Source organism: Empidonax traillii, unplaced genomic scaffold (assembly GCF_003031625.1).
Source record: "Empidonax traillii isolate 1590-97213 ecotype Southwest subspecies unplaced genomic scaffold, ASM303162v1 scaffold287:size763773, whole genome shotgun sequence".
NCBI lineage: Eukaryota > Metazoa > Chordata > Aves > Passeriformes > Tyrannidae > Empidonax > Empidonax traillii.
Window position 1 is genome coordinate 228,678 of NW_020955480.1, and position 72,089 is coordinate 300,766.

The following is a 72,089-nucleotide window of genomic DNA, read 5'->3' on the forward strand; positions in this document are numbered from 1 at the left end:
CAAACAGGAGTTAAAAGGCGACCAGTAACACCTGAACTGAAAAACTTACTTAAAAAATTGTATATTTTTGTTCACGTGGCTCCCCAAATTATTTCTTACGTGGTTGTTTTACTGCCTCAGCTGAGATGAAGAACATATTCTTGATTCCAACTCCTGCAAAAGCTTCAGTAGAGACAACAATATTATGCAGTGGTTGTCCTAACATGTAAAAGCTGAGTAATACTATAAACGATTATTTACAGGGATTGATACAACAAGCATCAGTGATTCAGGTAAAGCTTTTTAGAAACTGATGCTGGCAAAGGCCCAGTGCTGTACTGCCAGCTCATAGTGAGCTCTACAGAGGGAAGAGCGAATCACTGGCAAAAGGGAACTTTACCAACTTTTCTGTGGTTTTGTTCAGAACTGTGTGGGCAGGAGCAGCTATATAAAGCAAAAATGTCTTGTGTGTCTGCCTTAATGTGAATTAGCTCTAGGAAGACTTCAGAGTCCTTGCCTAACTCAGGCCCTTACAAAGGCGTTGGCGTGTGAGACCTGAATCACTTGTGCAACAGGGCATCTACCATTGGGGGTGCTAATTGGGACTAATGTTGCAGTGGGGAGCTGAAGAGATGGCAGAATGGTAGAGAAAACTGAGAGGAGGGGGAATATTTCCTCCCTTTCTTCTGAGCAGCACTGGCATTACAATTTTAGGCTGATGCCTGGATTTCTCAGCCTCTGCCCGTGATGTGCCAGTCTCCTGCAGCACCTTCAATGTGTGACAGATGCCAACAAACATGAGACTGCCTTAACCCATGACAGAGGTCATAAATATAGAAGGCCTGAAGGTGAAAGATTGATATTTTTATTGATTGTTTCCCATCCCTCTCTACCTCTTCCCCAAGCATTTGACAGAGAGGTTATAGCTGATAATAATATGTGAGGTGAAACTTTGGAAACTTTTAGAAACTTTTAATCAATGAATCTCAAAACTCTTTCTAGATGCTGACTCTCACAACTGGTTTGCTAATTAGGTATAAGACTGGGGAAAAGGGAAGTTACAAGCATGACCAGCAGGTCGAGGGAGGTGATTCTGCATGAGACCCCACCTGGAGTGCTGCATCCCACTCCAGGGCCCTCAGCATGGGAAGAACAGGGACCTGCTGGTGTGAGTCCAGATGAGATCACAAAGATGATTAGAAGGCTGGAGCACCTCTCCTGTGAGGAAAGGTGTGAGAACTGGAATTGTTCAGTCTGGAGAAGGGAAGGCTCTGGAGAAACCTTAGAGCAAATTTCAGTACCTAAAGGGGCTACAGTAAAGCCAGAAGGGACTTTTGACAAAGGCATGGAAACAAAAGGAAATGGCTTCACACTGACAGAGGGCAGGTTTATATTAGATATTAGGAAAAAATTATTTTACTGTGAGGGTGGTGAGACCCTGGCACAGGTTGCCCAGAGAAACTGTGGCTGCCCCATCTCTGGAAGTGTCCAAGGCCAGGTTAGACGGGGCCCAGAGCAACCTGGGATAGTGGAAGGTGGCCCTGCTCATGGCAGGGGAGTTGGAATGAGATGATCTTTAAGGGCCCTTCCAACCCAATCCATTCTGCTATTCTGTAGTGCATTAAGGCTTTGTGTATTTATATTTTAAAAGGTCTTTGTGTATTTCTTTATCCATCATGTATTGCCTTAAAGACATCCAAATCTACTGGCAATACAGCTCTGTGAAACTGCCATGCTTAATGTTGGTGGCAAGGAACAAGTCTGAGTGAAGGCAAAAGTCCCTGGTTTCTGTTTTCTATGTGAACTTAGTGCTTCAGGGCACCCAGAGTTAATGGAGCCACATAAAAGTGAAATGGTTAAAAACAAACTTCTCTGTAAAGAAAAGTTTCTTTTATTTTTCTTTGTAAAGTTTGGATATGTACTTGCTTTGTTTTGTTTTGTGTTTTCCTTAGAAAGGGAACCATCGGGGCTTGAAAAGAACTGGATCTGTAGAGCTGTCAGCAGAATCTATAAAAGAGACTCTCTGGGAATCCCATCCACCATACCACTCGCAGGCAAAAAGGTGTGGAAAATAACACATCAAAACTACATTTCTTAAATATTTTATACATAACATCCAATGTTCCAGCTCTCTCAAGAATGCCAGATAGCGGTACTTCCTTTAGTGTTTTATATATGATACTTTAAAAACATCTGAAAGAAATTTATACCTTGCATGAGCTACCTATAGCAATCTGTCTTACAGTCAGTGAGTGCCATGTGTAGTGCTGATGTATATGTTTTCTTAAAGATGTAAGCAAAGTAAAGCTGGAGCCTCTCTCTCCTGGAATACCTGATCTTTAGCTTATACAGAGCACTGCTGTTCTTGAGCTTATGTTTATGGCTGTGATATATTCCAGTGGCAAAAACATGGTCAAGTCTCAAATGAGTCTGTGATTTACAAGAACTGATAGACCAAACAAATATCCCAAGCCTTCAGGAGGTACAGTAGATTGAAAATGAATTGGATGTAAGGTTAATGACTTGGCAAAAAAACTAAATGTCACCTAGGAAGTCTGGCATCATGCCTCTAGCGTAATTATAAGCCCATAGTGTTTTGTATGTGAATAGGTGGAGTTAAATACAGGTTTGAAATATGGGATTCCTTAGTCAAGAACTGGTATAGAATAGAAAAACATAACTCTGCACTTAAGCTAATTTGGCAATGTAAATTCAGATTAAATCTTTCTATATTTCTTAATTAACTGCAAAGTTGCTTTATGCAAATGCAGTTTGATGTACATATTTGTGTGTGATTGGCACAGAGATCAACCATGTCAACTTTAAGTAAACACGAGCATACAAACTCAAACAGAGAGATGTTTGCCCAGCAAGGCAGCATCACTCTTGCAAACAGAAAGTCACTTTTTCATCTTTGCTTAGAAAATCCTGTTTTCTTAGTGTCTTCCTTCACTAGGAGCCCTGCAGAGCCAGGTCTTAGTGCACTAAACAATTCTATGTGGATGCAATCAAGTGTATTGTGAAGTACCTCAGTTTTACTTACTGGTATAAAGACACCTGCAAGGTAAAGCCTTTGAGATCTGGCATCCTCAGTCAAAAAACAACCTACTGCTATTGTTCCTCAGTTAGTAAGATCTGCTCCAGAACAAACCATAAACTTCTTATCTCCACTATTTGAATTAATATAATGTTTCTGAGAGATGCTGGAGAGACAGCAATGTAGCTCCAAGTCCATTATCAATCCCATGGCCAGTATAATTGATTAAAAATTGACTTTTGCTTTACTCGCTATAAAATCTTGGGGTGTGTTAGTCAGCGTATTCTCAAATGTGACTCTGAAATACTCTTCTTCCCTTATGAAGGGACAACATATAAGATGTTATTTCTGAGATCCCCCAGCCATGGGTAGGACAGGAGGAGGTGAGAGTGAGAGAGTTGCCTGCAAGCTGCCTTCACTCTGCCTGCACTTCAGGCCTGGGCAGACCTGTATGCCCTCTGGGTGACTTGAAGCAACCTCACGGGCCATGGGAGGTTGAAGGAAACACCTCAGAGCAGCAGCACTGGAGCTAATTAAGGTGTTAATTTTCCTTGTATTTGTGCCTAGAACACAGTAACTACTTGGAGAAAGCAAGAATTGGCAACAGCTTTCAGTCACTGAAGGCTTTGATAAGATCCGGACTCAAACTACAGAAGAACTGAATGATGCAGGGAGTGTTAAAAAAAAAAGGTGCAAAGAGTTCCTGCCAAACACCTTTAATCATTCTATACTCTCTTTTCTCACTAAAACTGTTTTCATACAGTCTCTGACACGGTGGGTCATGAGCCCGACTGGGTATTTCTGTGGACAGACATCACAGCTCCACGCAGCGCAGAAGACAGAGCGTGACTCACCTTGAAATAGAATCTTTAAAACAGGATTTCTGCAAAATTGTTTTGTCCTGTGCAGCTTGTGGCAGACTGTAACAGATGATCACTGCTGTGTGGAGCTGGTCTGCTGTGGAAGAACCAGGGAGACTAGAGTGTGCAGTATTTTATGCTGGCTTTGGATGGATTTTCTTCTTTGTGTCTGACTTCCAAGTCTGCCCATACATCCCTTTGGAGAATGGCTCACAGGAGTAGAGCAGCCAGGAAGGAGGTGAAGGATCACTGTCTGCTGAAGCTCTTTCAGCTTTCTTTTTAAAACCCTGAGGGAGGCAGGGGGAAAGATGATGTGGGATCAAAAGCAATAATGCAGGAGCATTAGAGATATTTCTTTCCTTTTTTTTTTTTTTTTTTTTTTTTTTTTTTTCAGGACATTGCAAACCTACTGTCCAGACGTTCCAGCCATTTCTTGCCATGTCTTTTATTACCCTATCCAGAGCAGGAATACTTCCCATAAACAAGTACACCCTTGCCAGCTTCTCACACACAGTCACTTTCAAACCTCTTTATAGATTTAAGAATACAGCATCCAAGAGCTTTAAGACACTTTTGCTTCAGAAAGAGGGGAAAGCTGCCATCTGTCTCTTCCTTCCTTCTCACTCCAAACAGCACGAGAATACTTTCTTCTGACCCAGCTCTTCCCATCTCTTACCCCCTGAAGCATTAGTTAGAATTAAATATCAGTGTGTTATTCCCATGGGAAAAACAAGGTAATTTATTTACATGCCTGTGTAGTGGAACAGCATGTTAGGGAAGGCAGCTAACGGAAGGAGAGCAGTTCATGTCTCAGAAAGAATAGGGTGCTTATTTGAACACTGGAAGGAAGTAAAATAAAAATCTGCATTCCCCTTTACATGCAGCTTTGAGAAGGTGAAGTATTTTATGCATAAGAGTAATTTTGTCAGCTGGGTGGCAATGTGTTAAAGATGCTTAAATGCAGAGAGCAGAGCTGTGGTGACTTTTCCCCTAATCAAACAGCACGGCAGGGAGAAAAGATGTAATTCTAAGGCTATGAAATCAACAGAGCTGTGACAGCAGAGTCTGTGGTTTCACCTGTAGCTGAGAGCAAGACAAACTGTATTCTGTATTCAGTGTATCTCCTTTCTTAAAAAATCACTATTGTGGCAGCCAAAGAGAGTACTGCATCTTAGGGTGTTCCTAGAGAATAGGGGATCATACTAATTTCTGGGTTTTTTTTGGTAAGAGACCCTTGCACAATGACGTTTTTAATTACTGTGAAAATCGAGTACCTATACAGAATAGCTTGGATTTCCCACTGGACCAAGGGAGTGTGAATTTAAGAGAGGAAAATTACTGAGTTTGTCTCATGATCTCTGTCATGGGGTCTTTTTCTGGTTTTTACAACTGCACCAATGTCTTTTCTGGTTGTAGGATCAGTCTTTGGGGGAATTCTTGCCAGTGGTGTCAAAGAGAACAAAAAGCCCTTGGAAATGCCCACCTCAAGCTTTACCCTCTAAACTTCAAAAGCTAACCTTTAAAAACAAAATCTTTAAACCCTGAAGGTGGGCTGGGGGGAGATCAAGGGGCAAAAACTCGCCTGAAATGGGAAGTGGCAATAGAGGTAATAGGGTGGATGCGAATTACCTTTAAATTCAGAATCTTGATGGGTTCGAATTTAATATAAACAAGCAGCAAATTTGGGCTTGCTGAGAGCTGCCGATATTCCCTTGGTACATGGAAAGGACAAGAATTTTTCTTTTCATACATCATTTACAAGTAACTGCAGTGACTCCACAAAGTCGGTACAACTCCCTAACACAAAGCAGAAAAAAGTACAAAGGAAAGAACAGACTATTTTGTTGCTGGTTTTTAAATAGAAGTTCTCTGTAGGCAGAGTTCAGCTGCATCAGGGTGGAATCAAAGGGCTGGTACGGAGGAATTTTTTTTGCCTTCTAGAATTTGAGTGTCTGGCTTTAGTGTCAGTTATCAGTACTCTTTATTTACTGAACAATGCCTCATGAAGATAGCAAGGTAATTTGATATTTGCTTATGAAAAAGTAAAGCAGTGGTACTGGAATTTTCAGCAGTTTTCACAGGGACCTTTTGCCAGAACTTCAAAGAACTCTGTTCTTGTACAAACAACCATTTGGAATAGACCTGTGTTTCCTATAAACCAGGGAGAGGAAATTTCCACTGAGAGCTGAAAATCAGTGAAGCAAAGCTTCAGACCTTTTGAGCACAGTCCAAGCACCTCAGCTTTCTCCTTATACCCCCTTCTCTCATGCCAGAGCCACATTTTCCTCTTGCAGCCAGCCTCAAAGCACTGTCATTCCTGTAGCTCAGAAAGATTTTCTGATCAGACTGAAAGCCAGTTTTCACACCTATCCTCACTCTTTATTTGCTGGAGTGATGACAGGTCCCGCCAGTTAGGGAGTAAAAATTCATTTATTCCTTCCATGTGAGATAACATTGATAAGCGTCATGTCCTGCTGTGTGGGAGGGCTCCTGCCCTTCTCCCAGATATCTCCATTATCCTTTTTGAATATGACATTCCAAGTGGACAAGAAGGCAGAAGAGAGAGCCTCTAATCTTTCCCAAAAGTGCCCTAGGTTTGATGCTTCATGACTGGGAGAGATCAGTGAGCGGAGCTCTGTCCCTACAGTGGAGGCAATGGGCCAAGCAGATGCGCAGAGTTTTGAGAGGGACTGGTCACACAGACTGAGCAAGGGGGAGATAAAAGGTATCGTGGAGAAGAGAGAATAAAAGGAGAATGAGGCATGCAAAACTCTACATGCAACAGCAGAGAAGGGTTTAGAAAAAAATCCTTTGTGCTTGTTAAAATTTCTGTAAATCCCAGTCTGCTTGAACATGGGATCGTCCCTCAGTGAGCAAAACAGCTGGCAGAGGAGGAGGTGATTAGAAAACTATCTTCTTATATTAGTTCCTTGGAGAGAAAGATATTTGCTTGTAAAGGTATGTTTTTAAAGACCTTCTTATAGGTCTTATCAACCACAGCTTTATCTACAAGATGTGGAAGCTGTAAGGCTTTTTTATACTTTGTGCCCCTGAGATTCATTGTCAAGTGCCCAAAAGAGTTTAAAAACAATTTATCCATATTTCAGCAGTATGACAGACCCTGTTGCCCTTCTGTTGTCCCCCACATACTCCTGTCTTAGTAAAATTGGATCTCTTTTAATAAAGTGTTTTTTTCCTGTTCTCTATGCAGCTGAGTGAGATGAAAAGATCCCACGCTGGGTGACACAGGTCACAAAGGAGGTGAGTCCTCCCTTTCCTACCTCTGACCCTGGATGCCTCTCCTGTTTCACTACCACTTTGTCACATAAGTATTAATCAAGGTTGCCTGTGATGTTCACATATGAGCTTATTATGCAGCCCATATTAACCATCATAAAAATCAGTCTGGCTCTGGCAGTCAAGTGGTGCTAAACTGCCTTTGATGGGCTGAATTCAAGGCCACATAATTTCTGTTCTGAATATCTGAAAAACTTAAGGCTGGCTGTATTAAAAACCTCAACTTTGCACACCACTAATCTTAGAACAAGCTGCTCAGGCAACCTTGACCCTGTAGTTTTCCCGATTTTCTGATTTCATCTTAGCTAAAGCTTTATTGCTGCAGCCCATCACTTTTAGCCATCAGTATGAGGTATATCTAAGCTTCCTGCATATCAAAAAGGATCTGCACAAATTGCCAAGGAAAGAAACGTTCAAGGGGCAGACTTTAAAAGGCATTTAGATGGTAGAGGGGCACACCGAGGGAAGAAATGATCAGAGGAGTTACAAACTGACACATGTTTTGGAATTCTTGGTCTTTAAATTCTACCCCAAGCTCCTTAATTACGGAACAGGTCCACAAGGAAAACTGTAACCTATTTCCCTTTGTTCAACTCTTTCTGGTTGGAAGGATTTATTAAGCCAATGTCAATATTCTTCCCATCAATTTTGGAATGTCTGACTCTTTGTTGAAACAAGCTATTAGCAGCAATAAAAAGACACAGGACTAGAATAATTTGTCTGGAGTTCTCTTGTGTGAAATATTCGCAATAGTGTGAAGAAGCCAGCAAGTAATATTATATTCACGGCTTACTTTGGCTCACAGGTGGCAACAAAATCAATTAACTACTTCTATCTATAGGAATTTATTGACTTCCACCCATTTTAGAAAGAAATGTGACTTTCAGCTGGTGAAGTTACCAAGTGCTTGTCTCACCCTGTGCAGTTTGGTGATGTGCTGCAAAACATTCTTTCTTCTGCCAGCCACCCTGGTTCTGGGGCAATGGATTTCACCTGGTAATTCTTTCCCAGGATGCAGAGCCTCCACCAGTGCTGTAAATCTTCCATACTTGAGCAAGCTGCTAATCTATGTTCTCATTTGAATTTTCTCAAACTAATGGTTGGCACTGCTACTTACCTCTGATTACTTTTTCACAAAACTCAAGTCAGCAAAATTTGCAATGACTAGTGTGAAACTCAGAATACCACAGACAGTGGGAAAGTGTGTGTTTGCAGATAAGGCACCCTACACTCCTCATTTAACCCACTACAGTCCCTACACTGAGCCTGGCACTGTACCAGAGAAGAATGTGGGAGAAAGAGGCCAAGCTATTATAACGGGTAGATCAGTACACATAAATTTAGGCAATCATTTAATGGGAGCTCAGCTAAACAAGCTGTCCCTTACCTTTTGCTCCTTTGTAGATGTTTATGTTACTAATTAAGCTGTGGGTTTAGGTCTGCAAAGTAATGAAGCTCTTCCACCTGCTGATGTCAAAATATCTGACTGTTTGCTGATACTTTAAATAAAAGCAGGTAGGAGAGATGCTGTAGTAATTGACTGTTGCCTGCAAGAGTTGTTTCAGGGTGAATACTGGAGAGGCTGGACTGGTTTAGAAAACTAGAAAGAAATTATTTTTCCAGAGGTTGGTGATTAGAATGTTTTCCTGAGAAGTCTTAGAGGCTGGTAGTGTTCTTCACTCTAGGTGTAATATGTACTAAGCCTACATCTGGGTGTTCATAAGGGAGCAGATTGTGTGTGTCTCTCTTGCATAGTCTAATTAAAATAACTTGCATACATATGTCAGTGTTCCCACTGAGTCTTATGGTATTTAGTTAAGTGGGTTTCATTTTGTTGAATGTAGGCTGAGACAGGTTTGTGTTTCTAAGCTTTTGTGGCTTACAAAGTTTTAATTGAATATATAATGAGTGTTGTATTTAAGTAATTATTTGAACCCTATGGCAGTGACAAACCAAAATCAAGCATGCTCTGGTGTTTTGTTTTATATTTAAGTATTGCTGTTTGAGGTTTTTGAAGACCTCAAGCTATATTTTGGGCTATATATTTTGATTCTGGACCACACTTGACTGAAAATTTCTGAGGATCAGTCCAGGTTTACAGAGCAAAGCTGGCACTGCTATTCATTGCTCTTGCGCTGTTCTCCTCCTTCAGATTTTGACCCTGAAACAAAACCATATTTACAGTGCAGTTGATCACCTAACCATCCAAGATGAGTTGTAAAACCCAGGCGCTGAGCACTTGCTATGAAGTTTTTCAAGGGTAAGGCCATTAACCTAGATCTGCTGGCCAAATTCCAGTCTTTACATTTAACTTCTTATTTGAGTTCCTCTGGTAGTTTCAGTTATTGTGATCTTCACTCTCTCCCATCTCTGCTGCTGACATGTGACATTTCCTTGCTTATTTCAGCAGAAGTTGCAGATTCCCCAGCTCTAGTTTTAATTCAGCACTGAAGCATGCATTTTGGAAAAACACATTGCTGATAAAAGATGTTCACATTATCTTAATCGCATGTGAGGCTGGAATCTGGATCAACATATAGGAATGAAATAATATATTTGCATTTCTGGAAGGATAACATAGCTTTTTGCAAACTACTAAATCCGATTGGGAACTGCCATATCAAACTATATCTGTAATGAATGGGCTGTTTACAAAGTAAGACATTAAAGTGCTGTGCAATAAAAAGGGTTACATGTCTTTGTATAAGGATTCCAGGAGTGGGTTAATATGGCCTGTAACTACTGTTTAAAAGTAGATAAAATATCATAGGAAAAACTGAGGTGATATGATACAGTGGCTCTGCAGGTGAAAGGAGGAATTGGGAGCAGAGAAATCAGTACCATAATGTCCATAGGTTAGTAGGGGTTCAAGAAATGGGGGATGTAGTTTTTTCTGAATACATCACCTGGTTCAAATCCAGATCACAGGGTGAATTCTACCCTGACATAAATCACTTATTTAACCCCAGTGACCTTCTTTGGTAGAATTTCGCTGTCTCAGTGATGACTTGAATTCATTACTGCGCACAAGTCAAAAAACTGTGAGTGGATACATTATCTATCTGAATTTTACTTATTTTTGTAGTCACAAACTGATTAAAAACTGGTTATTTTTCATAGTCCCCCATCCAAAGAGCTTTCCATGGGATGAAATGAACTATTTTTTCATCTGTTATCTTGTATAGTCTAATACCTGCTTCATTGCTCATGAAAAGTGATTATGACCTTACTGGATTACTGGATATACTGAAGTCTTGCCTGGACTTTTTTTGAAAGCTCCTGCTACTTCAAGCTGCTTTAAGGAAGAGACTGACTGAATCAAGGAAGCTCTATAGCACTTTTGCCAACTTCTTCTGCCTTTCATCACTCATGTTTTGGGTTATGCCCAGAAACAGAAGTTGGTTTTTTTCTTAAAGTTACCCAAAAGTAATATCAAAAAGTCTGATTTACTGCTGAGCTCCTTATTCACACTAAAACTGAGTGGTCAAAAGGAATTCTTTGATTTATGATCTGTTCTGAATAGGGATGTATTTGAATATAGGATTGAATTTCAGGACCTAAGAGGAAAGAACAAGAAACAGGAAGGAATGAAGAAGAGTAAAATGTGTCACATCCAGGATTTTGGCCAAGTTCTGCACCACCAGTATAAATATCTTAGGCTGTACTGTAGCATTAGTGTCTGGGCCAGCTATTTAGCACATTGAGACTGAAGTATTTTGGAATCATAGAATATCCTGAGTTGGAAGGAACCTACAAGGATCACTGAGTCCAGCTCTTGGCTCTGCACAGGACCACCCCAAGAATCCCACCATGTGCCTCAGAGCATTGTCCAAAAGTTTCTCATCCTTTATCCTGATCTTTTTATCTTTCATAAATACAAATTCTCCACCCCAAAATTAAGACCTGTGAAGAGAAGATTTGTATTGCTTATGTCTACTAGAGAGTTAAAAAAGTCAGTCTGAATTCAGTTTAGCCCTAAAATTATTTAAAAACCTGATCTAGTTACTTCGTTTTTTCCCAAACAATGCATTCCTTTAGTGTGTAAAAATGAGCTGCAGCAAAGCTGCCACAGGAGCATAATGCAGGAAATAGACCTTAATCAGTATTTCAATCAGCCACCTCTGGGTTACTGAGAATTGCTAGTTATAGGCTCTCCCAGGTAAATAAAAACCTATTTGTTTTCTTGCTTTGGAGGAACAGCTGTCAGGAAGTTTACTTCTTTTGGAATTTCTTTACTTATATAATCAATAGTGTTCTTCAAAAAAATGAAGTGTTCAGTGAATTCAGTCCTAGCTTTCAAAAAAATGCAAAACCCCATTTAATTTTGACTGCTGAAGGCAATGCTAGATGTTTATGTGCCAGACCCAAGCTGGTATTAAATGAGTACAGCCCCATCAATTATCATAGGGCTGAGCTGAATGATCCACACCATGTGATAATCACGCCCACACTTTCACAGGGAAGATTGGTGTGAGTATTTTTATTCTTTTACTGTTCAGAAAATCTTAAGAAAACAAGGAGCTGTAGTTCCTTGGCACTGACACTGCTGTGACCTCATTGATCAAATGCAGGTTGCTGTGGTATAACTGCGGGATCTGTTTGGTGATGGATACGGTGCCGCCACCGAAAGCCCATCATCTGCCAGGTACCACTCAGTGATAATTGGGAACCTGCATCCTCCCTCACACATCCCAGCTTCCCTCAGTGCCATATGGTAACTGTTGTGATCACTGACCTTTGGTGCCCGTGAGAGGACTTTCAAACTACCCTCTTTTATTTATTAAATCAGTCTTGTTCTCAGCTTCAGGACGTAGTTCTACACCAAACTTAATAGGATCATTTGCTACTGTGGGTTTCTTCTTAGAAGAATTGACTGGCTCGTCCTTTGAAACTGCTAAGAAGTAATTCCAGGCAGGCTGCATTTTCCTCTCCAAGAGGAAAATGGGCACCTGCTGTGCCCAAGTGGTGGGGTCAGAGCTGCCCACAGGCAGAGCAGGCAGCGCGGCTGGTATCCTGCTGGACACAGTCTGATGGATGTGTCCACACTGGAGAGGTGTCTCAGCACTAGAGACTGGTCTTATTTGCTTCCAGAAAGGTCACGTTAGTCTTTGTGCAGATAGTTGTGAGTAACTGAGGGGTGCTGGTGGCTTGGGAAGGGATGAGGGCTATAGGCAGGGTTGCTCTCATGGTGCCTGTCCATCAGGGGTGGGCCAATATTAATATTAATATCACACTAACAACAAAGCTGTAAGCACCCCATGAGGCATGAGGTGACTCAACTAACCACCACAAAACAACCTTATGTAGAGTGTGTCAGCCTTGAGAAGTAGGGGAAACGTGTCAGAGGTGTATAAATCCATATTTCCTGTGACCCTTCACGGGGGAAGCCAAAACTGGCACATGAGGTGAAGGTTGGGGGCTGGCACAGGGCAGGTGTGTTTGTACACTGCTGTCACAGGGCAGGAGAAGAGCTTGAGCTGTGTCTGTTCTGTATACTGGGTGGAGGAAGAGCCAGTATGTGCAAAGCAAGGAAGGGTGGTCGGGAGGGGGAAATTTGTTTGCTTCACTATCAAGAAAACAAGTGTCTGTAGAGAGGGGAAATAAAAGTCTGTTTGCTCTAATGCAGCTGATAGACACCAGGGATTTTACAGCTACCCTTTACTCCACACTATTTGAGTTTTGCCACTATCAGTTTATTTAAATGCCTAAAATATAAAGCAAAGCTTTAATTTCTTCTGGCCACATGGTATATAAAGCTTTTCTTGCAGGTTTCTCTGTCCTTTCTGAAACTGGTAGAGATGCCATTTTTCATATCCTGGATTTGTGCTGTTAAGATCAACCTGAACTGACATGAGAGAGTGTATCAGCAATGAAAAAGTCCTGAATCCCTGGGTTTAAGGTTGTCAAATCTCTGAAACTCCTTCAGGGATCTAAACAGCACAGTATTGCTCACATGTACTATATGTATGTTAGAGTGTTCCTCACAAATTTCTTTTGAGGTTTCCAGTATTATCCGGTGATGTGTGTATACTATATATAATGCTTTTCTAAAATTCTTTTGTATTGAATACACAAAACACATAGAGTAGTATGAAAAAAATGAAATTGTCTAGTCATTTTTTGCATCATCTGCAAAAGTCATCAGATACAAGAAGCAAAACAAAGAGAAAGGAGGATGAGAAAGAGATTGTTTCTGAAACTCTATTTCCTCCAATGATAAGTCAATATTTCATTTTATTTTTCTTTAAAGGAAATTTCATGCCAGTGCTTGTCATGTCCACTATATTTTGCCAGTAAAAAAGGCTGTACGGATCCTTTGATTTGAAATTAAGTATATCTATAAGGGTTTAGTTAAAAAAGAACAAGGTTTTTCACTGGTAAGGAAATCTTGTTTTCTCTGTTCCTACTCTCTGACAGTTGGTTGGCAGAGAAAGGAGGAATAATAAGTTTTAATTATATCTCCCCAAACAAGCAGATTTGAAAGCAATGCAGGGATTACATGAGAATAAAATCCCTTCAAGCATTAACTGTCGCTGGTAAAAGGATGTTAGATATAATCCTATAAGGTTAGATGTCCAGACATCCTGGTTTAACCAGGACAGTCTAATTTTTAATTTAACGTTCTGTCATCCTGATTATTTTCTTCGGGAGGCTCATGTGTCATGTTTGCCTTTGTGCCATACTCAAGAGTGGCACAATCATGAAAATAACACTTTAAATCATCATGCAGCTTTTCTCCTCCAATTTCATCAACCAGCATCACATGTCAAAATGCATTGAACATCACAAGCCAGGAGAATAGGAATTGTATTATCTGCTGCATTAAAAAGGAATAGATAAGCAAGAGAACAAAGGAAAAGTAATAAAGAGGAGTGGGGAAAATAACTCCAGATCTATACATGCTTTTTTTTCTTTATGAGAAAAGAAGCCCGTGAAAATACACAATGCACTTGTCACTTGCTTGTTACTTGGAGCTTGAACTAAGCCAGTTCCAAAAAGCTTCAGGTGCTGTCCCCTTCCGACACTTCTTGGTTGGCAGCAAACTACTAAGAAAATGCCAGTGGAATAGTTAAGAAGATGGAAAGTTTTTTTTTTTTTATTCCACCCATGAGCTTTCAAACTCCCTCAGACAACAGATGGGTGATCCAAATTGGGTCTAATAAAGCAAGGATAAGTATTTCTTCTGAGGCTAGAAGTTTGGTCAGACTTAACAGAATGTTTATTGTGCTCTTGCAATTTTTGCTTTTAGGCTGAAAGCAGAAAAATCTGCTGAAATATGGTGTAGTTTCCAGCTGAAACCAGAACAGTATTGTGATTCACATGAGAGAAGCAGATCCTTTGTGATTTCTAGGCAGAACAGGTTCAGAAAAGCATCTGAACTCCTTCAGGATTTTCTGATCATCCAAGCCTGAGGCTTTGCTTTCTCATTCCTCCATCCTCTCTGTGAGTCTCATTGTGAGAGTCACTGAGTGCTCCCTTTGTCCAGCTTTGCTGTCAGGTATGAACATTCATTACCTTTGAGAAGGTGACAGTGCTTTGTAGGGTGAGATCTTAAAAACACTGTGGTCAAGAGGTAATGCACAAGGTTTTAATAAGCATCTGACTAAACCGACTGCTTGTTTTCTTTTCAAGCCAGATTTTCTTTTATAAATAGTTTCAGTTTCAGGAATGTATTGCCCTTACACCCACATCTTCACCTTAGCTGCACTTAAGTCAGGACTTAAGTCAGGCTGTGATCCATATCGAATTTCCCAGGTGCTCATTGTCTGTGTGCACAGAGCCAGCATCTCAGCCAGCCTCGAGGATTTCTTGAAGGTCTGACTGCTGTAAAACGTGCTCTCCCCTTAGGGTAGACAATAGTAAGTTTAATAGATGTCTCGTTGGATGAATAGGACATGTCATCCTCAGACTTGGGCCAGGCACTGCTCACGGGGTCTGTCATTGTTACATCCCGGCTGCTTTGCAAATATGCAAGCACGGGATAATGTGCCGAGGTACAGTGAAGCATGTTAGTCATACTGAAGGAGGGTCCTCTGGGAGACCTCTCCATGGCAGAAAATACTGCTGCAAGAATTAGAGATGAGGTGTGAACTAAGCACTCTGAGAACTAAAATGGCCCTTTCTTAAGTGAATTGTAGAATCACAGAATGACTTGGGTTGGAAGGGACCTTAAAGATCACCTGGTTATAACCCCCCTGCTTGGGCAGGGGCACCTGCCACTAAACCAGGTTGCTCAGAGCCCCATCCAACCTGACCTTGAACACCTCTGAGGATGAGGCATCCATAACTTCTCTGTTCCAATGCCTTGCCTCCCTCACAGGAAGAGTTTCTTCCCAATATTTTACCTAAACCAGTGTGAAGCCATTCCCCGTTGTCCTATTGCCACATGCCCTTGTAAATAGTCTCTCTCCATCTTTCTGGTAGGCTCCCCCTTCAGGTAGTGGAAGACCTCAGTTAGGTCAGCTTCTAAGGAATCAGAAGTTACTGACCCTCAGGAGCCATTTATTCTCAAGCATTCATCCACCTTGGATCCAAAGGCAGGGCAGTGTGATGGCTGTGTCAGTAAAGCCATGGAACTCTATTCTCTCTTCATACACTTGTGAAATTCCAACTGGTGCTAACTGAGGTTTGTCCTGACCGCCTCACACTCTGGTTCATCTACAGCAAGCTGTGGGAAGTAGAAGGGGCTCCCTCCACCTCAGCATGGCTACCTGGAATCAGTTCAGCCCTGAAGGAGAGAGGAAGACAGTTCCTTGTAGTGGAAAGGTAACAGTAGGAACCTGGTGTAAAGTGTACAAGGGATGGAGGGATGACCAGGCCTCTTCCATCAGGTCCTGTGTTCTTGCCAATGCAATGGTAAAATAGCCATGGTATCTCTACTGACCATCTGCAAACAGGATATAAAGTGGATACATGGTGCTGGGATCCATTAATCTTTCTTTCTCCTCTTTTTGCATGTTCTGGCAGACTCTTGATAGTTGGATTTTGCTGTCATTTTTTATCATTTTTGTTTTACATCAGAGAATAGAAGACCGAAACTTTCTGTTCTGTCTGAGCGGATGAGCTCATGTGTAAATGAGTAAAACCAGACCATTGAAATCTCAGTGCTCTGAGGTTTGATGGGAGCCAAAATTACAGGGGACAATCTTACAATTGGGTAGAACACCCCCTACCTCCCACCACTAATTGTGTCATTCTGGGTTATAACTCAAGATGCTTTGGACCAGATTGTGATTTGAAATGCACCTATTTAAATTTGTCATCAATCTTCCCTTCTGCTTCTGTATTAATTAATGTCTTGTGGGCTGTATTTCTGCAGCTAGATAGTAGGCTGCTTTGGATCCGATTCACTGGATCAGGCAATTTAGTTCTCTTTGAAGTTTCCATTATGATTTATATTTGGATGTGCCTTTATATAACGGAGAATTAAAAATGAGTATTTATGCCTTTTTGTTATTATTATGTCTTTGTGATTAAATGCTTGTCTGTAATAGTGGGTTGTAACCCAGGAAGTCCTTTCCAGTCCTGCATTTCTTCACTGAATGCAGCAGGATCCAGGTTATGTGACATGGATGCAGAGCTCACAGTGTGGTGGCACAGAGAGGGGAGCAGAGTTTAGAGGGCAGCTTCAGCTGAGCTTCCCTGTCAGCCACTGAGGGTGTGCAGGGCAGGAAGAGCAGGGCTATCAGTCCTGCTGCTGCTGACCCAGCTTTTGCCTTGTTGCCTGCACTTTTGCTTCAAAACAAATTCCTCTTTTGCATTCCCTAGCTCCCTGCCAGCACTAGAGGCACAGTCCTTGGGCAGAGTCAATGTGGATAGTTTTGTGAACCTTTAAATACGAAAGGTGCTGTGCAGAAAACCAAACACATATCTCCAAGCTACAGGCTGGACTTGGGCATTATATTTTGTATAACCACCAGCAGCTATTTCTTTGCTGGCTGGGGCTCAATCTTTATGGAAGGAAATGGAAGGAGAAAGATTAAGTAATGCTGCAGGCACAGCTGCATCTATTTTTCCCCCCTGTGGCACCACCACTTTGCCACTTGTTAAATGAATAACTTCTGCTCATTCCTTCCCCTTCTGTGCAGTACAAAAGCAGGACAGAGTTGGACTCTTTCTCCACCCCAGAGCAAAACAAAACTTCTTAACAGCCAATAAATTAAGCAAGGCAATTAAATAAAGCCACAAATTACTTTGTTTTACCAACTTACTGCATTTTGGGTTGTTAGAGCATTCCACTTTTTACATCTACAAAGGAAAGGCAGGCTTCCCTACCTCAGCTCAGTGTGTCCATCTCAAAGCACTCCACTTGCACTTTTTAAATACCACATCAGAGCCTGGAGTGTGTCTCCAGCATGTTGAGGAGAGTTTTGGGTACAAGACTGTGAACTTGCCTATAACCAGGAGCAGATACCACTCAGGCATGACTCTAAGTGTGCTGGTTTTGACAGTGCCAAAAAAGAATCTATGTGGGATGCATGGTATGCTTGGGAATTCACCTGAACATTCCTGCATCATTCCTGGTTTCTTCCTGCCTGCCTGCTCATCCCTGTTAGCCCAGCATTGTGCCCAAGGGCAGGGCAAACCCTGGCAGCAGCACAATGCTCTTGAGCAACAAAGCTGAACTCCCTGTCCCCTCTGTGCTAGCTGGGAGGTGCAAGGTCACCACTTCAACAGAAATCAGCAGCGTTCATTAGGAGAAGCCCACAGAACACTTTGTTATGTACAAAGAGAGCTTGGTACAACCTTTCCCATGACAAACCTTTGGCAATGAAAATGGAATGAAAATGTTCTGGCACTAGCTGGAAGGAGCAGTGCACTTTGGGTAGGACCATTTCTGGCTACTCGGTCAAGGTGAAACTCTCTCTTAGCTGCTGGCCAGTGCACATCTTACTTTCTGACACCCTTTCTTTCACCACAGATCATCGTTTGAGGTTCCTGCCCTGATGCTCACAGCCTAGTTCATCCTGCAGCAACCAGAAAACCCAGGGAAACCATGACACTACTGAAGCCAGTCCTCCTGCCTCTCCTGAGCCAGCATTTTACCTCCACGTGCTCTCACGTGCCCACCTCACAAAACTTTTGCTTTATAGGTAAGAGTAACCACTTCCCTCCCTACCCATATAGGATGTTGTATCTTTTGCCATCAGGCTGCTACATAAGCTCATGTGGTACTTCGTTTTTTACCAGTTTGTTTTACCCAGGGGTAAACTCTTTGGCTGTGGGGAATGGTTGCTGTTTTACCCTGGAGAAGGGTAAATCAGAATCATAGGTCATGAGTAATGTAGCGTTAAGTACCTTCCCTTCTATTTACCTAGAGAATGTACTGCTGTTTAGTTGCTAAATAATGAATATAACAAAAAAGATGCACTGCTTCAGCTGTTGAGGTGTCCCCAGGAAGAGAATTCCACCAGAGAGGCACAGAGGATTGAAAAACACGGCACTTGGAGCGTAGCAATATTTGGGATGATTAACTGGTACTGTAGAAGGTCGTGGCAGAAGCATAAAGAACATGCTGTGGAAAACAGTGATTCTTTTCCATAAATAAAATAGCATTGCGATCTTAAAGGAGCAGGACTTGGAAACAAGCAGAGGATGTAAATAAGTAAGTAGCAGGGGGAATGTGAGAATATCAATCAAGAAATTAAGCCGACAGCATAAATAAGCAGGCAGCCGTAGCCTGGGGGGTGGATAGAAGAACATGAAGTCAAGCAAAGATGTCAGTGGAATAGCTGAGAGAAAAGAGAATCTGTGCTATGAAGACAAATGGTGCAGTGGAAAGAGTCTGAAAAAGAACTTCACCTCAAATACCAAATTCCTGATAAGCAGGGCTGGCCAACACACAGATTAATATAAGTGAAGCACAGGTCACAGTCGAAGAGACAGCACAGGATCCTTGCCACTGATAAAACTACATTAGCCTCAAAAAGTGATTTTGTATTTAAGTCACTGGTTTTATATCTCAGGATATTTTTTTAAATACCACAAACTGTATAGGCTGTAAATGTGCCTAGGGAGGAATGCATTATGGATATAAAAGTGTCAGTTATTCTTTACATTTCTAAAATCCTTCACTTTGAAAACCCATAAATGAACTGTAGGAGGGCATTTTTGAGGCAGACAGCTGTACATTTTGATTTTGCTTTTAAGCTGTATCATTAGCAAATAGTTTTCTTTGGCAACTAATAGTCCTTGCGGGATATTTTTGAATGCTAAAAAAGGGGAGAGAAGGTCAAAAAATGTGTGTGGTAAACTTGGTTTGTTATTTGATGTATTTTCTTCCATGAACCATCAAACTTTTTAACTAGTCCTGCATGGCATTGTGAACCCATCTTAATTCTTTGTCATTAACAAAAGCTGTGGACAATATCACTAGTGGCAATTTAGGAGGTGTCTGAAAAGGTGTTCTCTCTTCATGAGAAAGTGTATGCGTGAGAGGACAGTTTGGGTGTGAGAGTAAATCTGCAGTCAAAGAAAAAGAAAAGAAACTATCTCTGTTTCTAACAAAGAATATGTTGCATCTTCAAGATTAGAAATTAGAAATTTGCTGAGAATAGCAAAATCTAGGGTAAAGCAGGCTCTACTGACAGAGAACCCCCATGGCCACTGGTAGTAGTAAACATGACTCAGAATCGTTCAAACCTAAAGCACAGTTTGGTGGGTGTTGGCTCCATCATTACCCCCCTGTTGCAGAAGCAAGCCCCTCTGTCTTTTTCCAGACCAAACTTCAATTTCTTTTTTTTCCCTTTAGACTCCCATATCATTTGCAACTACACTCAGATGCTCTACAGAATGGGAGAATTATGTTCTTTTTTAAAAATTTTTCCTCGTAGAAATCGTTATTTTCCTACATTTGCTTTTGGGAAAACCTTGATTAGGTCTAGTTTGAGCTGAAAAAATTTCCTGACCTTTCAGGGCTGGGCCCCAGGGTTCTCTTGTTCAGAATACAAAGCTTGCTAATAGGTTGTGAGGGCATTCATTATATCTTTAGTTCTTGGAGGAGTTGTGTGTGTTGCAGGGTGGATGCCTTTAATCAGTGCTCTGGAGGCTCAGTGCTCCAAGGCCAGCAATCTGCTCCCTTTACTACGTTGGGTTTCAGTTTGGGGTTTTTTTTTCCTAAAGAAAACAAAGTGAAATGATCACATTATGTGACAGTGTATTTGAGTTTTCCAAATCAATGCCAATGTACTGGTTAGGGATCTTGTATCTTTTTTTTTTTTTTTTCTCCCCATGGTCTTTTCCTCATGAACTTACTTGGTACAGTTAGAAAATCTTCTATTCTTCTACTTTGAATTTGGTTTTATTCTCCAGAGAGTGCAGATCTCAGTACTTGGTGGAATATGTCAGCTGGCCTGTGCAATACAGCTTTATGTTTTCAGCTGTTTCATGCAAACTACATCCCCAAATACAGACAAAAAACAAGGCAGGAGATAGAATATGACATAAATTACAGAAAACACTCGCTCAGAGATAACATTTGGAAGGAATAGGAATAAGCAATCAATCACAAAGCTCAGGGGTAAGATCTCTGGGACACAGCTTTTTCTGTGCTCAGAGTTGTATTCACGTTGCTGCAAAGCCCTTGTCCACAGCGGGATTTCTAGGCATTGCTACAATACAAATAGTAATAATTAAAAAAAAAAGGTGTTTAATTCATTGCAATTCCAAACAAACTCTACAGAGAATTCTGTAACAGCAGAAGATAAACAACTTAAAAGAGAAAGCACTGGATGTTTGATTCTAGTTGCTCACAGCTGTGATAAAAGCTATTACCAATTTGGACTGGCTTATCAAAGAGGAGTATCAGGAGTATCAATAAGTAATTGGCAAAGAAAAACCAGCACTATTTATTAATTAGTACCTATCACTTCTGCACAGATGACTTTGTTTGCAGAAGAGACAGCCTTAGGGCCTGGCCAATTCTTGTCATTCATCATTTCTAGTTTTTAGATACTATTTTTTTGCTTTATCTCAGAGAAGTTATTAAGGTCAAGGGGAATTTTTTCTTTACCAACCCCATCTTTTTCCTGGTCTTTTTACCACAGTATTAGGACTGAACATGTAGGTTCTCCATGTGGCTTTGTACTGAATGTTGTGAACTAAGGAACTTGAACAGAGATGGGGACAAACTGTTAGGTGAGCCCTGTTGTGATAGAAATAGGGGTGATTTAGATTAGACATAGGAAAGCACTTTTTTACAATGAGGGTGGTGAAACACTGACATGGGTTTTCCAGAGAGGTGCTGGAAACTTTTTCAATATCAAGTTGGAAAGAGCTTTAAGAACCTGGTCTCATGGAAGGTGTCCCTGCTCATGGCAGGGGGGTTGGACTAGATGACCTTTAGAGGTGTTCATTCCAACCCAAACTATTGTATGAATCTCTGATCTCTTCAGGAACCAGGACAGAGCAAGTTGTCCTGTTTTCTTGCTGGAGCAGCTGTGGGCAACATGTTTATGGGTTGTGTCAGTGCAGGACAGAGTACTTGGTCCTGGTTTTCTTCAGTGCTTTGGATCAAGGCACCAGTTTTGTGAAGACATTAATGAGCATCTTTATACTTTTGTTGAGCAAAATGATGCTGCTATGGATTTAGTCAAATAGGGGATTTATTTTTTTCTATCTTTAATAAGCACTTTAATACCCCTTCTCATTGTAGTCCAGTCACTATAAGATATGAACTTTTTTAATAAAAACACATTCAATTCTTCTTCAGTGTTACCGGCAAACAAAGATTGACTGTTTTTAATGTACGTTTCAATTTACAGTGCTTTTGGAGGCCATGAGGGAAATATATAGTCCTAACCGCTTAGCTCAAAGTCGTTGTTCTGTCAATACAAAATCATTATAATAAAAAACTCCTGTCGGCTCTGAACTTAAAAAATCTAGAAATAATTTGATACGTATTTTATACAAATCCATAGCTTACCTCAGTTGGAAATGGTATTGTGATTGGCTCCATTATCATTATTGCAAACTTATGATCATAATCATGGCACTCCTGCAGAAAGAGTTCTGAAAGGCTCCGCAGCCTCTCGCTGCTGACAGGGCAGTTTCTGTGGGAGGCTTTACATCAAGGTAATGGATCTAGTTAATGTGTCGTTGAACTAGCTGAGACTAGGATGAAGCACTTGGTCCATATGCCTGGCCTTGCCACCACGACCTGAGCATATTGACTATTCTGACAAAGCAGTGGAATCTAAGAGTTGTGCATGATAAAGGTGGGCCGGCTAAATCAGGTTGCTCAGGGTCCTGTCTAATCCAGATCTGAGTATTTCATTAGATGGAAATTTCACTGGGTGCCTGTTCCAGTGTTGGACTGGTAATTTTTTTTCCTAGCATCTACTCAGTTTTTTTCTTATCACATCTCTTGTCCTCTAGCTCTCATCCTGTCATCTCTGCACATCCAGCGGTTCAGCTCTGAGTTCTCTGCACCCTGCCAGGCAGTTAAAGACAGCAGTCAGATCCTCTCCCCTTTTCTTTTTAAAGATGTCTGTACTCAGTTTTCTCAGCATTTCCAAATGCATAATGTACCCCAGCCCCTAACTGATGTGATGACTCTCTGTTCCCTCTTCTAACACATTCCAGGGACCATGATTGGGGTAGATGCAGATGACACCGCAGAGTCTAGTACCTGAAAAAGGACATAGGAGTTGGTATAGTTCCTCATAGAGAAACTTACCCCTGTAGCAGGGATGCTGCCAAGGCCAAAGGGCTCCTGTTTCTGGCAGTGGAGAGCTCATGTCTGCTACTCTTGAAGGTCTCTGGGAGGTGCTTAGCCCCTCAAAAGAAAGTTCGGAGAGGTTTGGGAGATGATGCATAAAAGGGGTAGCAAGCAGTTTTCAAGCTGACTGGATCAGGTGATGTGAGAGGAGGGTGATGATGAGCTGTCAGTTAAAGAATGTAACAGGAGACTTCTAATATCTTTGAAAGGTGTGCGGTGAGGATAGTCTGAAGGCAAAAGCAAAGAGAACAAAAATCCCCTCTATGGCTGTGCTGCTGGTGAAGGAGGACACAGGTCCTTTAAGTAATAAACTCCTCAAATAAATTAAGGAATTTTGAGGGCAGCGTCTTTCTATCTCTAGATTCATCTTCACACGTGAGAAATGCTTTTGCTATGAGTGTGAGCATCTGACCTTTTCCTTCCCATCTCTCCTGCAGCTGCAGTGCTCAGGCTGCTCATTAGCAGTGCCTAGGTATTAACCTTGGAATAATCCAAGAGAAAAGCCCAGAGAAGACTGCAGCCTCCACTCTTAAATACAGCATTGCAGGCTACATGAATGGAGTAGCTACAGTGTTCCTCCACTCAGGAAACTTCCCATGCAGATGATCCATGTTTTGGAAATTACCAGTGTAATCTTTTTGAAAGCACTGATATTTTGTTTGACCCAGTAAAGTCTATAAGATTGTGGATACACAGCTTTACATGTGGTATAAAAAGAAAAGAAAGCACATCTTCCCACCTCTTTATTTTTTGCAGTGTACAGGCATATGCTTAAAACGTAGGGAGTACAAGGCAAGGGTTTGAAGGGAAAGGTGCTGGCAGGAGCCTGCTGACATCTCTGATGCTCTCTGACATCCTCGGACGCTGGTTCCTCGCTGTGGCTGTTGCAAGCACAGCTGCTGCTTGTTCCACTGCTGTCAACGCCCCTGTGCTGCTGCTGGAGAGCCTGTAGCAAGCACAGAGCTTTGCTTTTCTGGGACTCATGTTGAGAAACTTCCTGAGTTGTGCTTAAATACAAGTTTGAGGCAGGGCTGGCTCCCAGAATATGCCTGCAGATTGACTGACAGTGGGAGCAGAGGCTGGGCATCTCTCTCAAATGAAGGAGAGCTGGATGTTAAAAGCAACTGCTTTCATAGCCTCACAGTAGTCACATGTAATTTTGGAAGCACTAAAGTACCTAAGAAATTGCTCAGTTGTAGCCAGCCAGAGTACAGACTCATGATCCTGCCCATTGTTTGTTCCCAGCTTTTGCAGAAGACCTGCTTTGTTTTCTTCCCTTCGTTTAATAGTCTGATTTGGGGCAACATTAAAACCTTCCTCTAAGATTATAGAATCATGCTAGAGGGTTTTGGGTTGGAATGGGCCTTTAAGACCATCTAGTTCCAGCTCCCCTGTCATGGGCAGGAACACCTTCCAGTGGACCAGCTTGCTCAGGGCCCAATCCAACCTGGCCTTGAACAATTCCAGGGATGGGGCATCCACAGCATCTCTGGGCAACCTGAGCCAGTACCTCACCACCCTCACTGTAAAGAATTTATTCCCAGTATCTAATCTAAACCTGCCCTCTTTCAGTTTAAAGAGGGTTACCACTTGTCCTACAAAGAAAGACAATATAGTATTCTTAATGTTCTTAATAATAATAATAATAAAAAATAAATGCCACTAAGACCATTCCCCTGTTGTTTCTAATATTCAGTAATTACATTTTAATTCATGCCTCCAGATTTATTGGCAAGTTAGGAAGTCTAGTTACAGACCTGGAACCCAGCTGCTTTCTCTGGAGGCTGTGTCAAGGTGTGCCAGCACATCACTGACAAGAGCCAGTAGCTGGCACGGCACTGCACAGCCTTCAGACATACTGATATGACTTGCAAAAGCCTCTGGATTTGAGTTTCAATTCATTTTACGAGGCTCTTCAATAAATGATCAAGTACTGTTCTGTACTCTCCAGTAATCTGATATTCATCTTAGGGCAGGGATATTTGTCATGAGCTACCAACTTCACTTTTTGCAGGAACAAAGGGCAAAGAGACCAAAGAGCTGCAAGGCCATTTCATCTCCTTCCTGATAGAGAAATGGTCTCTTCCATAGCTTTTCCATATCCTGCAGCCACCTTCTGCTATGATATTGTCAGTTTACATAATTTAAGGAGGGTTAGTCCAGGTGACTCAAATGAGTGGCTTTTAAGAAATAGCTGGACTGCTGAAGAGTAATATCCATGGGATTTGTCGTGAATAATGGCACATCTGTGCTACTAAAGATGCAGTGTTTATAGCAACATGTAAAGCAAGCTTCTAAGCACACACTGTCATTAGTTATCTGCACTTTTGAAAGAAGTTGTTCCAATCAATTCCAATTTAAGTAACCTTCTGTGAAGTGTGATTCCAGAAAAGTATTATGCAAAAACAAACACCAGGCTTTTCATGTGATCATGTTTCCAGAGTGTTTCTCACTTGTCCTTATTTACTGTTTTTCCTCAAACTTCTTTTAGGAAGTGGAATGGAAACAATAGTAGCTTACTTGATCAAATATGACTAAGCAGTAATCATTCATTTGCCAATCTAAAGAACAGCTACTTGCTAATAAGCTGAGGTTAATTTGAATTGCCAAATCCCACAGATAAATTGATTTTGTACTTTCTGTATTTTTTCTGTACTTTCTGCTTTCCCTCTTTAAATTCCCTTGTGGCTTCAGATGAAAAAGACGTTTTCTAGTTCCTGTCAGATGAGCTTGGATAGTGCTAACATGTGCCACAGCACAACTGCATCACACATGCTGGATGGGTGTTAAGCAGTGTCTCTAAACAAACTCTTAGGGAAATTGCTCTTTCTTTCTCAGGGATACGTGAGAATGATCAGTAAAACAAAAACCACTTTAAATTTCTGCAGTCAACCTGAAGGAGACACAGGGTGGCCTTGTGCCTGTTGGAATTTACGTTTCCAGTAATTCTGTTAAATCACCCAAGCAAGGGATGCCCGACTACAAGGCTCAGGAAAAGGCTTCAGCAATGCTATCAGTGTGTTCCAGCTATACCTAATCCTTCTCATCATTTCTCACATGAGCAGTCTCACTGACTTCAGTTGGACTTCTCCCAGGCCGTAGTTCAGGAATGTCATCTAAGTGTACCTATCAAAGCACAGCCTCTGGCACCTTCATTTGCCACTCAGCACTCCTCCTGTACAGCTGTTTGAAACAGGTCAGCCCCTCTTCTCCCTGCTCCCCACAAGAAGTGCAGCCCAGACTAAGAAGGGAAAAGGAAAGAACCTCTTTGGGTTTGGAATAAAAAGGTGCTGTAGAAATGCATGATGGAGATCATAATCACTTATCTCTTTCTGCCAAACGTTCTCAGCTGTCCATCTGGTTGAGCCTCTCAGTTAAATGTATCATTATGATTTGCTGTCCATTTGAGATCAAACCACTCCATCCATCTAACTTCCCCGTGTACTTTTTTAGCCTATGAGAGGTAAGCAAAATCATCCCTCTGCAGTGTATTTCTGTCAATAAACTGCCTGCATTTTGCTTTAACAAAAACAATCCTTTGACAGTTAGGGAAGATGATTATTACTTAGTGCCTCTTTACTCCCTACTCTGCTCCTCCAAACTCAGCTGTACGTGTTAATTTAAGAGAGGAAAAAATAACAACAGTAGGAAGAAAGAAGACCTCATGTCATAAGAAGCTCAATTTGTGAAGTTAGACTTCCTACAGGGACTAATGCAGCACAAACAAGTCTACGTGCTCATGTACACCATTAAAATTGGCACATTTTGAAGGTGCCTGGTTTTATGTGGTCAGTCCAGCCAGGTCTTGCTGGAAGCACAACACTGTAGCTGGCAAAAGAGATATTAGCACTTGCAGATAATAGACCAGACTTTCTGAAAGATCCTTTCTTGTAGGACCTACCAATGTGACTTTCAGCGATTTTTTTAGGGTTTAAAAATTATAGCTGAGCTTGCTTATTTCTGCTGGGGTATTCGAACACAGGAGTCTCAGCCTTCTCTTTGGGAAAGTGGCTCTTCAGCTGCACTTTCTCTGTGGTGTTTAGCTCTCTTAGTTGTTCCTTCTTTACTTTATTGAAGACTTGAGATGATGCTTCACACTCAGCTATTAATAAATGGTACCCTGGCTGCCCCTGGGCACCTGCTGATATACATTTCCACTGGATACACAGTTGAGCTCAAACCTAAATGCATCTGCCCAAGGCAAACAGGGAGCTACAGCCTTGGGTCACCCTGTAAACCCCATCAGCAGAATCAAGAACAAGCCTGAAGGGGTGGGTGCTATGAAGGGGCAACTAGTGATTAAAGCAGAGCACAAAATGCAAAAAAACCTTAAGTTATTACAATGAGAGCTATCTTCTCTTCTGTGAATGGTAAGCAAAGGACATAGCTCTGACATCGGAGAGTTCCTTGATCCTTCCATCACACATCAGTAAGTTCCTTGATCAGCCCTGTGATTGGTACATCAGCATGCAGTTGTCATTTCTGGGAATGTTTTCTTGATAATTTTCAGTTTACCATACAGAAGAATCAGAAAAAGAACACTCTCTGCCAAGGTCCCCTGAGGTCAGGTGTTTTAATGTGACCGAGCGTCAAAGCTCTCAGTGAGTTTGCTCTGGACAAAGCTGGAGGTCTGTCCGAGACCTTCACCACTCACCTTTCCAGCAGCCTTTCCAGGCTCCTCCTTTCCCCTGGCTGTCTGTGCTGGCAGCAGCTCAGCACAACACGAGGTGGAACTTGGCCTTGTACCTACCCCTGTAAGGCTGTAATTTTTTGTTGTTGTTGTCCTTTTGTACCTGATGTGTTTGGGAAAAACACTGCTATCTTGGCAAATATCTGGACATCTTTGCTGTTAAGAGAACAGTGATTAATGTGCTTTTTTGTTCTCTCTGATTAAATTAAAACATGTATTCTAACATGTCTTGGAGACATTTATAATTGTCCTTGTGTAGCCCAGCTTATCAGGACTCAGTAGCAGGTGTTGTCAGCTGAGCCAGCCAGGAATTTTAGTCCTGTATGCCAGCCTCTCTGCTGAAGGCCAAGGCCCAGATGCCGCAGCCCTTTGCTCATGCTGAGCAGTGTTTCCACGAGCATCTCTGTTGCCTGGCATGGAGGCTGGGTGGCACTGAGGACCACAACAAGCCTTCCTGCAGCTGGCGTGCGAGCAGCAACGCAGTACGTGCTGCCTCACGGAGGTCTCTCCACATTAACCTGCCTGGCTGCACTGGAGACTGGGAGAAGGTGACTTTTTAGATTTTAAAGATCTGTGAGTACTTGAAACAAACTTTGCTGGCTTTATCTTAAATAGAGGTTTTTTGCTAGTTTATCTCAAAGTGTGTTTCAGTAGAAAGAAGTAGCAGCTTTGATGTGAGAAGAAAACACAGTTTTTTGTGAAGAGCCCTCTCATCCTTGCCTGCTGATGTAACCCTGAGCAAAGCCTCCCCTCCACCACCACCAGAGCTCCTCCTGTCACAGTTTGCTCAAATGTGGAGGTTTGGGCAGGTTACATTTGCTGAGCTGCCAACCTTCCCGGTCTGCCCTAACCTCTGCCACAGTGCTCATGTCTCATCTTAGGGAGGATGCTCAGTTCCCGAGGCAATAAGTTGGTCTTTCTGTTGGTCACTCTTTATGCAGAGCTGGGATCAGCTTTGTTCTCATTAAGCTCTGTCTCTTTTCTGGTGAATTTTAGGCAAGTGGAGCAGTCTTCTTTCTTTTTGGCCCCTTTTGAAAGGTCTGACACCATAGGCTGGTGCTATATAAAAATCTACTGCTCAAAAAAACCACAGTTTAGAGGCTCAGAGGTTATACTTCTTAGAGCAAAGATGAAATAAGGTTCATTTGTACTTGATGAAATAAGTTTCATTTGTACTTTTTCCACCTTTGTCTGCGGAATAAAGAGTGAACTGATAGTTGCAGGAGTTGTACACGAAGGGTCAGGTTTTTCTGTTTCTGCCATTCTATCATTATTTTTTTTAAAGAAGGTTAAGTTCATGGAGGTGTTGGCATGTACTTGTTGAAAGTATGAAAAAATGAGTTTCAAGGAGTTTAAAAGGCAGGACAGTGTTTGCCATGATGTATTCAACAGCTGGAGAGAGGAACGCACACTAATGATATTGTTCTGTTGCAACAGCCCTTGGCAAATTTTTCATGCATAGGGAAAAGAACTAACGATCCCTAAATATGATACTTGATTTGGGGGGCATTTTTGCACTTGTTTGTTTGTGTCTCATAAGTTTCTTTTGCCCATCAGCCCTGGAGCCATGTTAATTCATCAGTTGCGTTTTGGGGCTGTAAATCTATTTGTTCTGAAATGCCCGGAGGCATGATCTGGTTGGAGCCCTGGTAGGGCATTCATCAAAAAGCATCAGGTAAATGGTGTCTCTGATCACAGCAGAGGACACTCAGGGCTACCATTGCTTTGGAAGCAGATGTGCAACAGACAACTGAGGTTTTTATCAAAAGGTTTTCTGGGCAGTGAGTTACCATGGCAGTTGCAGTAAGATGAAGCACTGTAGGATCTTTGAGAAGGAGTCTGTTACAATTTTGTAATTCTATAGGGCGTATTGTCCAAGAATTCAAAGCACCCCATTAAGTTTTACTGCTCTATTGTAAGGTGGGTAAATATGATTGAATCCATTATTAGACTGGCAAAATGAGACACAGAAGTGATATGATACCCCCACTGTGGTATATATATCGCTGGTGTCAACTCTTCTGTGGTGTCAGCCTGCCAGAACCAGCAAGGCAGCTGTGGGATGTCTGATGGCCCCTTTGAGCAGTTTTGCAGTCTCAGGTGCAGCTGTGTTTTCCCAGTGGTGTCTATTCCTGGTCTCTCAGAGATTCACCCCTGTAGTGAATATTTTACATATTTTACTTGATGTATCTAAAAGTGGAGTTCATTAAGCAGTCCTTAAAAAAAGCCCTGCCACACAGTTCATGCCTTCATTAGCGTCTGTGTGCTGTCAGCGCTTTCATCAGCCCCCTCACGCGCTTGAAGTCTTACCCCATTGAATCCGTAGTCTGTGCCTGTACTCCCACACAGTGCATTTGTGGCTGAGTCCATACCTTCCCCTGCTCACGTGTCCTACACTCTTACAGACCTGACGCTGCACTCTCCCGAGTCACTTCCACAGCTCCTTTTGATTACAGGGGAGCAGCAGCCTCCCTCCTGGGAGCTTCTGCACAGACAGGTATGGGCCAGAACTTCCTCCTGAGCACAGTGTTTTTATTAAAAATTACCCCCATAGGCTGATTGTTATTATTATTCTTTTTAATCCTGCTATTGTCTCCCTTAGGCCAGTCAGTGAAGAGACAAACTTTAATCTGTGATTGCTTTTACACTTGCTTGTGTTTCACACATGCTGGGAGGTGCGAGGCTCCAGCCTGCACTCTCCCAGTGTGCTGCTATGTTACATTCCTGAGATTCCTTTTGTAGTGGATTTTCTCCTTTTAAAGGTGATCTGTACTCTAAAGGAGACAACAGCTCTTTTTTAATCCTGTATTCCATGCTAGTGTTGCTCTACCTTTGTCAAGGCATAGGATTATTCAGGGCTGAACATGATCTGGGCTTTTCCATCAGTGAGCATTTGGGAGTGGAGGGGTTGGGGGGAAGCAGGACAGCCATGCTTAATTGTAAAGCCAGACTTAAAAAGATTCAGCCATCTCTGGGAAGGGGCCAGCTGCAGTATTTTACATTTGAGCTCATTCCAGCTCTAAGATTAATCTGTGGACAGAAGGAGTTCAGTGTGGTTGGGAAGGCAAAGAGTGGTCTATCAAAGGGAGCCTCAGAGATCCCAATTCAGTGCCAGCCCACCTCCTAGTTGTTGTCTGGACCTACAGCCCAGCCGCTGCTGAACCCACAGTCACGCATAATCACAAACTCTCAGCTCAACCCCATGATCTTTCCCCATGGAGCATGAACGTGTTAGCTCTGGTGACAGGAATACATGTGTGTGTGCACTGTGGGCCTAGACCTGTGAGACTGCAGAGCAAGCCCTTTGCTTCATGTTCTTTCTCAGAAGAGCATGAAGGAGTACAAACAGTGGATCAAACAATTTTTTATCTGTTTAATTAAGGAAAAAAAAAGTGCTATTGCTGACCTTATTCTTCAGAATCTAGACTGTCCAAGTCCTCATTGTTTCCTCAGTTACCAATCCCAGGGTTTAAAACCCTTCTCCCCTCCCAGCCCTGCTGCCATGTTTGTAGTGCATCCATCAGCCATGGATGATCTCTGGAAGTCATGGCACTCAGCAAAACAGCTCTTCCTCCTTGGTTCCTCCTGCTGTGGCACCCAGCCAGTGGAGGCATCTTGTCTAGTCTGGGTCCATTTAACTGTTGTCTCTTATCTTCCCTCTCCACTATTTTTTGATCTCCTCAGGGCTGAAATTTTGGTCATGTTTTTAGTGCATGCTAAAAGGTTCTTGCTCAGTGTTTTCTTTCTCAGTCCTTCTTCTTGCGAAGGGCTTCTGTGGGAACCCTGCTCTTCTTCCCTCAACTTCATTTCATAATTCTCCAGCCCGGTCTCAAATATTATGTGGTAGGTCTTGCTGATGCATCAATTAAATTGAGTGGAATAATTTGGATTGTTTTAAAAGTAATTTTTAATGCACTTTAAATCATCCCTATTGATTGTTCTCTCATGAAGCCCTTATTAGGTGTTTTCTGAGAGAGGGAAAAAAACCATTGCTTTTATTATTTTTTTTCTGACTTTTGGCTTTTATGGCAGCACAGTATTTGACTCTTTGCTCCTTGTCTTGCTCTGAAACAGTTTATCAAACCTCCTTCAACAATTACTGTCTGCTCCTCTATTATTCACTTTCACTAGCTTGATTCTTTCCTATCAATCAGCCTTCTTCTCTCTCTCCAGCCTGCATTCTGTCAGCATAAAAATCTCCTACTTGAACTGCAGTACAGCATAAATGCAGACTTAACCCTTCCCATAACTGCCCAGCCCTCCATACCCTAATGCCAAAGCAGCAACTCATTTTCTCTCTCCGTAGTTCAGCCTAAGCTGTTCAAGCTCTCCATCATCTGCTCATTCTTTCTCTCCATTTGCTAGTGCAGGATTTCTATTCAATAAAATGGTCTTCTTGCTAACCATCACAATAAAGCTCCAAGTTTCACTGAAACTTCAGTGGGTACTGTAAGGTTTTAGGGCCAACACAAAACCTACTGCAGTGCTATAGGTTTTCACTGATTTCTGTGTGCTTCAAATGAATCTCTGTCAAAGAACTCACTACACGATGGATATCTCCTCCATCTGTATAGATGGTTTGAAGTAAGACTGTGGGGAGGTTGTTTTGTTCCTGAAAACAAAAGTTGTCCATTCATTATGGCCACAAAAGTGGATTCTGCTCCATGCTCTGCTGTCTTCTTTATCTTCCAGCCTCTCTGCATCCTCCCTCGCCCAAGTTTCACCATCCGTCGTGCTGGTATAGCTGGATTCATTCACCTTCACGTGTTTACATTTTAAAGACTCTCAGAGAAATAGGTTTTCATAAGTAGGAACTAAAACTCTGGCCTTATCATAATCATTACTAAAGCAATTAATTTGGTCCATGCACTATAAAATTTGAAGACCTTTGGTAGGTCATGCTTAGAAGTACATGTCTTTTGTATTAGTGAAATGATAAAATTCAAATGGAAATGAGAAATGTTTTGTGTTCTTTACATGCCATGTGAAAGAAAATATGCTAGAATTTTACTGGATTATTAAAGGAAATATGTCAAAGGGGCTGTTCTTACTCAGTGCTTTTTAGTGTCAAAAAAACATGTGAAATACTGCATTTTTTCCATTAAAAAACCCAACGTAGGTTTAAGGTATAAAAATACTGTTTATTTATGAGAATTGTATAATTTTGTACAACCTCAAAGCCTCAGTCATGAAAATATCCTGCCACCAGTGGCAGCAGGGTGGGTGTAGCAGCTGAATCCAATGGGAACAAGTGGAGGGATGGACTCCTACACTGTAGGCTTTAGTGTCTGACCCTGTTGCTTGTATGGAGAGGACTGGAAGGAGAGTAATTGTATCTGTGCTTCCTATCAATTAGGATCAAAGCTACTTAGTTGGCTGAGATATGCTTCCTCTGAATCCTCATTTTGGGTTTCTGTCATGCTTCTCTAATCTCCTACAAAGTTACATTTCCATAAAAAAAATTTCCATTTTTCCTGCTTATTTTTGTTAAGTGGAAAGTCTCCTTAATGATGTTTTTTTGGATTCAGAAACTCCTCATCTAGGTCAGCATTTTCAGAATGCCAGTTTCCCAGTTGTTATATTGCTACGCCTCAAATCCTTAATTCTAAACAATAAAAGTCTTGGAACGGTTCTTGCCTTCCTTTCATTTTCTTCCTTCTGAGAGCTGAATTTTTCCTCTCGTCACACTCTCCATCCCAGCTTCAACCCATTTATCAATTTATAAGTCTCGCTTCTTCCAGAATAGTTTTTCAGATACGTATTTTTAGATGAGAGCTGTTCCATCTTTCCAAAATGATCACTTCAAGCTCAGCCACTGGAGCTCAGACATACAATATTTAAATTATTATTTATAGTACAGGAACACGCGGAGACTTTCATTAAAGATAAGGCATTAGGCATGTGCCTTGATGAGTAAAGGCACAGTGAATGATGGTCCCTACTCTGAGCAGTTCTCACTCTTCAGCCTGGGTGGACTTGCTGGGAGAATTTAAAGAGAAATTTAACCCAAACACATGTTGGCTTCACCCAGGGTTGAATACAGTCTCCAAATCTTGTCGGCCTGTCTCAGTGTGATGATGCTTTTGTCTCAGTGCGTGAGAGGCAAGAGAGGCAGCAGGATGGGGTCAACCCAAGGAATAGGGGGAACTGAGTGCCATGAGAGCACGGCCACCCATGGGAGATGCCAGGTGAGCACGGCTGGGCACAGCTGCAGAGAAGTGCAGTAAAGCAATGCCCAGAGCAAGGGATGCAGCCAGGGATATTTCACTCTAGGGCATAATAAGGAAATACCACCATGAGATAACAGGCTACATACACAAACATGGCCAGACAACTCCAGATTCCAGCATTTTTCCAGTCATTGCTAGAGGTCCCTTTTCTCCAGCGTGTCCCTAATTCTTTTGATTCCTCAGCTAGTAGCAACTCACGATCTGTCAGGCTTCAACAGAGCCTGGTACATTTCTGTAGTAAAAGAAACCTTTCTACTTGGATTACCATTTATAGCTCCAGTTTTTTTCACTAAGTGGTGTAAATTAGTTCTGTGCAACTTGATGGATTCTCTCCCTCCCCCTTGACAACAGTGATAAAAGATCTGACCCCTTTCTGGACGTTTGTAAAACCAAACATACAAAATCTAATTTGTTTAGGGCTGAGCTTTTAATTGCTTTACCATCACAACGTGAAACTGAATGCTTTAGCAATCTTGGGGATTGATCAACTGATTTATAATAAGAGACTTGACCTGAGAGGGGTTATCGCCTTTGGATGTAGTAAAATAAACCTTTTTGGATTGTCAGGATGTTGATGCAGACTTCTGTGGGGCAAGGATTTGGTATATAGCTTCTGAACCCTGCTGTGGTTGCTGATGAAATGTCCCAGTGAAATAGTCTTCCAAGCTGCACTTCTTATCAGGACTGAACACTGTAACAGAGAAATAAAGCTTAACAGCACTGGCCAGGGTTTTTCTCTGCTCCCAGGTGTCGGAAAATCAGGCCATATTCCCTGACCTAACAGGAGGATTGAAACCCCTGCAGGTTTGAAGGACTTTGGGGTTTTGATTGCTTAGAATTAGGATTGCAAAACAAACCCAGTACTTACATGCTGAATATTCCTGGTCTTAAACTACCTCTAATTAATTTAGGGCTTTTTGCCCTGGACCATAGATGATAAAGCCTTTCAGAGGCAGCACTGTTTTAGCCTTCTGCTTGTGCTGATTAGTATCAAGTCAGAATAATTCTTTTTTCCCCAGAGAAATCCTCTGTGTTTTACTCATAAATAAAAAAGGAAAGGAAGAAACACTCTTGATGGTATTTTTGCGATTTGACTTTGCCATCAGAATAGAACTGCACACATACAGCACTTGTCTTCCCTAAAACTTACATTTTGAAAGTTCTTTGAAGATCTAAATTACAGATCTTTCATATGAAAAGTTAATGAAGGACTCTAAACAAAATAAAATAGAAATGATGACATGAAAGAGCCTTCTTATGGCTTCAATAACAAGATAAACAGTTTAATATTCCACATACTGCATTAAAAATAACAGCTGGGCTCTAAGGAGATGAATCCCCCAACTCAGCTACATTGGTTTTCACATTAACTGAGGACAGCTGGGAGACTGATGGCTCTCCCTTTCTTGTCACCTCCTTTTGGCCCCCAGAAATGCTAAAGACAGCCAACACCTGATAAGTTTTAGCAGACACCACAAGTACTTTAGCAAATACAGTAGTAAAGTGCTATTACCACCAACACTTCAGTAGCCTCCAAAGTGATAGACATATTCTGTATTGACAGCCTAGAATTTTAATGAGCTATCACTGTTTCAGACTGTATTGATTGTCCTTTTTTTCTCTTCCTCCAATTCAGAAAAGAGGAAACAAGAACCAGCATTTCATTAAAAGGAGGCTTTGTCCAGTGTTTCATATTTCATGAATAGTTGTGAGTGAACACATCCTATAAAATAACCAATTAATTCAGCCATGTTAAGACTCAGGCTGAAAACTGAAAACTACACCACTACATTTACAGAAGCCCAGGGAGGCACAAGGTTTGACATTTCCTACCATAATAAAAGTACCCAAACACAATTTTGATCCCTATTCCTTGATTCACTTCACTTTTTACCTCTCGGATTTCCTGACAGCTTCTCCTGGGTATATTGTTCTGTGTGCCTGTTGTACCATGCTGTTCACAGCTCAGGATGTTTCAGTTACAATCACCATTTTTCTGGGAGTGTTTTTTGTTATTGTTGCTTTTCACAACATCACAGATTCAAGTTATAAGTGACCAAAAGAGCAAGGGAAGGAGTAACCTGCAATAATGATTTGCAAATTGTGTTAATTTCATAGTGGGATTCTGCTTTTTGATAGGATTTAATGCGTAATGAGCTCCTGAGACGTTATTTTTGCTTCAAAGCTTTGCTGAGTACTAGATCCTATTAAATTCTTGCAGAGAACACACCAAAAAATACTTTGAGCTAATTTTAATAATTTTTAATTGAAGGAATATTTTTATTCCAATTTGAATATTCAAGCTGTTCAAAAGTTAACGCATTCTCAAAGTATTCATCAGTCTTTTCCTTCCATAGTATCTTTTTTTAGGTAGCCTGTGGCTTTTGGGAAGAGAGCAGGGGGTTTTTTTGTCTCAGATTTGTTTTTCAGAACCAATTTGAAACAAATTTAGACTTTTTTTTTACTATTTATTTCTTTTTAAGTGCCTGCATGCAGCAGTCTAATCTCCATTCTTTTTATTGTAGTTTTATAGTCTACCATTATTGTTTGCTTCCTTTGCTTTTTCCTAAAAGCAGAAACAAAATACAAATTTCTCAGCTAGTCCTTTCTTGTGTCATAGCAGGAGCTGGATTTGTGTGTATGTGTCATGCTCAGTAACATATGTATTTCGTTGTTAGTACTGTTGTTATATTACATTAAATCTTATGGATTCCAACAGTGCCTGGCATCCCGGGTTGCAAAACATCCAGCAGGAGCCCAAACAGCATCACAGTGTAAATGCATAAGCAAGGAACGTGTTTACTGCCATGCTTCAGGAAGGGAAAGTAGACCCAGAGCGATTCAGTGACCTGGTTCCCAAAGATCTGTGGTTGCTTCCTGTAGCCACAAGACTGTTTATCTGTCTGATTTATCCTCTCAACCTTATTCCTGCTCTCTGAAATCATATGGAAAGCTGGAGAGCAGTGGGCAGTTGTATGACAAATGAAGCACAGCTGTGTAGCTTGTCTCTTGCACAACTCTGCTCATTTTAAGCAAGGTACAGCCAAAAAATGGATGTGAAAGAGGCAGCTGTGCTGAAGGGAAAGCCTGGCTGAACAAAGGCTGTGCCTGAGGCTTCCTACACGATGACCACTCAAGCCATGGCAGGTGTGAAGAGGTTCTGAGTCCCACATCTCTTCCTGCAACAGGATTTGGGGCTGGCAGAGGTGAGTGCTGGTGGACCTGGCATGTGGGATCCCAGCTTACCTATCATTTCCTTACAGAAACGTGGAGCCAGACACTTCAGGGACAGAGATGTGGTGTGGCCTTGGCCTTAGCTGTGAGGACCAAAGGGTTTTGGTTTGCTGCCATGGTTGCCCAGGGCTCTTCTCCCAGTGCAGATGGCACAGGGGCTTTTCTTTATGGTAAGTGAGTGACCCTAACGAGTCAGTTAGTCTTTCTCTCTCCATCTCTGCATTAATTTTTAGGAATCAGAGGCAGATGGTTAAGAGCTTTGAGATGTTTGGGGTGACCTTGGGGAGGCTCTAACTACAATGCAAAATTGCAAATGGTAAATGCAGTAAGCAGATTAAGAGTCTGGCACTCTGGCAAATCTCAAGACCTAGTCTTATGTTGCTATTTTTCCCCTATGGCAAACTTACAGATTTCAGAATGACTTTGCTGTAGCAGTGACTTGAAAATTATAGTGAGTGAGTGTTCCCTTTTAAATAATGGATTATGAGGCAAAGATTAATTTTTTGCTCAATTTTCACACTAATTCAGTGCCTTGCTGCCAGCATAAGCACAAAGGAGGACATGAATTCACAGTGGCTTTCTTCTCTTTCAAAGTCTTAACATGCTTTTATTGGATGGGACTGTTTTCAATAAAGTCCCGTCATTCACATCTGGTGCCTTCTGAAACACAGGACTGTGACATCTTCTGGAACATCCTTTAGTTCATGTCGTCAGTGAAGAGTCAACCCCCTTCCCAGCCTGCTCAACACCTGTCTAAGGGAAACCAGTTCTCCTCTGCCACAGACAGAAGGTCGCATAACAACAACCCCTATGACAGCCACCACTCTGCAGCTGCCAGGTGCCACTTATTTTTAGGCCAGTTGAAAAAGCAGGGGAGAGGGAGAAAGAAAGAAAAGGAAAGAGAGAAAGACAGACAGCTGAGAAGAGGTGAAACCAGAAATGCTATGTCCCAGAGGCATTTATCAGCCCAAATGAAATGGAAACAGCGAAAGGGAAACACTGCTTTGCTTTTTTCAAAATTGTATTTCCAGTTGAATGAGTCGAAAAGAAAATATCTTTTCCTTTTCCTGTGATTTTGAGAGATCTGTTTGCTAAGTCTGCAGGCTTAGTAGGAGAGACAAGGAGTATTTATTTTCTGTATATGTTGGTAATTTATGAGGTTGCTATAAATGCAGAGTTTATGGAAGTAAAATCAGGCCATGAAATAAAAAGGATTTTATTCAAATATCCTAGCTTATTAATTCTGTCTAATTCTTCAGAGGAGGAGATGAGTGAGGATGCACACAAGCTTTACTGAATAGTAAGAGGGAGAAGATCCAGTAAAATTAGCAAATGCAGGTATAATTTAAAAATAGAAAAAGATGAAAGATAAGTGAATTTTATGAGGGATTGAAATTTAATTGAAGTTTCCTATTTTGTCATCAAAGATGGCAGAAAGACATTTATTGTTGTTGGAAAGAGTCTTGCATTACTAACAAACCTGAGTAAAGTGGCTTTACATTCTTGTGCAGTGGGGTGTGACTGGGGGGATGTAAATGCAGCTCTTATCTATGCCACACGAATGGGTGGAGAGGAGATTTAGAGCCTTGAGCAAGAAATAAGATGGCACAATTGCCTTCACTGGGATTTAGTGCACCACCAACAGCAGAGAGGGGGCAAATGTGTCCTTCTTTATGAGTAGTATTAACTACCAGTTCCACTGAATGTCCATCAGTATGTGTGGCTGTTATTGTCCTGCCTTGATCTCCAGAAACCTCCAAGAGGATGAAGGGATGGGGAAAGATACTATTACATGACATGCTGCAAGAAATTTATAGAGATAGAAATGCTGGTGGGGTGTCACAGAGTCCAAGGCTAAGATGCTGTACCTCAGAGACTCCAAAGCTCTCAGAAATCTCTCCTTTTAAAATGCTTTCTAGAAGAAAAGAGTCAGCATAGCATGAATCTTCAGTATATGCTGGCTGCATATCAGCAGGCTCTCCCTGGGCACATCATGCTTCCCAGTGGCTGCTTTCCACTGGTGTTTGGACCTGGAGAGGGAGAACACATAAAAATGACGTGTATTGAATGCTAGAGTAATATGTTATCTGATATTGATCTCACAGAGCAGTCGTTTGCAGGCCTTCACAAACTCAAGTCCTTTCTATTAGCCAACTTTGAAAAAATGCAAATGTCCCAAGAAATACCTCCTGTCTTGGCAGACCCAGAGGCCCTGCACTGCAGCCTTAAGTCTCAAGGTTAGTAACATATGACTGTACTCAATTTTTGTCAGTGGTCTTTAGGGTGTCTGTTTGCTACCCCTTGCAAATTGGCACTCCTTATGCAGGGAACCAGTGTGCAAAGAGAGTCCACATCCTTCATGGATTGTTTTCATGGCTAAGGGGAGCAACTGGCAAAGCAGTTGCCCCCCAGCTTACTGGGCTAAATGAGGGAGGGAGTACTGAAGCCAAGATCTGTTTCCTAAAATTAAACTGATTAGGGAGGGTTCTGTAGTTGATGCAAATAGCATAAAATAAGGAAAAAGGTCACTGTGATGGTTCTGAGTGGAGGCATCAGCCTCCGTATACCATCTTGGCATCTCCTGACCTTGTGTGTCCACCTGAGCTACTCATCTCTGCAGGGTTTAGCTGTGATCACCAGTGCCCCCTGCGAATGCAGCTGTGGCAGAACGTACATTAAAGCTCCAGTGTGTGGTAGAGGAGCAGCTCTGCTCCTGGAGTGTCAGCTGACTGGATGACACTGAGCAGTTTCACAAGGCAGGAATAGGCTGGAAGTCTGTGATGAAACTGTGGGACAGAGGGATTTAAAGGAAGGCTGGCTCTGGAGTTCCTAGTCCAGTGATACTCCACGGGGGTCTGCGACTGGGGCTGTGATGGCAAGATGAGATGAGCTGCAGTGCACGTAGTGCAGTAGTGCACTCATAGTATCGCACTTCGTGGTACTTTGCTGTCTTTTTTTGGAACACTTTTGATAGAAGAGGTGGCATATGACCTTCTGCATTTGAGATCTGATGGCTCAGGAATCTAAAGCTATACTATTGGCCATCAGTCCCTACTTTCGTATACAGAACTATTGCCAAGCTAAGAAAAGCCTTAGAGAGAGCTGGTTTTTCTAAGGAGCAATTCCCATTGTTGCATTCGCTAAGACTTCTGGACCCCTGAGGTATACAGGGGAGTGTCTGAGTTGTAAGTATCAAAAGAAATTAATTATTCTATATTATAATTAAGTCTTTTTTAATTAGCTGAATAATTAGAATTTTTCTTGCTTTACAATGCAGGTTTTCACGTAGCCAGATAATCTGAAACTTAAGAGGGATTTACCTGAGAAAAAGTTTCTAGCATCAACAATTCTCTTTCTGTAATAAAAAGTAGTAAATAACTGTTCTAAGGCAGCTGCAAGAAAGGCAGCTCTCTTTAAAAGAAGTCTGCCAAGCCAAACTTGTCCCTCAAAATATATGTTTTGTAAAAGCCTTCAGAAAATGTTGGGTTGAACTGTTCCAGTGTTATTGTGAGGAAATCAATATTTCCCTGAAGCCTTTGCAACCCCCAAATTGTAGCATGTTGTTTGTGCAGAAGAAGCTGAAAGTGAAACTGTCTAAAAATGAGAGTGAAGTAAACTGGCCTGTTTCTATAATTTGCCCTAAAATTCCCCAAGGTTAACAAAACAACACACTTGAGCAGTCAAAAATGAAATATTCCCCTAATTGAAATAGCTGAAGTAGAGGATGTTGGTGGCATTTTGGGGCGGGGGGGCAGTTGCTTTTCTTTCAGCCTTTGTCTCTCTTCCCTCTTCCCTCATCCTTCCCACCTCCTTCAATGCCCTGTCCCTGTGCTGTGCTAAGTGCTACCATACAGCAGGTCTTCCAGGCTTCATCCTCCAGTGGAAGCATCAAGGAAGTCATGCAAGATCCCCATGTGCTTTGACACTGAAATTAGTGAATTGCCTGCAGTGGCCTCCCCACCACAGAAGAGATAACTTTTTTGCACTGCTCTGAAATGGCAGCATTCAGAATATCAAACGGAGGTGGGAGCACCAGCTCCATCAGACATTGGGATGCATTTGGGACGCTTGAGCTGGCAAAGATGTGGACAGTGCTCCTGTGTATTCCTGATCCCTGCTACGAACTCTGTCAGACAACACGGTCATGGGTCGAGAGCTCCTTAGGATTAGGACTTGAACAGATGATACCAGGAGGAACAGAGTTCATCATCTTGGATACTATGACTGTAGGTGGGTATTTTCAGCTGCTGAAACTGAGTGCAGAAAAGAACCACATTGGTTTGGTGAGCTTGGCTGAGACCTCTGTCAAGAAAATGAAAAGGGAATGTCTGGGAGACATGTAACTTGCTCTACAGACACACTGATGTGGATGCAGCAGCTTTACAATGTTATATGTTCACCTGTCTCTGACAAAAACGAAGGGTAAGCCAGTTTGTGGGAGCAGGAGAACAGAGAGCAAAGGACCAGAGGAAAGCAAATGCTGTGCTGCCTGGAAAAGAGACTGCTCTCTTTGTATTCTTTGTGCTTGACTGAAACATCTTCACAGGATTTTTCTCCCTCTAATCTGGAAATAATTCTGATTTATTTTAAGCTTTCTATTAAGACAAGTCACGCAGCACTGCCTGGCTGGCAGCGGGAGGCTGTGTGCACGTGTGCGTGCGAACAAGTGTGTGTTTCCAAGGGTGCTGCTGCCTTTTTTACTTGACACTGCAGTCAATTATTGTGTTTTCAATTATATATAAAAGCCAATGATGGAGTTTTCAGCTTTTATAGCACCACAAATCACAGAGTCCTTCACTGTACATGCAGCACCACTGCCACAGTGTAGCGTGGGAGATCACAACTTCCCCATTCAGACTTGCAGAGGAAGCAGCGTCATCAGGGACCCCCAAACTGCAAAAGGACTCCCCTGGGGCAGGCAAACCTTCACAGGCAGCTGCTACTCCACATGGTCCTTCAGCCACTAGACTCTGGCCGACAGAGAGGGAAGGGCAGCGTGATCCTTGGGCTGTGCCATGGAAGGGCAGGAAGACCTATTTATCACATGCTTCACCTCTTCAGCAACACATTTTTGAAGGAGCTGTGCAGCTTGGATGGGCAAGGAAGAGTTAAGGTGAGGACGTCATTCTTGAGAAGGGTCATGATATGGAGAGTGACACTGGCTACAGCACAACTTCTATGACTGCCTTAGTCACACGTTGTGTCTCTTGCCAGCTCAAAGTAACTTGGTAGATCTGAAGTGAGTAGGCTGGAAAACTGATGGGAACTGGGATCTGTTTCTGAGAATGATCATTTAATTGTACTGATATAGTCACATATCCACTGCTACATTTGCAGAGTTAACCCTAGAAAAAAGGGGCTTGAGCTGGCAGATCAGGAGTCTTTTTCTTTGAAACCAAGTTATGTAAGGAGAAAAAGGAGGCTGTGATAGAGCGATAGTCCTCACCAGTAGGCAGAACATGCACCTACCCCAGGAATCTGGACAAAGACTCGCCACTGCCAGGCTTGGTCTTCCCTTGGCTTTGGCATTTCAGCATCTTAATGCACATGTAAATAGCCCAAAATTGTCTGGTACAAGGGCAGCCTCTCCAGTTTTGTTTAGTAAAAGAGGTATTAGCCAAGCCATTTTTATTCTGCTCTGCTCTGGTGGGGAAGGGGGTGCCTGAATGCGTCAGCAGGCTGCATTTCACCTGTGGCAGATTGGTGGTAACCCAGCAGTCAGGTCCATGAGAGCAAGGCTGTGAGAGCCTGAGCAGAGCAGGAACAGAAATCAAATCATTGCCACACAGAGTGAACAAGAACACTTGAATTCCGAGACTCTAGTGAGAAAAATAAACAGAAGTTGTCAGCTAAACTGGATATATTGACTGTAGTGCAAACTGGAGGAGTAGTGACCCTGGTGACTGGAATGGAGTCATTCAGAATGATCCCGTTTCACCCAGAACATACCTTGGAAATTTATGCTCCTTTGCATAATAAGCTACAAGCGTAGGAGGATTCCATCAGGGTAAAGAATGCTGTAAGTTTAGGGAGACAGGGACTGGTGGGAAAGAGAGACCACTGAAAGACTCAGTTAAATGGAGTTGGTTACCACTCAAGGCTGAGCTTTCACTATGGAATTGGGACTTCAAATAGGGATATTTGTGTGGAGCAGATTGTGGCTTTAGCTGAACATCCCAGTTAAACCAATTCTGGTAAATCCTGGAGATAAAACTGGATGACTGCTCACTAACTGGACTCTGCTTTACACTGAGCTTCAGAAGTGGTGGGAGACATTAGGCTATGATGGTTGTGATGAGTTGAGATTTTGAATTAATTTTGTGCCTAAGCCGAAGGAAAAAAAAAAAAAAAAAAAGGTCAAAGGAGGGACTAGAGTCATGTATTGCTAGAAAACAGCTCCTGGAATATCTGCTGCTCCATTTCTGAGGAGACTGAGGTGCTACGGATAACAAATTGGGATTCAGAATCAGAGTGCTGGATGTTAGGCATGACTGAGGGACCTGGGAACGCTGCTAACATATATGAGAAGCAGGAGTGGAAGGGCATGCCAGGGGAGCAGAAGGATTCTCTGAAAAGAAAATGAACGAGAAAAAAGTCTAATCAAAGCAGTTGATGCCAGCAATATTCATTATAATCGGGGTTCCTGAGGATAAACAAACCCAAAGCTGTGGAGGATGAGAGGGACCTTCACAGTCCCGCAGTATGTGGCTCTCTGCCTGCGAGAAGGCAGAGGATATTTTGTCTGGACTGGATAAATCTTTGGAAATGGCATTTGAAGTAGACATGAAATAGGGTTTGGAGGGAACTAAAGCCTGGGAGAAGATCTGGCTAGATGGAATATAAAACCCATTAGTGTCTTAATGCATAAATTGGCAGAACTGTACAACAGCAATGAAAAACAAGCTACTGGGAGCCTGAACTGTTATTAGATTCTGGTGCCTCAGTGACTATTGAAATAACTATTTTGCAAGAGTGTGGCTGCCCATAAGGTACACCACACAGACACAAGTGTACAATGATCTCCTCTGGTGCAGGAAATGTGTCAGCTCTGCTTCTACACACACTCCCAGTACAAACTGCTTACTGGAGAGTGTGCTTGAGATTTTTTGTATTCAGCATCATGTGCAGGATAAAAAATGGGCTTTTCAGCAGCCTATTCCTTAAACTAAATAGATTCCTTTAGATCTGACTAACTGTGGAAGCATAATACAGAAATAGAAAGACTCATAATTACCTTACCTACAAAATGATGTTCTCCTGTAAAGGCTCCTGAAATAGTCAGAACACCTTAGGATGAGGGTCAGTTACCTTTCTGCAAGTATAAACTTGAGATAAGTTGGAGTATGGCAAGATTAATGCCTTTGCTTTAATAGCAGGGCTTGATCCAAGACTGTAGAAACGATGTAAGTACCCAAGCGAGCCCAGAAAGCCTGGTGGATCAAGGAATGCCAGTGCAATGACCCAGTGTGTGTAATTCCCCTGTGTGGCTGGTATTAAAGGGAAATAGAAAGATGCATCTGACTGTGGATTTCAGAGCATTAAATACTGTAACTCTGCAAACATCACCTCTTCTTGTTAAAATGCCAGAAATTACGGCAGCAGCAGTACAAGGAGCTAAGTGGTTTTTGGTCGTAGATCTTGCAAACACGTTTTTCTTCAGCCCTATAGCAGAGAGATGTTAGTAAAAGTTTATTTTTTACACTTCAGGAGGAAAAAAATATTTCACATAAGTTCTTCAAGGATTTTACAAGTTCCTGTGGTCTGTCACATACACGTCACCTAAATGTGGGAGAAATTAAACTGCAAATCTAGGAAGCATCATATGAGGCTCACACCTGAACTGAGGGATTTCAGAAGAACAAGCATGTCAGCAGACTGGAAGTTTTGGCTGCAATCCAGGAGGAAGAATTGAAAGTCAACAGACAAAAGGTTCAATTAGTGCAACAAGAGGTAAAATATTTAGGAGTAATACTAGGTATTGAAGGCCAGACTCCTGATAAACAGTGTGGCATTAATTCCAGAGCTATCCAGCCCTACTGCTCTGCCTACCTAACAGCACTGCACAGCACATTTAATTGTATGCAGGATTTTATTCTGATGTTCACTGGAGTGAGTCATCCTCCAGCTAAGCTTTTAGAGAAAACTAGGCAGTGGGAGCAGGGTGCAGGAAAGCAGGCAGCTCAGTCAAGCTGAAGCCAGCCCTAGCCCAAACTGCAGTGCTGGGCTGTCTGGACCCAGGAAACCTCCTCATGCATGGTCTGTCTCTGTCAGCCAGGAAAAAAGTGCCAATTTGGCACAAAAAGAAAGATACCATGTTACAGGTTATTGTCTGTGCATCTCAAATCTTATTGACAGCACAACTCCTTGTCAAAAGGAATAAGTATCTTTAGTCTGGAAATCAGAAAAATTGGATTATCTTGTTGGAGGAAGGCCAATGGCATAACACACCGGTCATGCTTCCTTGAAATACAAAGTGTTCAATAAAGCACAGGATGGTGTGTATCAAGCTCTGGGTTGGCAAAATGGACCCTGACATGAATGACTCAGAGAGTTAGAGCTGGAACGGGACATGTGGCACAAGCACCTCTGTACCTCAGTGGTGGAGGGTGCTGAACATGAGTCAGATATCGCAGCCTCCTGATGTGCAGTGGCCTGTGCAGGTTTAATTGCCGCTGTCAAAATACATCCACATAAACCAGAGATCTGCTTTACAGGTGGTTTAGGTTCCTGTGGAGTAAGGCTTACATAAGATGTGCTCCAGTTTGTGCAGAGAAGAGCAGGAGGCAGTGGGGCAGGTCTTACCTTGCTCAGTACAAGTGGCAGAAATCCCATAGGCATTGTCAGGCATGCTTCCCCATGGACTGAGCAAACAAGGATGAAGGATTTCATTTTGCTGAACAAGTTTTTTGCCCATCTAGTTATAAAGCAGCAACTGCACAGAGCAGAATGCCCACAAACCTCAGGATATGAAGAATTTAACTTCTAAAGGAAGCTTTAAGGAAGTTAGTACAGGTGAATGGCAAAAATTAGGATGTGTTGTTCCCATCTAAATGACTCCACAAACAACTACAGTGAGCCATGATTTTATTCCTTGACATGACATGAAGTGAGATAAAATCTGGCAGCCTGTGGCTTGGACAGGGGCACTCTGTGCTGGGTTAGGAACTGGCTGGAGGGCTGGGCCCAGAGAGTGCTGGTGAACGGGGCTGTATCCAGCTGGGATCTGGTCACTAGTGGTTGTCCCTCAGGGATCAGTGTTGGGCCCAGTCCTGTTTAATGTCTTTATTGATGATCTGGATGAGGGGATTGAGTGTACCATTAGAAAATTTGCAGATGACACCAAGCTGGGAGGGAGTGTCGATCAGCTGGAAGGCAGAAGGGTTCTGCAGAGGGACCTGGACAAGCTGGAGAGATGTTCTGATTCCAAGGGGATGAGGTTCAACCAGGCCAAGTGCCGGGTCCTGCACTTTGGCCACAGCAACCCCCTGCAGCGCTCCAGGCTGGGCACAGAGTGGCTGGAGAGCAGCCAGGCAGGAAGGGACCTGGGAGTTTGGATTGACAGGAAGCTGAACATGAACCATCAGTGTGCCCAGGTGGCCAAGAAGGCCAATGGATCCTGGCCTGGATCAGGAACAGTGTGGCAGCAGGAGCAGGGCAGTGATCCTTCCCCTGTACTCAGCTCTGGTGAGGCCACACCTGGAGTGCTGTGTCCAGTTCTGGGCCCCTCAGTTCAGGAAGGACATTGAGGGGCTGGAGCGGGTCTGGAGAAGAGCAACGAAGGGACTTGAGCACAAGTCCTGTGAGTAGAGGCTGAGGTAGCTGGGGTTGTTTAGCCTGGAGTAGAGGAGGCTCAGGGGAGACCTCATCGCTCTCTACAACTCCCTGAAAGGAGGTTGTAGCCAGGTGGGGGTCAGTCTCTTCTCCCAGGAACCAGAAGTAGGACAAGAGGGTCTTAAGCTGTGCCAGGGGAGGTTTAGATTGAATATCAGAAAAAAACTTGTTACAGAGTGATCAGACATTGGAATGGGCTGCCCAGGAAGGTGGTAGATTCACCATCGTTGGAAGTTTTTGAGATGAGACTGGATGTGGCACTTGGCACATGGCAGTGTTGGATCAAGAGCTGGACTTGATGATCTCAGAGGTCTTTTCCAACCCAGTTGATTCTATGATATGACTCTGACAGAATCAGTGGTTAAAAACTTCTTTATCAGGTAAATTGCAACTGAAGGGTCTCACAGATTAATGGATGAAAGGATCTGACAAACTGCAGCAGGATAATCAGCAAACAGCTGAGCAATTAGGACAAAGTGTTCATAGAACGGATAAAAGGTATAAAATGTTAAATAATCAACATGAAGAATGGCAAGTAGTACATCATGGGCTCCTGGGAAAGAGCACAACTTGGGCTGTAAGGGGGATGGATCTAGCACTAGCACTTATAAAGGCATTTCCATTGTTTATTACTTCAAGTGAGTTCTGACAATGTAAGGCAGCTTCATCAATCACAGACAAAACTTTGGAAAGGAGAAAAACACTAAGCTATATGAAAAGTTGTCTTTATTTTTCAGATGACAGAAAGGAGTGAGTATTAACCAGACAGCAGACCTGGATCAGCATAGGAACATAGAGCTGCTGTGGTGTGTAAGAACAACTCTTCCACCTGTTGTATTGGACATCATTGTTACTGAAGGTAGGAATATTATTGAATAGTGTTGGATACTTTCTGGTCTGCCCCTTGTGTCAGTGCACAGTTTGCATGCGGCGTGGTGTTGCCTGTGTTTTGCAATGGGCAGACAGGACTGGAATGAACAGAGCTGTCAGGGATGCTCCCTGAGGTGGCTGCATCTGCCTCCTCGCTGTTTTGCACCCTCTCTGTCTGAGCTAAGCACCTTCTCTGGCAGTGTGGGTGGTCAGTGGGATAAAACCAGTGTGTAGGCCTTGATGTACTCAATCCTGGGCAGCAGCATAGAGCTCTCAGGCCTTTATCTCCAAGTTCCCTGGTCATCCACAACTAGATGGCTTAAAACTACATCAGCCCCACTTTCACAGAGTTAGTCATGCACTGTCGTTGCTGTAAGAAAAACACAGACTCATCCAACAAAGTCCCTATGTTTTGTTTCCTTTGCTCTTCCCTCCATTCTGCAGTCCTATCCACTTCAATTTAAAAGTACTGTCTTTAACAAGAGACATCCCTCTTTCCTGAGAGGCCAGCGTGCCACTAACAAGTAGTGTAGACACAGCCATGCACTATTGTTCCTGTCACCTTTAATCACACAGTGATCACCATCACGCTAAATCCCTTCTTCCCATCTGCATTCCTCTGTCCTCACCCCTCAGTGCAGCCTGGGCTTCTCTTTCCTTTGTTTCTCCACCTTTGGCCGTCCCCAGCCTGTGCAAGCAATCCAATGGCTCAAAAAGAGAAAACTGCCTTGTTATGGTGGTAGGTCTTTTTCCTGTCACAGGGACTTGTTTTTTCTACCATGAACTAGAATCTCTTGAGAGAAAGCAAGCTAAAACCGTCTTTGAGCTTCCTTTTCTGTTCTGCCCTCCTGGTGCACGTTAAAAATGAGAAGAAAAGGGGGGGGGAGATTAAAAAAAAACACGAAGAAAAGAAAAGAAAAAGACCTTCAAAAAGGAAGACTTTTCCAAGAGCCCAAACAATCAATCGGACAATAGGAGATAACGATTCCACCTCTGCGCCCTCCTCCTGCCGGACAGGAATTGTGAGCCCCGCATCTGCCAGAGGTGGTAAAAGACCTCCGTGATCCGCCTCAGCTGGGTGATGAGCTGAAAAGCTCACTGCTCACGCTGCAAACAAAGCCTTGGCAGAGGGCAGAGGTAAAACCACCTGGGACCCGGCCTTCTAATCAGGCCCACGCTGTGAGCTCGTAGTATTAATCCAAAAGCCGGTGACATCAAGGCAGGAGGCCTGCGTGACCCCGAGCCCGTCCAACGGTGGCTTACACTACCCAGTACTGTATGTTCCATTTAATAAACTCCATTGATATATTTAATAAAGATACCTCATACTTCCACAGTTTCATGTGTGACCTCTCTGTGGTTGCTACCAAAAACACAAAGCAAAAGAGTCAAGGATCATTAGCTGACGAGGCAAAACTGCCCCTTCCCTTGCTCTTCTATTTTTCTTGTGAATATCAACTGCTTGGGAGGCAGCAGTTGCTTGTAATCTTCCTGTCTCCATTACAGAAGGGGCAGGCTCCTGTGAGAGCTTGGGAACAAATTACAACATAATTGCCTGCAGTTTGGGCAGCTCACAGTCCCACTCACTGCCTTCAGACTCCTCATGCCAGCACGCACTTTCTGCCCAGAGGCTGTGTTGATGGGCTCCTGTACAGTCTGGGTAGTGCTGTCACCCCATCTTCCCCCCAATTTTGTGGTGTGGAAGGAGGACTGACAAGCACCAGGGGCCAGAAGACATCCATTAGCACCCCCCAGTGTACCTCCTGAGGGTCCCTGGCTGTGCTGCACAAGCCAGGGGACTCACTCTGGCTTCTGAAAAAGGTCATCTGCCTCAGCAGGGGAGGAAAAAGATGAATCTCTACCTCTGTAATTTTTTTCTAGGCAGGCTATGAAAAAATTTTTTGTAGAAAAAAATGTGTGTTTTAAAACCTAAAGAGACAAGGGTTGGTTTGGTAGATTCCCTTTTGAGTTTTAAGCTTTCTGGGGTTTTTTATTATTACTGTTTTATTTAGTGCTTGGGTTTTTTCGCATCAGAAATAGTGTCAGTTGTCAAACAAGACTCATGATTGATTTGGTTTTTTATGTCTTGCTTTCAACATCCTCAAAGGTATCTAATTGTTCAGGACATACTGAGTATCTGCACTTACAGAAATCAAGCCTCAAGTGGAACTCCCCTGAAAGCCAGGCACTGGGAAGCCAAGATTAGTTTTCAGAAAGTAAGTGGTTTTCATTTTTCTGTTTTTCAAGGACTCTTTCAAGGGCCAAGCAGATGGATGGGAGGTCCACAGAATAGAAACCTGTGGTTCTAATGGGGACAGAAAAGTGTGTGTGGAGGGGATTGTTTGTTTGGGGTTTATTTTAGCTAAATCATCTTTTTGTTTGACAGCAATTTACACTGTTTATGCAGCTGGAATGCCAGTGCATTTTTTGTGTGGACTCTTCCTTTTCAACAAAGGACTGAGAAAATTGCCACACTAATTCTCGGAGCTTCCCAGCAGCTCTGAGGCATAACCCGAGGAGCAATTTCCAACTTAAAAATACAAAGGCAAACAACAGAATAAAAGCACGGTTCGCTTCAGAAAGCCTCTTAGGCAGCTATGGCTCCATTCTCATGGAATTTTGAGTGGAGGTTTGGGTATGTGTTGAAGACCAAGCTGGCCTTAGTTGCCTCATGGGCTTTTCAGGAGCACTTAGGGCTGTGTTAGTCTTTTAGGCAGCCTGGAGTAGCCTGCTGAGCAGCAGCCGTGGCAGCAGTGACCTACCTGGGAGAGGCTCAGCCCTCGTCCCAGCGAGGTGTGAGGGCTGTGGCAGCAGAGTGGTGGGACTGGCAGTGCACACCGCAGGTGTCCCCACGTCCCCCAGCCCTGAGCCTGGACGGCTGAGATACGGCACAGCTGCACCCCGAGGTCCTGGCAAATCCCAGCCTTTGTACCCTGGTAAGTGGAAACAAAACTCAGAGCTGGCATATTAACTCTTATCTAGTGCTCACCATCTGGATCGACCAAAATGCCTTGTTGTGTTAGAAAAATAACGCTAATCTTGCATCTGCGAGGGGGCACACTGAGTCGTAGGATAGGGGTGGTCCTTCTCCCTGGGGAGCACCATGTATTCCCGGGGATCCTGCACCCACTGAGGACGGGTTTCACTGGAAAAGCGCACAGACACCCTCTCTCCGTTTGCATGTGCACAGACACCCCCTCATGTTTGCATGTATTTGCTATATAGCTGTCCCACACATTTTCCTTGCTAGCCTGTCATAACCATTACTAAAATATGCTTATCTCATATATGCAAATAGTAGGATATTTATAAGATTCTTTGAAATTTCCATAATTGTGCTGTAAAAAAAATCTCTTTGCTTATCTCACAAAGTGTTGTAACCACAGTGTTACTTTTATTGAAATCCAAAAAATCACTCAGCAAAATAAGAATAGTTAGAAAACTGTCAGTTTTTTATATTTTTGAAATAGAAGGGAAAGAAAGTGAGCAAACCAGGCTTTATTATTTTAAATTAGAAAGTTTAATGCTCACCAAAAAGGATATAAACTGTAAATGTATTTTAGCAGTTCCTAGAGAAAAAGAAAGGTTTTAATAATAACACTGTGTGCTCCTATATCATTTTCATTAGAAAAATCTCGGAGCACTTTCAGCTTATTAAAGAATGGAATGCCTCAGAAGACTCTTGGGAGGTACCATAGAAAAGTAAAGTAACAAGTATAAATCCACATTATGCTCCATACTGTGATTACCTGGAACTTCCAGGCCATCTTGGGGAGGTACAGCTTCCTGTTATGTCTCAGGATTGCCAGGCTGCCCTGCCTGGCACAGCCTCACCTGGCTGGGACAAGAGTTGGCTGTGTCAGAGAGGGGCTCCACTGCACCAGTCTGCTCATTTTGTGGGTGAGTTAACAAAGGCATGGAAGGTTTTTCCCAAATCTTGAGTCCTGCCCTGTGGGGACACATGAGGAGCTCTGCAGGGATTCCTCTGCCTCCTTTGGGGAATCCTGGATGCTCTCTGGCCTCACATGAGTAGGTTGCTCACCAGGTTTATCACACAGGAACATGGCCAGGCAGGCTCCTACAAATCATCTTGGGAATGATCTAGAGAGGACAGAAAAATAATATATTAACCTAAATTTAGCAAGAGTCATAAAATGTTCACTGAAACAACAAAAGGAGGAAGAGAGGCTGTAAAGGTAGAGGATATTCCCTGGGCTGATGAAGAAAATAATATTAAAAACTCCCTGGTGTTTAATTTCAGAAAATACAATAGACTGAGCGAGTGCCCAGAAGAGGAACAGCATGTTAACATATCTTAGATAAACAGGAGCCAAGTTGTTAGCCTGACAGAAAAACGAGAGAGCCCATTAATGCAATGGGGGAAAATAATAAATTAAAAACCAGATGGTTCAAAGATGTGATTGCATCTTCAGCTTCAGCAGGAGGAAAGAAGGGGAATACATATGTATTGCAGGCAGGCCAGGAACACAAAAGCTGAAAAAACATACACGGACAGGAGAGGCAGGCTCATCATAATGAAATTAATTAAAAGAGCAGGACCTCAAGTTATTTTAGGTCCCAGTGGTAGAAACACCAGAATTCCAAGCTCTATTCTTCATTTATACAAAAAGTTTCCTATTTCATCCATGCTCAAAAAAGGACCTCTTCCTTTCTGTGCTAGATAGTGAGTCAAGGCAGATGGGAATTATTCTGAGCTTGGAGAACACAAAGCAGCACAAATTAATGGCTTACTGGCAGAAAGGCACTTTAAAGCACTTTGCCAAAGCACATTTTATTCCTACATTTATCCTACATACATATTTTTTTCTTTAGTTCGGTTCAGATAAGAAGTGCATGACTAAGCAGAGATACATATCTGTTTTGTGTATAGGCTGGAGGGGGCATTAAAACAAACAAACAAACAAAAAGCAGAGGAAAGAAAGGGGGGGAAAAATCCATAATGGCTGGTGCAATGACTTAACAACTTGCTTCATGTCACTCAGCACATAGAAAATAGAACAACCCCATCTTGCCAGCTTGAACTCATCCCATAATTTCTGTGTGGGTTTCTATGCATCTGCCTGCATTCTGTCACATATATACACATATGTATATCCACACCCATATCCTACTGTTTCATATGAAGAAGCTTATCTGGGGGGATGGAGGGAGATCCTCATGGCCATAGGGACCTTGGCCAGGATCCTGGTTCTACCATAATGGGAAGTTTTGCTTTTGGCTTCAGAAATGACAGGGTTTCACTCCAGTTTCCTTTGCACCAGTGAGGTTTTAAATCTGCAGCAAGACTTTCTCTATCCAGCATTATGCTTCAGCCATTTCTGTGAGAAATCTGGAAATGGTTTAAATATGCAAATTAATCATGCATAAACAATTTAGGTTATGATGCTGATATTACTTCAATCATAATTTGGCAGGATGATGGAGGCAGAAACTCAAACTGTACTTGTTTTGAATATTGTTGATTCTTTCATGACTATTAACTCTCAAGAACTCAGTTTTATATCTCTTGGGAACACATTCCCTCTGTGCTTAGGATATTAGGAGATCAGGAGGTGTAGGTTCAGTTCTTGTTACAAGACTTTCAGTTGCTTTCTTAACTTCCTGTCACCCTTTTTCCTCTTGTGTAAAATTAGGATAATGACATTTCTTCATATGACAGCAGCTTAATGCATTGATGTCTAAAATGCTCAGGTGGAAGGGGTTGTACATTTCAGAGATTACTGTTTATTACCATGATTGTTATCACTGATATTTCTGGGAGTTTCACTCACATATGTAATAAGGGCACAATATTATGAACATTTTGCCTGATTTTGAACTTAAAACCAATTTTGTTCTGAATTAATTCCTTTGAATAGAATTATTCCTGAACTACATCAACTAGGGACCAGCTGCTGACCCCAAGTGTTTAAGAACTACAGATAATCATGGATGAAAAGAGACAAAAATACATTTTATCTAAGAAGTATCTACTGTTGTGATAGAGACTGAAATTAAAGTATAATCCAGAGAGAGAGAGAGAGGGAGAGAGAGTATTCTTTAATTAAAATCAGCTACCTCAAAAGATGGATTTTCTCAGGAGTGAAATTTGCACTGTGCTGAAGGCTTTCCACTTAAACCCTTGATGATGCAAGGAAAAAGAATTCTCAAGGAGTAATATTGGCATTAGCAGATAGTCACATGCCACTGCACAATAAGGCAAAATTTGTGAAGAAAAAAAAATATATGGAAAATAGAACAGCAAGATGGACAAAACAGGAAGCTCTCTGAAACACAGACCCATGAGTAGCCAACAGCAAATGAATAGTTTGGCAAAGAAAGGGACAAAGAGAGAGACTAGAAGACAGAGAAAGAAAAATTAAACCAGAAGCAGCAAAGATCAATGAAAACAATCAGCATATTCTGCCAGGAGATATGTCAAAAAAGACTGAAAACAAGGCTTTGGATAACCTGTTCAAAATGATCCATCGTCCCACCCACCATCTCCATAGCGATTAATGGTCCCCACCAAGGACACATTATGGTTCAAGGCATGGAGATTGTATGGACCCCTCATGAAAGTGGCAGGTGAGCAGCACAACATCCATTTTGGGTAGTTCTGGGACATGCACAGACAGTGCCTTCCTCACCTTGGGAGAGATGCTGCTGCTGGCAGCACGCGCCGGAGGGGAGCACTTGTGACGGGCGCTCCAAAGTGAATCCTGTTCCGTTCCCATTTTAGTTACCATCACAGATGGCTTCCTGCAATACAAAGAAGGCTCTTGGCAAGGCAGTGTGCTGGATAACATTAGAATTGGATGCGATGGAAGTATTACCTCACAGAAACACCCATTCACCAGCATTCATTTCATTGTGTGCAGCACAGTAGATTCGAGCAGATACTTCACACTGACTTCCTTGCACATGCAAATCTCTCTTGCATGAATCTTGTCTAACAACCAGGTGGACTCTGAGAGAAGTGGTTCTGCTGCACTGAGTAAAATTTATCTCTTTTTTTTTTTTCCCTTCCTTTTTAAAAAGTATTTCAAGGCTAAAGTGGAGGAGCTGCTGCAGTGGTATCAGAGACTCTCTGGCCACATCACTGGAGACATGGGCAGTGGTGTAGGCAGCAGCAGAGACCCTCCCTGTGCTCAGGACACCTTATTGCTAGGGACAGGACACACATAGCTTCAGTGCCTATAAATACCTTGTAGCTTTGGTCTGTGCGATGCAAATGTTTTTGTGGAAAGAGCCTAAAACCAAATTGTTAGTCTAATATTGGCCATGATATTGCAGCCAGGCAGAATGGGATATGTAGCAGGGGACTTTTTAATGCATCAAATTAAAAAACCTGTGCAAATCTTGGCTGAGTCCAGGTTCCCAAAGAGCTACTGTGGATTCAGGACAAATTTCAGTTCAAGCAGAAGGGTTGGCTAGTCATTAAAATACATCATACAGGTAATCTGGCTCATAGTCCCAGACCTTTAAAGGGGTTTTAATACCAATAGTACTCCAGGTGCTAAAACAGCTTGACCAAATTTGGCATTAGCTACCAGCATCTCTTGAAAGGAAAATAGAATCCATGGCAGTAAAAGAGCGAGGCCTTCCTGGTGATGTGACTTACATTGGGAATTAGTGGATCATACTGAGCTGAGTTGCATGTTCTCAAAGTTATGGTTTCTCATAGCAGCTCTCATCACTCCTCATTTGCACAGCTCTGCCAGTCTTGCTCGCACAGATGCCGCAGTCCTGTGGAGCCCCTCTGAGCACGCAGGGCTGCGTGTTCTGTGGGACTGAGAGTCCAGCCATGCTGGTACATGCTGGCGAGCAGTATTCACATATTAACAGATTTCCACTCAAACTGGCAAATAGGAATGTCTATGTTAGAAATGCTGTGTGAAAGCCAAGGCAACAAAAGTCAAAATGTGCATATGAGAATATGTGGTACACACAGTATATGTCACAATGTTTACCATCACTTCAAAACATGCACCCGCCCACAGTTCTTCACTAGCAGCATCCTGGAACTTCTCCAATTGGGATTTGCTATATGAAGCAAAAGTCAATTAAAATCAGCCATTATTGTACAGATCATGAGATCCATAGTACAAGATCCCATACTCATCCCAGATGCTCATTAATAGCAGTGTGTTGTAAACAAGTCCAGGACAATTGCTTGGGGTTTGTGTACTTTTCTGATTGCTGTGTTTGCTCAGTTAACATATAACATTTCAAAATGGCTTGGATTAAAATTTTTAGCAAATAGCAAATTCCCCAGAAACACAGTTGTGTTGCATTCTGGAGCTATTGCAAATGTAGGTCAGAGTCAGTAAGCAGGTTTTTTGCTAATGAAAACAGAGGTGGGGGGAGAAAGATTTGGTGAAAAGGAAATCATGTCTACCCAGCTTGCTAGAGGAAGACCTGCAAGCACCAGCTCACCCACTTTTCTTTCACCAAAGAGCCTATTGCTGTGTGAGGTGTGGTGACTCATCTCTGCATCACACGGATCCTACATTTTTAGCTTGGGAAGTCACCACCTGCTAAAGGCATAGTGTGCTTGGTTGGGTTCCCTCAGTGTCTTGAGGAGCTCTTCCATATAGTTAAGAAAACATGATTTTCCAGGGATGTAAACTGTGCAGTCTCATGTTCAGAAGCTCAATAATTGTACAAATTGAAAAGCCAGTTCCTGCCATACTTTTATTTGTGAAGAAACAGCATTTACTGGGCCGATTCAGAGAAACCAATGCACGAATGGCCTTCAGCTGAGATGATTCTGCTGGGTGGGCGGAGACTTCCAGTCCTTTGAGGAGGGCTGAGCATCCTTCTGTCTGCTCCCAGGTAAGACCTACACGGAATTACAGGTGGACCTGACCTCAGAAACAGAACAGTGTCAGGTTTTTTCAGTTGAATAAAACATTAACTTTATATGAAACAAACATCTTTGGTTTTGAAAAAGATTTCCCCACCCCTACACACACATAAATGCACACACTAATTTTTCAGGGCTGATTTATAAACCAAAAAATCTGTAATTAGCACAATTTTATTTGTAATTGGCAGGGATAAGTTATTTGCTTTAGTGTCAATATCAGTAGTAATGGAAGTGCACTTGCTCTTTTGTTTTCAATTCTTTCACTGCATCTTCCCATTTAGTTTCAAGGTAAGATCAGTATCTGGAAAAAAGATGTAATTTATGCTTTTATCATTTCACAAACTTCAGCAAATCTACTCTTGATAATGTATTATAATTACACTGGTGATCAGAACTGGATTTGAAAATGTAGGAAGCCTGGCGTCAACTGCCACTGTGTGTCTGACCAGATCAGAAAATGAAAACAACAGTTACTGGCATTTATTGTCAGAGGAGCTTCAACTCAGATTGCAGACAGATACGGACTGCAAATATTAAATGGCTATTCATTTCATATGTATACTGAATTTCTATGGATTTTGAGACTGGTGCCCTAATATCTGTCAAGCTTGTTCCCATTTGCTTCTTCCAACAGTTCCCCTTTAAGATAAGCTTTCCTACTCTAAAGCCAAATGCAGTGCTCCCCACTGTGATGGATTCCTTCTTTTTCCTTCCTAATTGGAGCCATTTCATCAGATCGAATTTTGACAGAGATAGTAATTGTCATCCAATTTTAAGGCAATGACAAGATCAATATGAATTCTCAGATGACAAGTATTATTACTGGGTGAGCACAAAGAAACAAAGAAAATGAAAAATCCATGTTCTAGGGATCAAAACAGTTTGAGGCACATGCTTGCCTTGATCCACGTGTATGTGAATCCTGTTGACAACAATAGACGCTGTGTATGTGGATGGATGGGATAGAACAGATGGCCTTTGCCAGTCAAATAGTGCAGCAAAACGAGCACCCAGTGCTTTAGTACGCTGCAGTTTCGGTAATGTGGGAGTCAATTAACTTGCCACCAAACAGGCTTACAGGGAAAATTACCCAGAGCCCCATCTCAGAGAATTCTGCTCCTCCTTAACATTTTGTGCTCCTTCTGTTTCCAGAATGTCAGGAGTAAACACCCAAGAAATCCCGGTTCTTTAAGGTAAATATATTCAAAGTATATTTATGCAGGCAGAAGTATTTGATTATTTTTATAACATTGTTTAAATGAGATGATCTGATTAGTTAATGGTCCGAAGAGTTCAGACAGAGTTCAAATAAGGATCTAAAATGTGTTGCAGCATCTTTAGACGTTTTCCACACCATAGTGGTTTGAGGAGAGATTCTGCCATGTATGCATAACTTGCCAGATACTGTCATTTTATTTTAGTAGGTTCACCCTGCAACAAGACATTTCTTCAAGGCATTTGACCCTCAGAGTTCAGCTCTTGTTCCATATTTGCTACTCAATGTGCATTCAAGTTGCCACTGCAGGGCCGCTATGTACATGCTTATCTTGCTGTTAAAACCAGACCTCCTGCTTTTCCCACCCCCAAAGTGTTAAATCCAAGGAAATGGATCCTGTTTGTTTTTTTTTTCTTTCTCATTATTTATATTCAAAATACAGTTTAACTGAGGAAAGGCAAAGTAATACATGGTTGTCGCACTAATTGGCAGCTGCAGTGGTAACAACCATGACAAGTTTTAGCTCTGTCCACTTCAACCCAGCCAAGTCATTAAAGGTTTTGAAGCAGAGAATTGGGTTATGAAACCCAGTATACAGTGGTAGCTAAGCTGGTATCCCTGGATTGCTAAACACATTCTTAACCACCCAAATGCAGGTTCAGTAGGATTATGATCTGTGGAGGAAGGTCTCAGCCAAGCACTGAAAAGATGTTTGTTAGCCTCCAAAATATAAATAAAATATTTACAAAGAGAATAATTGACTTTTGATGTTTACTTCAGGCTATGGTTAAGCAGGCAGTGTCTGTACTAAGCAATGCAGTGACCACCTGCCACAAATGCTGTGATATTTGACAGATCCCTTTCTGCCAAGAACTATAATTCCTATTTAAATCTAAATAGAGGAGCCATGAATGCAGATTTCTCATCACAAAGACACTGATGTTAATCCCCAGTACAGAAAAATAAGAAAAGCCAGAACGTTTTATTGGATTTTATATGGAAGATAATTAAACAGTATTTCTTCTTTACTTGGTATACAGCATCCCATCAACATTCCTGCTGAAATTTGTTTATAAAGAAAGCCAGAAAGTTTTATTACATTTTTATGTAAAAGAAAATTAGCATTTTGTATATCTGAACTTACATTAGAATAACAAAAAGCGGGTAAACAAAAAATGACCAAAGAATGATGAAAATAAACAGAAAAAAAAATTTAAGGAAAGCACAACACTCTTCTCATACACACAATTTCCTATTCCAAGCATGCAAAACAAATAAATGTTTATGTGCATATGTATATATTGTATATATTCATGTAGCAAGCAGTTCTGAAAACCTAAGCTCCCAAAACTTAGGAAATGCTACAATTAGATGTACTTGCACACACTTAATGTGGCCTTTTTGATTGTGTACACATGAACGTATGCTATTTTTTTTCACACACACACACACCCCGTAGAAAATGGTGCAGTGTAGGCAGAAAATTGGCTGTGAGAATGATGTAATCTCCAAGAGAGCTGCTTTGCAGGAGCCTGTTTCTTTTCTGCCCACAACCCAGTTTGGTATTTTGGATGTACCCAAGGAAGTTATCTTAGCATGTTTCCCAGCAGGTGGGTGCTGCCAATCTGAGGCTGTAAGAGAATGTGTCTGAGGGTGCATTTAAAGCGTGCTTATTAATAGAGGGGAGGTGGGGGGCGGGGGGAGCTGTATCCAAGGTTGCATCCTCGGCATTTAAAAATGTTTCACTTCAGGCTGTGCTGCCATTTACTGCATTATGTGATGCATGTGGATTTGCCAAACAAAAGATGTTTATGAGGAGAGTATATTTTAAGATCCTTTTCATGACTGCACAGACCCCTCTCCAAGCAGATGGCCTGACAGTTGCAAGGAAACTATTCATAAGCCAGAAGTAGCATTTAAAATTCTTTTAAAAAGACAGTTTGTTCTCCATATACATTTTAAGCAGGTACTAATTCTGCTCGCAGCAGCACCTTCCCTGCTTCCCAGCTCTTTCCCGGTCTGACAGCACCAACTGCAGCCGCACGGGATGTGGGAGCGCAGCCGACAGCAGCCCCAGCAGGGCGGCATTGGGCTGCCATGTCACTTCAGCACCCAGATCCACTCCCTCTCTGGCTACTCTCAGCAATGCTTGGTGCAGAGGGGACCATTAAAATCTAGACTCTACTCACAGCTGACCTGGAGTAATATAGGAGGTATGACAGTTTCCCTTTTATACCCAAAATAGGCTGTATCTGCAGCGACAGTGTTTACTGGGCATGTACAAGTGTGTAGAAACATGCAGGATTAGTGAAGAACTTTCCAAGGACATGAATATATTTAATTCCATTTTCATTCACAGCCTTGACTGTTACCTAGATGTAGTTGAAGTTCTTTGAGGAAAATAACCACCTGAGAACAAAGTAACTGAACCCAAGCCACTTCACCATTACTAAGTTTATGTATTCTGGGACAAATCTGTTGGAAATTACTTCATACAGCTGCATTTGCTGACCCTTTTAATTGCCTGCTACAGAACCTCCTGCTTGAAGGAAACAAGCACTCCCATATCATGCACTTGATAAATAAATAATGCCATCCCTCTGGAGACAAAAATTCCATCTCTAACCAATCTAAGCACAAGGACAGGGACTAACTGTCCTTCCAGTTTGGGGAGATGGTTTATTTTTGCTTTTCCTTCACCTCAGGAACTGAGGCTTATTATTCGTAGCATCAAACACATTTAGAAATATTTCTGAAAAATTTGCCTAATATCCTGCAGCAATGAGTTGCAGGGTTGATTATACACTGCACAAACGTTTTCATCATTTTTCCTTCACCTTTCCATGCATATTTGTGCTTCAGAGAAAACAAAATAAATAGCCCCTTCTCTCTGCTTCTGTTATATCATCTTTTACTCTTGTGTTTTGTAAACTAAACAATGCTAGTCTTTTTAATCACTTTTTAGATGGAAGCATCTTTCCTCATGTGTTTAATCATTTTTGCTGCACTTCTTCTAACACACATGTGAGCACAGATATACCCTGGAGCAATCAGAAACTCCACTAAGAACAGGTTTTGAGGCTTAGCAGAGGTTTGCTCTTTGCTCCCTAAACAATCCCTGTTCATCTCATTCTAAATTCACTTTTAGAAATAAGGTCTCCCAGCACAGGTGCTGAGATGTGTGTGCAGATGTGCAGGTTTAAAAGCGAGGAACAGGACAGAAAGGGCAGGAAAACTTCATCTTGCATTCAGTCACCCTGACTTGATGGAGAAATGAAGCCAGAGACTGGACCAGGGTAAGAATTTGTTTCTGCTGTAGGAGGATGAGCCCCCCAAAGCCCACACCTTTCAGGTAGATAATTTGTAGATGATGCTGTTTTATCTTCCAGAGTCTCACCTCTACTCCAGGCTGCCTTTGTCCTTTACTCGTGCTGCTCAGCACTGAAACTGCTCTTTGAACAGTGATGGTAAGAATAGATCTGGTGCTACAGCTCTGCTCAGCCCGAAAGGGAACACGAAGGAGAAATGAGAAGCTGGTGAAAAGTCTCAAGGAGAAACATGCTCTCTAGGTGGGACCAGTGTCCTCATGAAGGTGCAGTCAAGTTAGATTTATATTTGTGATGGTGATAGATGGTTACTAAATAAACTTCACAATATTCAAATCAGTGTTTAGAGAAGAGGAGGGGAGGGTTAGTCTCTTCCCTCATGTAGTTATAACATCTTTCTAATTCTCTTTTCTCTCTTTTTTTTTTTCTTTCTTTAAAGTTAAGGCACTTCCCTTTCACTCTTAAAATCAAAGTGAATATATCTTGTCCTTGGAAAGTTCTTTGTTAATCCTGTTTGTATTTTTTAAATGCTATGCAAACATTTTCATTGTGGATTAATGTACTGTTTCAAGGCAGTTGAGATTTTAAGATTGCCATTAATTCAGAGAAAGGGACTTCTCTTACTGTGCCAGTCCTTTTGGAAACTAATTTCATTCAATGCCCTTTTGGAGGCTTTGCACTGGAGTGCTAAATGAATGCTATGAAAGGCCATATTAAAGAGGATTGTATGTAGTTGACCAGGGTTCATACCAGGGACTAGTTTTAGATAGTGTCTTACATTGAAAATATGATTCTTCAATTATACCTCCTGTTGCAGAAATGAAATTACCTTGAATGCTTGGTCTAGTAGGCTTATTTCTTAGAACACAATAGTAAATGGTCAAATTCTTCCTCACAGTAAAACATATCTGATTAAAAAATGAAAGACAGAGACAGAAATGTGAAAAGCAAAGGCAGTCATAAGAGCCCTGGGATCAGTGAAAGGACAACTTAGACAAAGACTCTCCATTTGAGTTGCTCCAATAATTCCAGGATTGTCTGAATGCTTCAAGTAGAAGTGTCTAAAGTGCCTAATGTTCTGCCAGCTGATTCAGGATGCTGCAATGGGGGGTCAGAGGGCCAAAGCAAATATGCAGAAGCTTTTAAACATATGCACAGGTAGTAATCAAAGTGATTTGCAAATAAGTCCTCTTACAAAACTTAACATCTTTGAGATCACAATCATAAAAAATAATTGATACAATTAGGGAAATGAAGCTACATTTGGTGTGACTGCAGCAATTCACATTTATTACATTTCTGAGTGTTTTCTTGTCTTCTTTCCCAACTCATAATGTACATCTGATTTATTTGGAAAGTAATAGTGATTGCAGTCCTTCTCTGGTATTTTTTTTCTGTCTCATGATCTGGACCGATGTTTTAGGTGTGACTTCACCGTGCAGAGGGTCCAACCCTGCAAGGACACACCAGGCCTTGGCCAACCTGCTCTGGCAGGCAGTGTTGGCAGGCTGGTCTTGGCGTTGATTGGATTGAGTGCCTGCTGCTGCTGAATATACACACAACCTACTGCGGTGTTTCTAAACACTCTGCCTTTCTAATTCCAGGATTACAGTACTTAAAGACAGGTAAGGATGATGAACAAGTGGAAAGGATCTTATGTCCTTACATCCACAGGGAGTTTTGTGCCTCTGTCCTGCTGGCATTAGTCATGTAAGCCTCTCATTCATCTACCTTGGGAAGACTGATTTGCTCAGCCTTTGGTGTTTTCATCAGGTTTTGATGTGCTAGCTGAGTGAACTCAATGATTGCTTATGTGTATGGGAATTAATTATGAATTTTGACTATATAAAGCAATCTTGTGGACTCAGGCTTCTTTAGTAATCTGATCCGTTAGCCACTGCAACGCTGACTGACTTAATTTGCACTGCAGATACCACAGCTAGAAGGCAGCAGACATTTGTGTAGAAGATGGGATGTGGAGTTTCACCAACTCTGTGCATTAAATTCTTAGCCTCCACCTCTTGCCTGGGTAGCATATGATGAGACGCACAAGACTAAGCACTGAAAACTTGTCCTATGACAAAGATTCTGTTGATTTTCTTTCCTGGAGAAAACAACTTAGTCAGGCTGCAGTGCTCTGGCTTGCTGGGCATAGATGTGCACCTTGAGACTCTCTCTCATGCTCTCACTTTCTTCAGAGACAGAGTAAAATGTCCCAAGAGCTATAGCTGAAAATCATAACACAAGAGTAGGGTGGTTGTTTTCTTCTTTTAACCACTCTCTTCCTTTTCTTATTTAAAGTATTTAAAATTATTCTTAAGAATATGCAAAGCAATTTGAGACCCCAAGCCACCACCTGCAGGAATCTTATTGTTTTCTAGAAAGGAATCATTTTTGTTTTCCAAAAAAGACCTGGAGAGGACAAAGAAACATTTCTATATTGTATGCATTAGCAAGAAAGATTAGACAGGCTATAATCTTGGTCAGTCTGACTTCTACAATTATGGAAAATTACAAAGATTGATGTTAGTTGCAATTTATCTTATTGCACAAGCTGATACAGAATGAATCTTCTCTTTTGAAATACATATTTCACTGAAACTAGACTATATGTGAAGCGATTTCTTTTCCTTTCTTTTCCCTATCAGATTGATAATAGACTGTGTAGGAAAGTGCTGAAAACACAAAAAAGAAAAAGTTAGAGTGATTCGAATTGTCATGGCAATATCCTAGATTTTTCAAGAAGTTTGGTTCTGTTTAGCTAGTCACTTTAATTTTCCTTCGCTAACTTGTCTCCATTCTCTGCCACAATGATAATTCTTTATATGACTGTCAGCCCTTTGCATTGTGACAGCTTAAATTAATGTTTTGATATTTCTCTCTTTGTAAGAATACAACAAAGAAGACAACTGCCAAGGATAGGACAGAAACTGTATGAATGTAAAACAGACATTGTGCACCAATAAAGCCAGAAGGAATAATTTTCATTTTATTGCCTTGTTAATAAGCTTTTGCAACAACTAATCTTGGAGACTTTGGGTTCTATGGGCTAGAGTGGCCCTTATGCTTCATCTGGATTGTGGTAAACAAGGGACCTTGGACACTTCTGGGAATACTTCAGCCAATTTAGGTCGGAAAGGTTTAATACCTCAGGCAGTTTGATTCAGCCGCTACTACTACACTAACCATAGATGTAAGCTTTGGTGGATTAACTTGTTTTATAGTCATAAACACAATAGCACTTGTTCACAGCAGAAACTCTTTTGAAAACTAATGTATGTTCATCTCATTTTTACATACCACCTCTCCAAGTGTTAAGAGGATCATTAATAAGAATTCCGGAAGGAAGATGCAGGAGGAGTTTGAAGGATTTGATCTGGCACTTACAAAAGAAATGATGAAAAAGAATTGTCTTAAGATTTTGTGGAGGTTTACACCAATCCTTATCTAAGGTTCAAGGCCTTTAGCAGCATTGTTCCTGTTCTTAATGCATGCTTCGAAAATCCCAACCCATCTGGCATTGCCATAAATGAAGCTTGACTTCAATGAGGATGGTGTTTTTCAATGTTCTTTAAAAAATCCTTTTAAAAAGATCTGAGATATTCAGATGCAGTTTAATGTTTCAGTATAGCTGAGGATTTCATTATTACCTCCTCTCATTTTTATCCTTTTCCGTCTGTTTTTGCTCTCACACATTCCTCCAGGACCTGGCCTCACCTGAGAGATGAGGAATTTAAATGAAAGTAGAACAAAAAAAAAAATCAATTAATCCATTCTTTGTGGCAGAAGCCACCAGATGATGCTGTTACTCTTATAGCTTCTTAGCATGTGAGCAAGATTTCAGTTTTTGAAGGAATGTTGCATTGTTATTAGCTTAGTTTTACAGTAATCCTCTGAGAGAAGCTACCAGCAGAGTGTGTTTTTTGCCTTATTCTCTACAGGATGCAGTTCTTGGGACAAATTACTTTCCTTTTAGTTAAATTTCAGTACCATGCTGCAAAGTAGTGCGTTCTGGAAGTAGCAGGAACTTCTGTGATGACTGCTATGATACCACTGCCATAGGGTAAAAATAATAATAATTTTTAAAAAGCATTAAGAAAATAGGTTTTACTTAGGAGAAAGTCCACATTGCTTTCTGTTTCATCAGCAGGTCAGTACCGAAACCCCAAATTCTGTCACTACAGAGAAAGAAGCAATAGTTGTCACAAAAGGAAGACACTGAAGAAGTAAAGGATACTCTCACCACTGTGGATGTGTCAGGCCATATAAAAAAGCCATAAGGAGAGCAGTTTGGATCTCAAACCATCCTTTGACCTATACCTCTCCCTCTTCAACAAAGTGCTGGTCCCAGAGAGCTTCAAAGAATAGATGAAAAGTGTGAGACATACTATTTGTCTCAATGGACCACAAGTGCTGAAAGCTAGGGATGAAAAATTTAACATCAAATTTGTCAAATATTTCACTGCTGATGGGATCATTTTAGCAGAAATGACCAATGGCAGTGCTTATCCATCAAATTGAAGGTTTAATATAAAAAATAAATAACATGGGAGATAGGGCTTCTAGTGCATGATTCATTTATGCATTTTAATTAAAACTCTTGATTGTTTAAATGCAAATGAAGCAAATTCAGAAATGCCAGTACATTGCATCAGCATGCTTAAAATCAGCAGCAGAGATTGGGTTCAGTCAGGTATAATGATGATAGTGAAGCATATGAGAAAGTTTTACGGTCTCTGCAGAAGGTATTGCCACCAGCTGCTCCTTACTCTGCTTCTACCAGCAGAAACAACCCCCACAGCAGTCATCTGAGACAAAAATGAGAGCTCATGCCTCAGCCAAGCTGTTACTGGACAGTGATCTCAAACTAGGAAGTTGTACTGAAGGGCACATGTCATCGATCAGACACTGCCAGATCTGAACAAGGCAAGACTGAACTAGGCTGGAGAGTGCCCTCCATATACCTGAGATTATCTTTGGCCTGGGATTTCTAAACTTGACTGACATTTAATGTAAAATAAGTTCTGCTTATTTTTATAGATCTTACAAGAAAGAATAAGCAAGCGCCTTACAGAGCTGATGCATCCAGGCTTTGCTAAGCCAATTAAGCAATCGAATCAAGGTCTCAGTTGAGATGGACTAAACAAATCAGTGAGATTGAATGGCCAAAATTAATATACTAGGAAATTAAAGTTATGAAGTTGATACCAAATTTGTTTCATCGGTCTTGGGCTGGGGATATTTACGGGGGGAAGCTGTTTTTTCTGCAATCTGAATGATGTTTGTGTCCATCTGGTCCAGGGTTTGTGTGGGTTCTTTCTAAGAGAGACCTTCTAAAACAAAGAGTGATCCAAACTGGTTCCACTTAAGGAGGAGGTACAGCCACCACAGTGCTGTCAGCAGTTCTGCTTCATTATTTTCTTCCTTAAATCTCCCTATTGTAACAAGTTATTAGCTTGCTGCTCTGATTTTCCCTTTCTAACGCAGAAAATCTTTCCATAGAAGTGACACAGATGACAGCCAAATCAAGCAGTAACAGCTTTGGGGAAAAAATAATAAATCCAGAAGAAATTTCCTAATTATATGCAAGATTTACAGAGTTTGGTGTTTACTTTTAGGGACCTGTATGTAGTGCTGTTTCTCCATTATAGAGTGCAAATATGCAAGTGTGTCTTTGAGATAAGGCAGTATCGTCCTCATATAATGAAAAGGAAATGAAAAGAGTGAGTTCAAAATGCTTTATATTTTGGGATCTTCACTTGCGGTGTTGACAGCAGCTGCAACAAAGATTCAGATTGAAGACAACTTACATTCATATTGAACATTTCAGTGGCATTAACACAGTCAGTAACAAGTCTTTTACCTCTTTTCCCGTGGATTGTTCAGTTACAAGAGGGAAAATAATGTCCAGAAGCTGTCCTAGGAATGAATGCTCTTCTTTCCATCAAGATCCTTGCTCCTTTCAGAGTCCTGCTCCTGGTGATTAGGACCAGACCTTGCGATAGAGGATGTTGCCCATGGAAGCCTTGAGCCATGGGGCCACCAGGATAAGGGTTCATTATCATGAAGTATCTTCTAGTTTAATTGCAGGCTTCTTGTCAAAAACAAAAGAGAAAGGAAGGACAGGCTTTGAAAACTTACGTTTGCTTACCTGCAATTGTTGCAGGTAAATTCATATCCTGTCCCAAAGAAAAACACTCCTTTTTTTCCCCCATCAGGCTAAATTTTGCTGATAATTGGAATTTTCTAGATTCAATTCAAACTGATTGCAAGGAAACTTTGTTCTAAAGGAGTGTATTTTCCTTTGAATATAGGCGGGACAACCCTGAGTCCAGGGAACTGTGCTGCAAGGTCTGATCTGCCACTGAACCTTGGGCTGGAGAGAAGTCCTGAATGGGGGCACATGGAGCATCTCTTCCCCTCACCACATCCTTCACCAGCACGATGTGATTAACCCTTTGCCAGGGCTTACCACCTGTCTCACCCAGAACAGCCACATCAGGTGGCATCCCTGCCAACAGCTTGGGCTGGAACCAGATTATCTTTAAGGTCCCTTCCAAGCCAAACCATTCTATGACTTAAGAGCTGGGGGTTTTTTTACAGGAGATGGGAGACTAAGAGAAAAGGAGTTTTCTTGCCAGTTGGCCTGAACATCCCCAGGGATGTGTAAAGCCCAGAGTCTGTTTGCTGCCCGTCTATGTTGCAGCTCAGGGCAGAACATGCCAAAGGCTGCTGAGGTGACTTGTGCGAGCAACTCCTACCCAGCATGAGGGGCGGGCTGCAGAGCCAGGCCTTCTGTTTGGGCAAAACCCAACAACACTGCTGAATTAAAGACATAATTGAGGTTTGGCAAAATTGCAACACAGCTGCCCAAGGTCATCTCCAGTGAAAGTAGCTGAGGAGTTTTACACAGAAGATGTTAATTGGATTTTCGTTTTCTCTTTAGAAAGGTTTAGAGCTATCGGATCTCACCCCACTACAAGCTGCATGAATATGTCCAGTGATATTGTGAGCTGATTATTGTTCATTCTTAACGGATTTCCATCTCCGTAACAACGGTATTAGCATTAATATTGTGCCCAGGGCTCTGAATATGGATACTAATGGAACTCAATCAGCTCTTAAAGAACAAAGGATCTCTTTTACATGTCACCCTGTGACTGTCAGAGGATTGGATTAGCAACCTGTCAATTCTCCAGTTCGTAGCACTTTTTTTGATGCACTCTTGAATGCTTGGTTAGTATGTGGAATTACATTATCTGAAAAATTAATACAAAACATTAAGTGAAAGCTATGTGCTATTCCCTCCTGACCTGATTATTCTAGATTATTTAACTAAGTAGCCAGCATACCCCCTAATTTAAGTGCTGAATTTCTACCACACAAAACGTTATCCTTTCTCATAAAAGAAACCCATGAAAGAGCAAGCTCAATTTCCAATTATACTTCTTCCATGAAATCTCTTCTATCCCCTTCAGGATAGGTTTGGGTAAAAATATAATTGCAGTGGATAGGGAAGCTTAAGAAAAGATGTAAATGAAAAATGTTATGTGTTGGCATCTGATTGATCCATTTGAAAGGAAGAGAAGGAGAATTTGACGAGATGGTAAGGAGCTCATAGTTTGTTTCGAAGGAACCCGGCATTTTTAACCTGTACAGGGTGCTGAGCTATAATTAAGAACGGCAAGTCAGTGAAAAATCTATTTAAACTCCTGACAGCTTCTCTGCATTAGCATTTTTGACATCTACATTCACTCTGGCAAATCACTAATGTGATTTTTTTTCAAAATTATATTTTTATTAGCTTTCTGCATATAATAATAAAGTAAAAATGATGTTGCAGCCTGGACAGGTCTTTAACTCAGAAGCTCAGCACTTACAATGTGCTTAATTAGCTGCCTGATTATTGTTTTATTCTGAGAGAAATTTTTTAAATGTGTTTTCATCTATAAAGCATCTTTAAAGTGAAAGCAACTGCTTGATTCTATTAGTTGGTGAAAACCATAGCAAACCCTGGATTACAAAGCACTGTGATTAATTGAAGTCAAGATACTCATCTCTGGGGTTTGTTTTGATTATTATTATTATTGTTGTTGTTGTTATTATTATCCTTGAGATGATTGAATAACAAAACAAATGTTTGGGTGAACTTTGATTTATATAGGTCTTTCCCATTAACAATTATTCTGCAAGGGAAGAACATGGCTCAAGCCTGGTAGCTTGGGTGTAGGTATAATATTTTCAAACATATCAACAATTTTCCTCAAAGTGCGAAGAACTTGTGATAACATTTAAGTCAGATGCACTGTGAATGTGTTGGTTTTAATTTGATAGCAAAGAAATACCATCATTAATTAGAACGCTTTCAGATTAGTGTTTGTCTTGCATAATTCAACATTTGCCAAAGTTCAGGAAAGATATGCACTAAATAGAAATTATTACTTTGATAATGCTGCTACATTTCCTCTCCTTATTTTTAATATGGCTTTTTAATTTGGGTAATGAGTATATATCACTAATCATTTTGAAAGCCTATTACCAACACCAACCAATTCGTCAACTTGAGTTAATAATTTACTATATTATAGAAATTGGAACTGGACACAGCTGTGGAGTACTGAAGAAAAAAAAAAAAAGCCTCTTTAGCAGATAACCTATTTTCTTATGTGCATAAAATGCCCCCTTTTCTGTCGGGACTTGTTTTCCCACTGCTGGAACTCCATTGGCAGCCATTAAGCTCCTACTCAAGACACATTCTACTGCAGGGCATTTGGAAATTAAATGCTCAAGGAATTAGAAGAAGATGGTCTTCTCCCATACTTAATTTTCCCATGTATTATTAGTAGCTGCCTCTGCACTGCTAATGCCCTTCTCCCACTGTGTAGGCATGAGCTGGCAAGGTCATTTATTTTTTAACGTGTTTACTGGAAAAATGCAGTTGCATCTGAATGATTGTTTGGGGAAAAATAAAAATCTTTGGATGAGTCATAAGTGAAGAAAAAAAGGTCATTTGAGAAGATTTCAATAAGGGAAGAAATTGATAAAGAATATGGAAATGCATTCTAATTAGAATGAACAAAGTTTGAAGACTGCACCCTGTAGTGAAATTAGTGTCTGCAGCAGACAATGCTCCTCATTAACAAATCGGGACCTCACTTTTATTACACTTAAACCAAGATTCTTCACTGTGTCCTGCTACTTAAAAACATGCATCAGTGACCACAACACTCGCACCCGTGGTTATTCTTAACCCTCTGCATTCATGAGCAGATAGAAACTCTAAAAGAAGCCCCAGTCAAATGAGGGAATGCTACAGAGATGGAGTGTATTATGCTAAAATTGAATCTTCCTTTCAATGGTGGAAGAATAATAAGGACCCTGCCTACTGAATCATGCTAAACTGCAGCATTTATTTATTTTTAGTACAGTTTTATCTGGTGACAATGCAGTCTTTTGTTGTTAAGGTATGTGTATATTTCTATTTGAAAACCATAGCATAAGAAAGGCATGAACAGTAAAGCTTTAAAATCGACTCCATCCAAACAATATCAACTCCAGTTCCCCCAAGTTCTGATATTTTGTCATTACTGTGGGTCATTCTAGGGGGAAGGAGAGGAAGCAAAACAAGAAGTGAGCAAATACTCAGGGAAATTTAAATTAGAAGCCTTGCCTTTAATAAGATCTGGCTTTGACATTAATGCCTGTCTGCAGCTGAGGTATTGTTTGCCTTTGCAGGAGTCGTGGGCCCATTCTTCCCTTCAGCTTCTGCACCCTGTGCTCCCCTCCCATCATGCCCAAACCCTGGAGATGAGTCAGCCTCAGCAAGGCCAGTACCATGCCCCTGGAAATGGAGAGCTGCTCACAGAAAATGCCGACAGCCCAGGTGAGCCTGGAACTAAATATAGACCAAACCTGAAGTGTTCCAAGTCAGTGAAATGCCTTTTCAGATTTCCCAGTGGAATATTCCACCCAAGATCAACTATTTGCACACAGAGTTTTAACAGATTTCCATTTTCCTGATGGAAACCAATTTCCCTGAAATATGGTAAGTGGCATTTTGTTGCTGTGTACAGCCCACATGCTTAGAAAGCAGGAGCTGCAGCTCCAGCAGCTGAACCAGCCCCATCTGTGCCAGTGGCTGCTCATGCCCTCAGCTCACCTGCCTGTCCCTGCACCAGGGCTGGATGGACACCCCTGCTGCCCCCACTGTGCCAAGAGCCAGGAGCTGCTCTGCCAGGAACCTCTCCTGAGCACTCCCCAGCAGCTCCTCTTGCTGCTCCAGCCTGTAGCAGCAGTGCAGGGTACCCAGGTACCCTTAGGGAGACCACAGAGCCTCTCCCAGTACCTTAAGGGGCTAAAGGACAGCTGGAGATGGACTTTTTACAAGGACCTCAAGTGACAGAATGAGGCGTAATGACCCCCCCTTAGGAGGTCATACGAGGGGTAATGCTCTTTAAACTGAAAGAGAGGAGTTTTAGATTAGGTGTTAGGCAGATATTCTTTCCTGTGAGGGTCAGGAGGCTCTGGCACTGGTTTCCCAGAGAAGCTGTGGATGCCCCACACCTGGAAGTGTTCAATGACAAGTTGGAGAAGGCTTTGAGCAACCTGCCTTGGTCAAAGGTGTCCTTGCCTGTGGCAGGGGGTTTGGAACTAGGTGATCTCCTTCCAATCCAAACCATTCTAGGATTCTATGATTGAGCAAGGCTCTGGTGCTGGCAGGAGGATGATTTCCCCAAAGCACCAGTGTCTCAGCCCACCTGCAGCTTGCAGTGAGCACAACAAGCCTCTAACAGAGATAAAACCTGACTAGCATAGCAAGAGAAGACTTCTTTTATTTACTTCTTTAGTCCTGTGAAAGAAAAGGGCGGTGAGGGTGTAGATAAAGGTAATAAACACCTCCAAGCTGTGGCAAGGTTTGAAGTGATTCTG

At 41.9% G+C, this 72,089-nt stretch overlaps 1 long non-coding RNA gene across 1 annotated transcript; it reads right to left on the minus strand.

Moving 5' to 3' along the window:
• Positions 1-51,277: 51,277 nt before the first annotated feature.
• LOC114060713 lies at positions 51,278-59,009 on the minus strand. Its single transcript, XR_003571943.1, has 3 exons — positions 55,371-59,009; positions 54,397-54,508; positions 51,278-51,847 (listed from the first exon to the last, which is right to left on the minus strand). It is a non-coding gene; the product is annotated as an uncharacterized LOC114060713 (long non-coding RNA).
• Positions 59,010-72,089: the final 13,080 nt, after the last annotated feature.